The sequence below is a fragment of the Pecten maximus genome, chromosome 10, assembly GCF_902652985.1.
Source record: "Pecten maximus chromosome 10, xPecMax1.1, whole genome shotgun sequence".
NCBI classification, from domain to species: Eukaryota; Metazoa; Mollusca; class Bivalvia; order Pectinida; family Pectinidae; genus Pecten; species Pecten maximus.
The window spans coordinates 28,600,165-28,672,253 of NC_047024.1; the positions used below are offsets into that span (position 1 = coordinate 28,600,165).

The 72,089-nt window shown below is 34.7% G+C and overlaps 2 protein-coding genes across 3 annotated transcripts; one reads left to right on the top strand and one right to left on the bottom strand.

Moving 5' to 3' along the window:
* The first annotated feature begins 27,290 nt into the window (after positions 1-27,290).
* On the top strand, positions 27,291-53,230 carry LOC117335689. 2 transcript variants are annotated; one of them, XM_033895848.1, is made up of 6 exons: positions 27,291-27,520; positions 41,302-41,424; positions 47,910-47,993; positions 48,352-48,501; positions 49,544-49,633; positions 52,670-53,230. In XM_033895848.1, exons 2-6 carry the CDS (start codon positions 41,333-41,335, stop codon positions 52,782-52,784), a joined length of 531 nt encoding a protein of 176 aa, XP_033751739.1. In that variant the 5' UTR covers positions 27,291-27,520; positions 41,302-41,332; the 3' UTR covers positions 52,785-53,230. The 2 variants fall into 2 exon arrangements, with proteins under 2 accessions (XP_033751739.1, XP_033751737.1); XM_033895846.1 differs by lacking the exon at positions 27,291-27,520 and adding an exon at positions 36,002-36,634.
* Positions 53,231-56,064: 2,834 nt separating this feature from the next.
* On the bottom strand, positions 56,065-70,674 carry LOC117335690. The gene is made up of 10 exons (XM_033895849.1): positions 70,559-70,674; positions 69,359-69,574; positions 68,751-68,835; positions 68,484-68,581; positions 68,018-68,164; positions 64,196-64,330; positions 63,565-63,689; positions 63,114-63,346; positions 62,301-62,390; positions 56,065-61,786 (listed from the first exon to the last, which is right to left on the bottom strand). The coding sequence occupies exons 2-10, from the start codon at positions 69,561-69,563 to the stop codon at positions 61,399-61,401; spliced, it is 1,506 nt and encodes a 501-aa protein (XP_033751740.1). The 5' UTR covers positions 69,564-69,574; positions 70,559-70,674; the 3' UTR covers positions 56,065-61,398.
* Between the last annotated feature and the right edge of the window lie 1,415 nt (positions 70,675-72,089).

Here is a 72,089-nt window from a genome sequence, read left to right on the forward strand (position 1 = left end):
CAGGAAAATTGTGATTGTCGACAACCGTTCAAGATATGTCGATGGGAATGGTCTCAGTCGACACACAGATAAAGTTTCTCTCTCTAGACTTCACGAAACATCATAAAATGGTCAGGTTTTAATTAGTTGGAGACTCATCTGTCCGACGAACAACACTACAGGTAACGCACCTTAAAAATACGACATGTCAACGCTTTAAATTTACATGTATACTAGTTCACCTCTATAGATAACCCTCTGTCGTTCTCTTAATTTTTAAGTCTCCTGGGGTTAAATGTTTGTTGTAAGCTTGCCATGTCTTTGTGACATCCTTATTATAAGGTGCCTGTACTTGACCCAGGTACGCTGTTGACGTCTATAAAGATGAAGACGCTTTCCCTTCCGAAACACACGGGGAAGGATTCTCTTTTTACTTTCTAATCGGTTCTCGTATAAATGGTCTTTTTGTTTATATTTTGTCGTTTTAGAAAAAAAATACGACTTTTTATTCATTGAAACCTCGTGCTGTGATGTCATTCGAAGGTTTCTGATTTTTTTTTATATATGGACCGAATACCATCAGAGCTCCTGTCAAAGTTAAAAGGGAGAGCCCCCGGGTCGCTTTCAGCTATTCAATGTCGTGTAGATAGAAAACGCACCTATATCGATACATCGAACATACCTGATTATTTAGATATACATATCACCATGCAGGTCAATCATCTCATTTTATAATCCAACTGTGAGATTCAAAACATTTCTCAGTCATATTTGTAATGTAACACAGGACAGTCCTGATGCTGAGAATAGTTACCGGTTAGAGCTCCATCCCAAAACCATTTTCAAAAAGACCTCAATAGATTTGAACCAAATTTGGTCAAAACGTTCCTTTTGGGAAGGGGAACAGATTTTGTATAAATAGTGAGTCTGACCCCCATGGGGCAAGAGGGGCGGGGCCCATTAGTGATAATAGAGGTAAATCTTTTAAATCGCTACTAGTCGCAAAGTACTGAATAGATTTGAATGAAATATGATCAGAAATATCCTTATGGGAAGTAGAACAAATTTTGCGTAAATGGTGACTCTGACTCCCCTGGGGCCAAAGGGGCGAAGTCCAATAGAAGTAAGTCCTTTTAATCGCTACTTGTATATTTGAAACCGTTGAGACTCTCACCCCATAACCATATATAGCATTGTTGGGTATCAAGAGATAAAACAATCCTGATGTTAAAATAGGCCCAGGGGCCTTTTCACACCCCTTGTGAGTCTGGATTTCGTTTCTGGGTTATGTTTAGCAGTTGAGATTCCTACTGCATAATTATATAACCATACAACCATGGTTCCACATCAACAAATAAAGCTATTAACGAATTGAATATGAACATTATTTTGATGTTTGGGGCCGCGGTGGCCGAGTGGTTAAGGTGTCCCGACACTTTAACACTAGCCCTCTGAGTTGCGAGTTCGAAACCTACGTGGGGCAGTTGGCAGGTACTGACCGTAGGCCGGCGGTTTTTCTCCGGGTACTCCGGCTCCACCTCCAAAACCTGGCACGTCCTTAAATGACCCTGGCTGTTAATAGGACGTTAACCCTTTCGCTGCCACGCCGAATTTCAAAGGTGCCAACAAACCAAACCACATCAACAAATAAAGCTATTAACGAATTGAATATGAACATTATTTTGATGTTTGGTCCAATCCAACCAGCTGAGCGATAGAAGGCCCTCTTGGCTTGTTGTTTCTCTCTATGACAGGAGTTCTGATGGAAGTCGACCCGTCTCAGAATTTTAGTAGGAATGATAATAATAGGAATCCTTGGCTGCTGTCCATACAAATCTGAAACCATTTCCCGCAATATATTGAATTAAAGACTTCTATTATCTGACTTATATCATTATCTGATACGGGAATTAACTTAACATAAACAACTGTGCAAACGATAATTCGTTTTAGGCTTCTTAAATATCAAGGGTACTTCAGTGACTGGCACTAACGAAGAAAACTATTATACATATGTGCATTGTACTTATCCACTCGAAATATATGAAAATGAGAGTATAACGAGATGTTATAATAAAGAAACGATATGATTGAATGTCTACTCCAAGGATAAAATCAACACATTGTCATACTTATTTGGTATTAGACGGCGACCACAATTAGTAAAATAAAACAGAGGAGAAACGATATCATTTTTCTAACTCAAAATCGATCAAAACAGAACAATTTTTTTACCAAAATATTGATCAACATGGAAACCATTGAAAAGTTACTAGAAGAATAATACCACGTGTTCCGGAAGGGAAGGCGTTTTCTGCTTCATCAACGACACCATCCGTCATGAAATTCTATCACAGCACGTAAATGTATACACGTATTTTACGTGAAAATGACATTAGGCGTTAAAGCCGCCTACTCCCAAATAACCTTAAATTCCACACTTTCGGCGTTCCGCCATTTTAGTACTTGCCCTCCACCTCTGGGTTGCGAGTTCGAAACCTACGTGGGGCAGTTGCCAGGTACTGACCGTAGGCCGGCGGTTTTTCTCCGGGTACTCCGGCTTTCCTCCACCTCCAAAACCTGGCACGTCCTTAAATGACCCTGGCTGTTAATAGGACGTTAACCCTTTCGCTGCCACGCCGAATTTCAAAGGTGCCAACAAACCAAACCACATCAACAAATAAAGCTATTAACGAATTGAATATGAACATTATTTTGATGTTTGGTCCAATCCAACCAGGTGAGCGATAGAAGGCCCTCTTGGCCTGTTGTTTCTCACTATGACAGGAGTTCTGATGGAAGTCGACCCGTCTCAGAATTTTAGTAGGAATAATAATAATAGGAATCCTTGGCTGCTGTCCATACAAATCTGAAACCATTTCCCGCAATATATTGAATTAAAGACTTCTTTTATCTGACTTATATCATTATCTGATACGGGAATTAATTTAACTAAAACAACTGTGCAAACGATAATTCGTTTTAGGCTTCTTAAATATCAAGGGTACTTCAGTGACTGGCACTAACGAAGAAAACTATTATACATATGTGCATTGTACTTATCCACTCAAAATATATGAAAATGAGATGAATGATTAACTCATTCCCGTATAACGGGATGTTATAATAAAGAAACGATATGATTAAATGTCTACTCGAAGGATAAAATCAACACATTGTCATACTTATTCGGTATTAGACCGCGACCACAATTTGTAAAATAAAACAGAGGAGAAACGATATCATTATTCTAACTCAAAATCGATCAAAACAGAACATTTTTTTACCAAAATATTGATCAACATGGAGACCATTGAAAAGTTACTAGAAGAATAATACCACGTGTTCCGGAAGGGAAGGCGTTTTCTTCTTCATCAACGACACCATCCGTCATGAAATTCTATCACAGCACGTAAATGTATACACGTATTTTACGTGAAAATGGCATTAGGCGTTAAAGCCGCCTACTCCCAAATAACCTTAAATTCCACACTTTCGGCGTTCCGCCATTTTAGTACTTGCCCTCCACCTCTGGGTTGCGAGTTCGAAACCCACGTTGGGCAGTTGCCTGGTACTGACCGTAGGTCGGTGGTTTTTCCCCGGGTACTCCGGATTTCCTCCACCTCCAAAACAAGGCACGTGCCTAAATGACCCTGGCTGTTAATAGGACGTTAACCCTTTCGCTGCCACGCCGCATTTCAAAGGTGCCAACAAACCAAACCACATCAACAAATAAAGCTATTAACGAATTGAATATGAACATTATTTTGATGTTTGGTCCAATCCAACCAGGTAAGCGATAAAAGGCCCTCTTGGCTTGTTGTTTCTCTCTATGACAGGAGTTCTGATGGAAGTCGACCCATCTCAGAATTTTAGTAGGAATGATAATAATAGGAATCCTTGGCTGCTGTCCATACAAATCTGAAACCACTTTCCGCAATATATTGAATTATAGACTTCTATTATCTGACTTATATCATTACCTGATACAGGAATTAATTTAACTAAAACAACTGTGCAAACGATAATTCGTTTTAGGGTTCTTAAGGGTCATCTATATAGCAGAATAGTGTTGAATTTCAAACACGAATAAATACCTTAAGATTTGCACAAAAAATATCATGTAATATACCAAAAAGTTTGTTTGGACATGTAGCTTCTTACAATCACCAATAATATGCTATAGATGCTACCAGTTTCTTCTGTAGAGTAAGTTTGTGGTAAGATTTGGCATGGAATAATTCTAAGTCACGCAAATGATCAAACCTGAAAAATAGCCATGCTGTTATGTTCACAAGTGTCTATAGCACAGGGTAGGAGCATTTGTTTGACCGGATTTTACTGTATGTATGTATAAACACTTATTTTGTTTTGACCTTGAAATGCAAATGGCGGCTGAGAATAATATTACACAAATATGGCTTAAAGGAGGCATTTCAGTTAATAACAAAACTCCTATATCGTACTTTTAAGACATCTCATCATAGTAACATGAACATTTGAATGTCAATTTGTTAAAATGGTGAGTTTGCAGCCTTTTTCAGAAATAGGCATATTTTACCCCAAACTCAACGGTTGAACATTTTTTCATAAAAGCAGTCTTTTTGCCACTTCAAGAATACTTTATATTGTCTAATAAGAGCATTTTTGATGTTTTAAATACCTCCTTATATGCCATATTTGTGTGATATCGTTCACGACCGCCATTTGCAATTCAAGGTCAAAATAAAAACAGCGTTTATACATATAATAACGTCAAAGCTGGTCAAACCAATGCTCCTATTTTGTGCTTTAGACACTTGTGAGCAAAACGACATGGCAAATTTGTGTAATATATGGGATACAAATGAGTTAATTATGTCCCCCTGAAACATGCATTTTTCTTACGTTTTGTTGAAATTTACAAACAGCTTAACAAATTACATGTCAACAGCGAGACCCAGGGTTTGCCATGATACATACTAAAAGTTCATCATGTTACTTCTGTGACATTGCACCATAATAGGGATTTATAGGCCTGTAAAATATCAATGTTTTGACTGGATTTGCTGTTTAGATGCCCCTTAAATATCAAGGGTACTTCAGTGACTGGCACTAACGAAGAAAACTATTATACATATGTGCATTGTACTTATCCACTCAAAATATATGAAAATGAGATGAACGATTAACTCATTCCCCTATAACGGCATGTTATAAAGAAACGATATGATTAAATGCACGCATGTGGGTTAATGTTGCATATATAATTAAAAAGAACTAGATTTCTAAAATCGTTATGTTTTTAAATAAAGGCATTATTTAACAATATCCCCGTCAGTTTTGTTTGTTTCATTGACCGGATTTTAATGTTAGGTGTCCAACGTCCTTATTGGGATGTTTTCGTCGGTCCTCATGTTGTCGCGTGGTCACGTGACCGGTACGAAGGACTACATTAACACTTGGTCGGTAAATATGGCCAGAGCAACCAACTAACGTATTTTACCGTACAAACAAACGTGATACACTTGTTCATCGTACTAAGAAACGGAGGAAAAGTGCTGTACATTCTTCTTTTTATTCACGTACAGTTACATAACGACGTTATAAACTAGTATTAATTGACGAATTGCCGATTAATTGACTACTTTTTTAAAATAATTTTGACGATGTTTGTCATTTTCGTAAGAATGTACAGCACTTTTCGTTGTTCTCGTACGATTACCTTCACTCTCTTGTCCGTTTCATAAGTATTAATTTTGGGTAGTCGGGTGCTCTAGGACGATTTATAGAGCAAGTGTTAATGTTCACGCTTCAATATTGGAATATTGGAACTCTTCAATGTTTTAAGTATCGAAATCGGCATATAGAAACGAACAAACGTTGATAGACGAATGCAATGGATCGCAATTAATTCTATTAATTATTTACAGATGATTTCCAAAGACATAAGGTATAGTTAGAAGTTTTCGGTTGTACAAACAAGTTTGTAGATTCGACACTGTAGTAAAACCACCGTCCTCGTCGTTGCCATGACAGCCGATCTAAGCCGCGATCACGAATGTACTGACAAAGTGAAAGTTGAAGTCTTATGCGCAACATGCCGTTTTTTCTTAAAACTACATTCACAACTCATATTGATTGAGATTGTTATACCATACCTGATCAATTGAAGTAAAAGAAAACTAACAAAAACACCAAAAAACACAGAATGAAGCTTTCGTGTCAGGCAGTGCAGACACAACGCGGGATCTGTAAACAATGTGACGTCATCGGAATGTACAAGTTGCAATAATGTACAACAATGTATATTTTACATGAATACACTAATGAGCAACGAAATGGGACGCAACATTAGGTGGTTTTTCCCGGGTACTCCGGATTTCCTCCACCTCCAAAACCAGGCACGTCCCTAAATGACCCTGGCTGTTAATATGACGTTAAACAAAATAAACCAAAAGCCATTTTGTGTGACTGAAAGTCCGCGCGTTGCATTGTGGATCTATTTTGCATAGAAACTTATTATTTTATTACCTTCGGGAGTTCCCGTATACTTTCATGAATACACATTTTCCTTTAGTTTTTAATTCGCGATGATTTGTTAGGCATATGTTAAGTCATATAAATATTTCTTAAGGTGTATGTGGCTTTAACAGACATAAGATTTCAAGAGTGTCATAATAAACTTCACAAATACTGTTCTTCATTCTACAGAGTACAGGATGTGGCGGCTTTGAACAAGTGTGTGACGTAACAACATTTCCATGTCTCGTACCTCCATGTCCGAAATACCCGATGTGCTTTCAGAGTAAGTATAGTATGAAAGGCCGTTCATGTCAAAAACGAGATACATTTAACGCGTTAAGCTTTAACGCGTTAAACACATTTAACGCGTTAAACATAACATGTAACGCGTTAAAACTAGTTTTAACGCGTTAAGTCTTAACGCGTTAAGACTTAACGCGTTAAATGTAGTTCTCATTTAACGCGTTAAAGACAGTTTTATCACGTTCATAATCATTTTTACGCGTTAAACTTTATCAGATTAACCAATCAGTTGCACCCTTGCATCAGCATTCGGATGAAAGTTCTTCAGGGAAACAGTTTAATGACAGAATATTACAGTACGCGTTGACAGAATATCAACACGTCAAAAAGAATGTTGATATCTCTGAAAACCGATTTAAACAGAGACCGTATCAAAATAATCAATTTGTGCAATGAATCAACAATTTCTTTTTCCTCTTTCACTGTGCTTCATTCTTTTGGTCATTTGTGTATTCATGAAGGTCTGTAAGATACATTGTTGTACATTACGGTAACTGGTACATTCTGATGACGTCACATTGTTTACTGACGTTCCGAGTTGTGTATGCACTCACCGACACGAAGGTGGCATTTTGTTCTGGGATATGGTAGTTTTGTCATCTTTGAACATTGATGAGATAATACAGAACATCTCACAATATACCATGTTATAAATGCAGTTTACAGAAAACGAGATGTAGAGACTGTATTTATCACTCCAACATCCATCAGTCTACTACAAGTATTTGTCGATAGTTCGTCTATCTGGTCGGCTGCCATGGCAACAATGATGACAGTAAATATTCCTACAACTGGCAAATATAAACACACGATTAGAATTTAAATATAAAAGTAAACAGTAGTAAATTATTTAAAAGATAACAACAATAATTACGATAGCAATAGCTGACGCTAGAGTCAATTCTCTCCAGAAAACTGGCTCTGGCAGCCATACTGTTAGTCCTTTAAAGGGACATCACGGTAAAAACGTTGTAATTTTCAATGAATGTACGTGTTTTGTTCCTTTCCAGTTATGTTTCTGTGCTGTCCCAATGTTCACAGTCGATCCTCATGTCCAGCTTGACCACTTGATTTAGTTGGGAATCCCCCTCTAAATTTAGCGCGGAAATTATTTTTAAATCATCACGTAACTGTTTTGAAATCGAGGCAACACAAACACACGATAGTTTACAAGGCGAATTGGACTAGTTGGACAACGATATTATACAGTGGTTTAATTGTTAAATAACACGTTCTGTATATATTCCGGCACATATATGTATGTGTAAATAAGTGTAAACACCGTACATATAGTATAGTGACAGTAGCGATGTACTGGTACAGACTGTATAAATATTACCGAGTTTGTGTAAATATTACCGGGTTGTCATGACCTACTATCCAGCAATCAAGCAGAATACGAGCAGCGTCCGTATTACTGCTGTTTTCATGTTTGAACTGTGTTGTACTGCTTCCCCAGTTTAATTCTAGGATTGTGTTTGACCCATTTTCCAATTATTCTCTTCATTGCGGAAGCTGTTATCGTTTTCAACCGCAGTCGATTCACATTGGAAGCCATTTTTGTTTTCAGGTGTTTTAGTGTGTTGTGCGCATGCGTGTTATCGTATATGCCACAAAATTTGCATATTCAGACTATTGATCAACGAATTGTGATAACCTTTTTATAATTAATCATTGATGTTTTTTATATACATATATCATCAAATTCGAATGGTTATTGTTCATAAGGATTTTTTTTTAAAGATATACCCAATAATATGAAAAAATACAAAATAAAAATTGGTTTACCGTGATGTCCCTTTAAATACATAGTAGATACAGGGAATTCGATTGGTCTGTTATTTTAGTCATTTTAACGCGTTAAAACAAAAGCTACGACTTTTAACGCGTTAAACGAATGAAGTTGTTTATCACGTTAAATGCTAGCTAAGTAACAAATTTAACGCGTTAAAATTCCATGAAAACATTTAACGCGTTAAGCTTTAACGCGTTAAAGCTTTACGCGTTAAAGCTTAACGCGTTAAAACTAGTTTTAACGCGTTAAATGTTATGTTTAACATTAACGAATTGAATATGAACATTATTTTGATGTTTGGTCCAATCCAACCAGGTGAGCGATAGAAGGCCCTCTTGGCCTGTTGTTTCTCACTATGACAGGAGTTCTGATGGAAGTCGACCCGTCTCAGAATTTTAGTAGGAATAATAATAATAGGAATCCTTGGCTGCTGTCCATACAAATCTGAAACCATTTCCCGCAATATATTGAATTAAAGACTTCTTTTATCTGACTTATATCATTATCTGATACGGGAATTAATTTAACTAAAACAACTGTGCAAACGATAATTCGTTTTAGGCTTCTTAAATATCAAGGGTACTTCAGTGACTGGCACTAACGAAGAAAACTATTATACATATGTGCATTGTACTTATCCACTCAAAATATATGAAAATGAGATGAATGATTAACTCATTCCCGTATAACGGGATGTTATAATAAAGAAACGATATGATTAAATGTCTACTCCAAGGATAAAATCAACACATTGTCATACTTATTCGGTATTAGACCGCGACCACAATTTGTAAAATAAAACAGAGGAGAAACGATATCATTATTCTAACTCAAAATCGATCAAAACAGAACATTTTTTTACCAAAATATTGATCAACATGGAGACCATTGAAAAGTTACTAGAAGAATAATACCACGTGTTCCGGAAGGGAAGGCGTTTTCTTCTTCATCAACGACACCATCCGTCATGAAATTCTATCACAGCACGTAAATGTATACACGTATTTTACGTGAAAATGGCATTAGGCGTTAAAGCCGCCTACTCCCAAATAACCTTAAATTCCACACTTTCGGCGTTCCGCCATTTTAGTACTTGCCCTCCACCTCTGGGTTGCGAGTTCGAAACCCACGTTGGGCAGTTGCCTGGTACTGACCGTAGGTCGGTGGTTTTTCCCCGGGTACTCCGGATTTCCTCCACTTCCAAAACAAGGCACGTGCCTAAATGACCCTGGCTGTTAATATGACGTTAAACAAAATAAACCAAAAGCCATTTTGTGTGACTGAAAGTCCGCGCGTTGCATTGGGGATCTATTTTGCATAGAAACTTATTATTTTATTATCTTCGGTAGTTCCCGTATACTTTCATGAATACACATTTTCCTTTAGTTTTTAATTCGCGATGATTTGTTAGGCATATGTTAAGTCATATAAATGTATGTGGCTTTAACAGACATAAGATTGAGTGTCATAATAAACTTCACAAATACTGTTCTTCATTCTACAGAGTACAGGATGTGGCGGCTTTGAACAAGTGTGTGACGTAACAACATTTCCATGTCTCGTACCTCCATGTTCGAAATACCCGATGTGCTTTCAAAGTAAGTATAGTAACAATCCGATAACCGGAATTCAGATACCACATGAGTTACTTCCCTTTGTAATAATCATTGAAGTGAAAAAATGAATACGTGTAATTAAAGCAGATTATAATTATCAACTTTGTTATTGCAAGGGGTCCATTCTTCTCCACTGGATTTATATACAAATGTACACTTATAGCGTTTTCTTTAGCTGTCGTAATTCTAATGATTGATGTATTTGTAGCAAACGGAAGTATCCAGAAGGGAGGAATGTGTCCTCGTCCCTGGAATATACGGAGTAACGATGTTCCATGTAGCACTGACTGGGCATGCACTGGAAGTATGATATGTTGCCATGGTTTCTTCGGCAGCGCATGCGTTTCTGGAGCAACACCGGCTCTACCGTGAAATGATAGTTTCCACGACAATGAAAAAGCTGAATTTTATGGAAGTAATTGTAATTCAACCCTTCAAAATACTTATTAGTAAAAGGTATGCATCAATGATTAAAAAAGTGCCGACAGTTTTACCTGTAAAGTTTAGCAATTAGTACTTAATGAAAGACTCAGAAAAATCGATTTTTATAGTTATTGTAAAATAACCATGAGAGGTCCGTTAAATTCTTTTCCGGTGCCACAAATTGGATCTGTTAATTTATTGATGGACGTTGGTTCTTGTGATTACAATGAGTAAAGATATTTCTTCTTTAATAAATTTTCGTTAGCGGTATTTTGAGTGACGTAATAACTTCTTAATGAATAAAAAATGTCGAGAGCATGTAGTCCACAACACTATTACCTTTGGGATTAACATAACGTCATCTCCAGAACCAAATATTGCATTTTCAACAGTTGCTTACATTCTAAGATACACACTTACTCAATAGGGTTAGATCCGAAATTATTGTATTCTTACTTCAATTATTACAGCACCTCCCATCCCCCCCCCCCCCCCCCCCCCCCCCACCACCACCCCCCCCACACACACACACACACACAAATAAAAAAAATCGCAATAATAATTATTCCTATCAAACTAACGTTGTTTTCCCATTACCTTATACATAAAAAATGTATATAATAGTAACTACAGGTAAAATCAATACCTGGACCCAGACATGTTCAATATATGCGTAACTTACACACAAATTCCATTTTAGAACAGTTGTAGATGTCACATATCAGGTCAAACCCCGCATAATCGTTTCCGGACAACGTCGAGCAACATCCGCTTACAGCACCATTATAAGGCTGAGTCGAGAGAGTGGTTTATTCTGAATCCTACGGCGGCTTCTTAGAAAATACATGACAAACCCAATGCAATCCAGTGCACTTACACCGCCCATTATAGAATCTGATCGCGTATCTATGATACATCCTGGATGACTGCCCGATGCAAATAGCCGACAACCGTTCAAAAGTGCCCTTGTTTAATTCCAATAATCATTTCCACAAGTGAAAATACAAACTTATCCATATTTTACAACAATGGCGAAACAATTTATATTAATTTAAATTATATCAATCACTCTTGTTGGCCCCGATGGAACCGTGCGAGATGTCTTATTTTGGAAGTAACCGGATTACCCGGGGAAACCCACGTAGTCGGACAGGTGATCCCATACCTTTACAAGTACGATCGAGGAATCGAGCCTCGGCCACCAGGTGAAAGGCAAGTGTATTACCACTGTGCCACCTGGCACGTGTTCAAGATAAATCGTGTGGTATGGACTTAACTTAGATTAACACGTCAAATAAAATCACGGAATTGACATCACTAAATGGACAAAGCCGAGTTAATTTTATACTTACAAAGGTAATATCAGTTTTTGAAAAAAAAACAAAAAAACTTCTAGACTTAATATGTTATCCATCCGGGTAGTTTACCCTCGATTTGTTCAACCACAAGAAAATATCCATCGTTTTCATGTTTAACCAAACATTTGTTTTACATTGTAGGATTGATCAAATTAGATAGAATGGAGTTGGTCAGTTAGCACAGGGACGTGGAGTCAGGCTTTTCCTTTTTTATCATTAGTTTTCATCTTAAACTTCTAGTGGCTAACGTTTGACGAAATTTCCCAACATGTTGCGATTAAGTTATGCTGGTTCTCAAGATTGAGTAAGCTACATAAGTCGTTTAAGTATGTTATAGGTTCATCAGTTGGTGCAGAAGATATAGGTCAATATATTGCAAGGAAATTTTGGTGTGAACGACAGCGAGTTATGGTAGAGTGTTAGTATAAGGGAGACAACTCTTTCACATTGTAGGCATACATGGGTAACTCCCCATGTCCTCACTACTCTGCTGCAGATATAAATATTGAAGCGTTCTTAGGGGCGAAAGCAGAAATATATTGGATGTTGCTGAAAAAGTTTAACACGGCACCACACTAATAAGACACACACAGGTGTACTTACGGTTAAACAGGTTGTGAGCCGTATGGAATAACATAAATGGTCTATACATATTCCAGGAGTAAAGAGTGTCAAAGTTGATGTGTAGTAACCCTTGATGTATCGAGGATTTAATAAACAGTACATCTATATATCGTTGATTAGTAACATCAATGACACTCACATACAAAAAAGCGTCTTGCAACAAAGGAACCTTTGTTGTCAAATCGACGGCAGAAATTGGTCGAATGGACCAAGTAATGTTGAACATATTAATCAGTTCATCGGCAATATAAAGTTAGTATATGTTAATAATAACAAAATATGCCATTAGTAACTATAGCAACACATAATAGATTGCTGAAAGCATTAGGAATACAGAAACCTTTGTGGTCCATCATATTTTTTTTCTGTTTTTGGTTTCGTGAAGATATAGAAATAAGTCTAGAATTTGACTTTATATTACCATGTGGGCCTGTCAAATATTCTATGTCCTCAAAATGGTTGATTAATTATGTCATTAATAACGCGTCTCAACTAGCTGAATTCCTGACACGTATCATGACAACATTTTTTTCCGAATGTTTCTGCATTTTAAAAACAACAGACCATATCCCCACTGGACAATTGGACAAACTCGTTTCGGTACGTCGCTGTTCCTAAGGTAAACCTGCTTGATAATAATATTGGTGATCCCTAATCGCACGCTGTAGGGTTACTTATTCATCTTTTCAGACAATTTTGTTTAAGCTCCCTCCTGAATTCCTACCTACACTTTTGGCAACCAGGACCTCTGACTAGTCCCAGTTTCTATCACGTTTGATCCTTCTGTTCTTTTATGAACTGACGAATTTCCAGTCATGTTTAACATACCCACAGCTAACGTGCGGTTCGTGAAGGATTTTTCCCTAATTCTAGAATATATATTCTAATGTACCTCTATTCATCACTCTTCTGTCACTTATATGATAATAGTATTAATAGAACCGAATTTGTTAACGTTTAGAGAAGTTCTCATCAGATATATCAGATACAGGCATTTGTTATTTTGGACATATTTGATATTCAAAACGGTAAATTTTCCACTGTTTTGAAATCCGTTATTTAATGAAACTAGATAATGGAAAATGTATATACATTTTTTAATTGTGTAAATAATTTCCTCCTCTCTTCCTATTCCCTCTCTTCTCACGTCTATTTCAAATCTCCTATTCCAGTTACTGACGTGGTGCTGCTAGTTTGATTTTCATTCCTTTAATCAATATCTCTCTGTTATCCTCTATAATTGCTACCAAGGAAACAATTTTATATACGTTTATATTTAATGGATCCACATCTTTGTTTGTACAATTAAATGAATATTGTAATCGAGTTTATGAAATGAAATACTGTTTATACTAAAATGCTACTTCAGACCAATATCGAAGTTTTTAAACATCCTCTCGGGGGTACTCATTTCCTTCTTAGTTATTGTCGTTTAATATTCTGTCGGGACCAGTTGACAAAAGTTAAGGGAAATGTTAAACCCAAAGTCCTTCACCAGCGTATTGCCCTTGGGACTGTCCTTCGTTGATCAATTACTGGTAGATTTCCTGTGGGAGACCTCCACACATTTCCACCTTTGCTATACATTTTTCAGAACGTTGTAAGAAACTTAGTTGAGGACTGTATCGGATTCTTTAAAATGTTTACATTTATTATTTTATCATTGTACCTTGAGAACCGTGTAGGATATTACACCAATACCCTTTACAATTTTTTTTCTTTTTTTTTTCTTTCTTTTATTATTCTTTTTTATTATTTGTTAAGGTTTTTTGCCAACCAGACAGTCTTAACTATATTTTACGCAATATTTCAAATCTATAAAAAATGCCCTGGGCAATACAATGCATTTCCTCCATGATAGTTTTTAGTGTAGGTCTCCTTGTTGTAGATGGATCAATAGAAAGAATTCTGTACATTTCTCTCCAGTATGTGTGACTGCTTTTCATACCTTCATCAACATGCACACATCTTCGGTTTGTTTACACTGTCCACGATTTTAGTTCAAGTTTTATCATATCCATTGTTTCTGCTTACGGCCGCTTATTCCATTCTTACTGATTGGGATCGAAGTAATCTTATATTATTGCCGTCTTTCGTTGTTTCTCATTTAACCAAAACCAATTTTAAAGTGTTCTTCAAATGTCCTCTGATGCATTTACTGAACGGTTAAAACCTATTAGGATATGTAAGGTAGGTATACCTGGTCATTGAGTTCGTTCAGTTCTCATTTCTTTACATTTGGAGAAGTTCTTAACAAAATTGCCAGACGTGGATATATCCAGTGGGCACACTCACAAAGTCGTTCTCCTAGTCTTCCTTTTTACCACGAACGTTAAAGTAGGTTCAGAAAGGTCTACGGATTGTTTCACAGGGACCCGTGAATTTGTTAACATACAGTAGTTTAACAAATAATGAACATTGAGGGATGTTGTTTTTACTGAATGTTATTCGTATAAACGTCTTGTGTACACACGCGGATAGGTTTAAATGCAATCAACGAATCCCCAGGTCCCTAGGGGTTGTTTAAGATGTCTGTAAACTACGTATTCTTCTGTTGGTTTGTTAACATTTCCCCTTTTTATTGCTAGATGCATAGATGTATATTAGATACGGTACCTAGGTATAACATTTTTATCTTATCTAATTAATTTGAAGATATAAATTGTTCTGATGATGTAACTTAAATATGTTTGTTTTTGTCGTTTACAAATGAAAACAAGAAACATAAGCTCAGAAGAGCTATTATTACGAAAAAAACATATACACATATCACAGAAACTGAGAAAACTTGAGAAAAACATAAAACATGAATTAATCAGATGTATTTGTATCCTGATAAACTTGAAACCAGGAACACTACAAACTCGTCAATATCAGCTGCTTACCGCGATCTTTACTTACAATATAACCAACAGGGAAATCGACATAATGTAATATCAAATAAATGGGGATGTACATATAAACACAGCAGATAGGACAGACATTTATTTGATATTTCATTATCACGATTTCCATGACAGATGTTGATTACTGACAGAGAAATTAGCAACACAAGGTTTCGAGAGATTCAGATTGATGGAGATTATGAGAAAGTTTGATGGTCCATATCATGATCTAATTCGGAAATATTTCATTTCCTTGAGTGACATGAACTAGTTAATATTCCCAGTGGTTCCGCTGTCACCACGCTTACTCCCATTTGAGATTTTGACTTAACCCGGATTTGACCTAGATTTGTATGACGGCTGACGTCGATGAAGCAGAGGACGCTTATCCGTCCAGAGTACCTGGTCTTAATCAATATTCTTGTTAAAATATAAATTATCGAGATCATCACGCTGATAATATATTTTAGATGTAACCAGTCCCTGTTACGATGTGAGTAAAGATTGATGTAAGTGGCTGACGTTGAAGTGTCTGTAATGTCTTTGATTTCAAGTCCTATAGGTTGTAGCCGATTGACATGGTCAATACAGTTTTACTATTTAAAGATAAGACTACGTCAATGTATCTATAGTTGTAATAGGGGGACTATGGCAAGGTCTCTGTTACCCATTCTGATAGCACTTCAATGTATTAAATCAGCTTCGTATGGAAGCGAAAACAACTCGACCAACACAGTGCATGGGTGGTTCTCATTGGTTTGTCAATGGGAATAGACCATTAGGTCATTGAAGTTTTTCTAAATTGTCATTTTGCACTGCATTGTCGTAATCTGGACACGACAGCTTGAAAAGATAAAGTGTACTAGGTAAAAGGAAACCAGTTCATGTTGAAGCAATGTAAATTAAGATAACGCTTACGTTGCTAGTGTGTCATATCAAAGAAAAGCTGCCGGTTCTATTTAAGACTTGCGTTAACAGCATATTAAGGATACGTACAATGGGATACGGCAGACCTGTTTTACATCTCCTATGTCTCATTAACACAACACCTTTTTTTTCTTCTCGTAAACTGCAAAGGAAAACTAAAAACTCAGTTGTACGATCACAACGGCCATCATACGTAAACATGAAAAACAAATCACTGTCGATTATAAGAAGGCTGCATCAGTTTCGTATGATGCTTATGGCTTTTGTCAAGGAAAGCTGAAAACATTTAACCGAAATAAAGGTGGTTTTGTGACTGAAATACCGGCCTTTCGGTCTTTTTTCATTTCAACATAACTTCAATAAATTAATAATGTTCAATCATTTCTGAGTAAATTGCAACAAATGATATATAATTTTTCATATTTATATGATTATATATTTATTTTATTACGCGTTCATCAATTAAAACTGCTTTCACTTAGTTTCGTGAAATGTCATCAATTGAGGTTAAGGAAAATTAATTAAGAAACGTATCAAATCCTACACAAACCATTTTCTCCGCGCAAGACTGTGTTATCTGATTTAAAATTTACATTATTCATCGGATATTTCTAAAATGATTATTATCCGATACTCTCATTTATTTCATTATTTTGATTGTTTTGATTTGTATGTGCTCAGATTAAAACTATCATATTACGGGGTTTTTTTTATGTCACATATATAAATGTTTTCGTTGAACACATTAAGGAAAGCACGGCATGCCATTTAAGCCCAACTATAATTTAATATTTAGACCTTGACGAGATTCCTATTGCTACTGTACGTTAAATGTGTCCCTGGAGGATGTTTAAGTTATATAGCCAACCTAACGCTAATAACAAAGACATGAATCTTAATTCTGAGTCTCCCTTGCTTTAGTTTTAATCAGCTGTATGAACATGAATTCTAGCTTTCGGTATTAATTAGCACGCGATCGTCCCCAGTCGCTCAACTGTTACATCAGCGCATGGCCGCTGGAAAAATCAACCTCTCTCTTGTGCGACATAGACGTAGAAAAGCATATAAAAAACAGTTTATCTCTGGTTTTATTATTGTCGTATGGGCAATTCAAACATTTAAAGGGATAGCGCACCTTAACGAAAGACACTTTGTTAAATGTTAACATATAAATTAGTTGAGCATTGCAAGGCAGTATTACTCAAGGGGGACGCACCGGAATTGCTAATCCAATTGTAGTTTTTTTCAGAACAGTGATATGGTCTCCTATGTGAACATATTGAGTTCGCATTTCTGAAACCGGAAGTTATTTGATTATAAAGAGAGGGAAAACTTGCGCTGTTTTTCATTGCATCCGCTTGTTTTTCGTTTAAAAAGCCTATATCTTTACAAATGCACAAGCTTTTTACAAATTATGTGTCTCAGAAGTAAAATAATTTTTTGTTTGTCGTATCAGGAAATGCGTTTTTAAGCTGTTAAATGCTTTCAATTAGCATTAATCATCAACATGAATGAGTAAACGAAACTAAACGATTCGCTTTGAATTAGTTCATACCCCGTTAGTATTGGAAAATCAATCTCTTTGGAGTTCAACACTTTTGCCCCTAGATTAATTGTCATGTAAGACGGATCATCTGCATGAAGTTGTTACCTATTAATCAGTTTCCATATACTGTTTATTACAGTCTACAGTCTACAGTTGTTTTATTTAAGCGCTTTTTGCAATGAAAGTCTCACGTTGAATTACGGTTTCTTAATTAGACGTTTCTTTATATGGTCGTCTACGGCCAGTACTGTGAATGCACCAATTCATCAATGCGCCATTTCATTATTGCCCAAATCCATTATTGCGCCAATTCATTATCACACTAATTTGTTTGAATTAAGCCTTGCGCTAAACGTGAGTGCGCAAAAATTAATATATTTACAGTATTACTAAATCAACATTAAAAGCTGCTTTGCACTCGTGTGCCACTTGTGTAATACTTTCGAAAGATAGACATTAAGCATAAGTATTCAAAATGAACTATGTCATAACACAATTAAAACAAAACATACAAGAAAACGTTATGAAGTCAATTAACACATTCATTTTTATTTCCAAAATATGCTACGTGTCCGATTTCGTGATGTTAATGCCTTATTCACTGGGTACTAGTCGAAACGTGACTAACCTTCAGCTCTAAACATTTTCATTGGAAAGCAGCGCCGAATTTTGTTTGTAATATTGGTAGTTGTTGTTATAGACGTGGTCTGGACATGCTCTGAATAATATAGATATAGATTCATAAAAAAAACGTGTTGTCAACGATAATTTTCCCTTTGGCTCTGTTGTACAATCACATTATTATTATTGATGGAGTGCTACCTATCATAAGAAGAGTTACTTCCCTTGTATTGGAACTCCTTTGTTGTAAAAGTAATAAAGTGCTGTTAGTTCGCCTTGAAACTACTTGTTGCTTCACAAACTACGATACAGAAATCGACAATTATATGTTATTAGTGAAAGTGAAAGTCTGACGAACTTATATTTATAGCAAAACCTGTTATAAATAATATAAATAATCATATTGATACTTGAATAATTAAATAATCGTGTATGAAAACAAAGAACAAATCTAAGTAACAGAGAGAAAGGCAAGGATCAGAAGAGACAGAAATAATAAGAAAGTATAAAGTAAACATCCGAGATGTTAAAATGGGACAAAAAATCAATTTTGGCCACTTCATTGTGCTCTACAGTAGGTTACACACCAAATATTTTACTTCCATAATCCAAATGATACGTTCATTAGATTTACAATTTTAAGCATGGAAATTTCACAGGATTCACCAGCTGGCCAATCGCTATTTTTTGAAGATAGGAACAATAAGTATTGAGCTAAGTATGTATGTTGTTGTACTTTGCAGGCAAACCGTACTAGGTAATCTGTTGTGACGTTTTAGTATATCCTGTCAGAGTTTGACGGTTTTTTTAGGACATAACAATTATTTGACATGAAATGATGCACAAATGTAGTTATAATGTAAGTGTATGCACTGAATTCCGCTGTCGTCTTTTGATTATTTGGATTTAGTGTTGATGTTAAACATAACCGTTAAAACAATTACAAAGTGAATCATCGTAAGACTACACTCTACAAAAACAACAACGAAAACCAACATTAAAACGAACTCAAAATCCAAAAGTCAAGGGCAAAATACAAACATGTTTGCATGGAGTCATTTTTTGTAGTTTTAAAGGATTTCAGTTTTAGAGATATTACTTTTCATAAAATATATATATGTTATACTTTTTACGTTCTAAACAAAAATTATCATTATGAAACAGGTTTTGTTTGACCTTTATATAGTATCTGGGTCACGGATTCATGGTACACAATTTGATCGTCTCTAGATTACAATGGTGGACAATATTACCACCGTTTTACAGTGTCGCCTATATTAGATCTATTAACCCAGTTTATTACCAGATTGAACATTTTGTATATACTCTGGTGTTGTAGGGAACACTGACTCTTCGTAGACACATTATCCCGAGCAATATCGCTTTCGATCTGTGATTTAACTACTCGTAGACAATAAATATAAACAGCCGTGGGACAGCTGATGACGATAAAGGAAGGCGGATTTATACACATGGAGCCGTGTGATTTGTCTCCAGAGATTTGTCGCCAATGCTTCCTACATTGTCCATCCCCACCCAACAATAGTTTCGATTGTGGAATAATGACCTCATGCAATTCTGTTCAACACCACACCGCTGTCCACTCGATGAGGAATTCTGATTCCTGAATGAGAAAATATAAAACGTCTAGGCCAGTATCTGTTATATAACTTGAGAAACATAAAACGTGTAAACTGTAGTCTACCTGAAATGTATAAAAAATATACAGCTGTGTTATAGTGCACAGGCCATAGTCTTTAAGTCTTGCACAAAATGTTTGATTTTAATGGATAATAGCCATCTTGGTCACCCCAGAAATGGACGCTAGATGGCGCTGAAACAAAATTCCACTATTTGTGTGTTTATCATACATTCTTAGTTCTGTCTTCTGTGCAGTTGTTTCATAGATAATCTCAAATGTAATCTGATTTATACATTTAATTAAGCCATGTTTCTTTACAAGATATTTCTACACCATTTTTCTTGATAGATCTTTTATCATTGACCAAATATTGCATTATTTCCTCTGCAAGTAGCAATTAGAAGTATCTGAGTGTAGTTATAATCAGCACGAGAATTAGTTGGGGCATCCATCAAATTTGACCTTCTCTAGAGCATTATAAGCGCTAAAATGAATAAAGTATTGAGATAAAAACTGAGACCGTTGCTCTTAATGGTACAGGAGGACTATCAGTTTGTTAGGTAGCCAAAAGTTGTATGAACCAACGAACTGATATTGATGATAATCGACTTTAATCGAGTTAATAGAAAATTGTAATAAAAATATACCCAGTATTTTAATTATAATATTTCTAATATTTCATTCATTATCATAGGAAAATATACAAAATGTTGAAAGATATCAGCTTAATCATTTATTGAGTTTATAGAGCTGTATAGTTCAAACCTATGAGCCTACAGTATTTGTTTGTGCTCCATCCATATCGCCCCCTCATTTCCATATGGTTCGATATGCAATCTATTATGACAGTGACGTCATTAGTGAAATAAAAGATTACAAAGCAGAACCAAGCAGTTTAATGAGATCTAGTGACGAAGGCAATATAAAGACCTATTGATTGGTTTGTCTGAATTAATTGTCGGAGAATTGAGGAAGGTAACGCCAACTTACAAAACTTGAACTGATAAGATTCCACGTGACATTAGCTCTATCGTATGAAGGTTTCCGATAAAACATCTCCTTGCAGCTTAACAACACAAAAACATGTTTCTTTCTATCTCACTTAATTATAATAATAGACATACCCCTATACAGAACAAACTGTATGTAAGTATAATCTGTTATCAAAACAACGCCAATCTGGTGACTTTTAAAATTTGTTTACATTTTTTTTCTTTTTTTTTCATTCTTTTTTTTTTGTTCAATTTTTCCATTTTTTTTTTTTTTTGTCTTTTTGTATATCTCTATTCATAATTATTCATTTTGCTGTATCATACCGTTTGTTTATCTACAGTTTTCAGACGCGTGTTGCCAACAAACTATTGTTTTTATGCTATGTATTCTGTGCGCCGAATCTCATTTATATCATTTCCATACACTGCATTGAAATGTGATATAAGTAGTTCAGCGTGCTATCTTACTGGGAAGACTAAATGTTATATGCATTTTATATGTATTTTGACAACATGTCTGTCATCATAATGAAAAAAAAGAAGACATTATTTAAGTCAATATTTAACTTAAGGTTTCAGGAGTGTAACGTCCTCACAACAGCCAGGTTTACATGAGGACGGGTGACAAAGAGACACATATAGAAGAAGAGAAAAGCACAGATAGACAAAGCAGGGAGGAAAGAAGGGAAATATCATAGATTCCTAGTGTTGTAATTGGCACAGAAGATCTATTTTGGTCTCTTCAATATCCTATGGACAGAAGATATTGAAGAAACCAAACCCTGCAGGGGACTCCACAGCTAGTCGCCACTTGCGATATGCAGTGGGATAAAGCAGGCATATTCTGATCGCGCTCCTGCACCGGCTATTTGCAATTCGAAATTACGCGATAACCACACTTTTATAATGTACATCTAGAATTTCTACTGCTCCAGGATTGTAAAAAATACACACAAGGTATTAGTACCATTAAAGCAATGAGAGTTATATACAGTTGAGCCAAAATAAATTACACTGTACCATACAGTTGTTTCTTGTCCTTCTAAGACTCGTCATTGATGTTGAGGGTTTAAACTAATTGGTAAGAGGCAACCGGAACCTCTATATACCAAAATCTAGATTCAAAAGTTGCAAAAGACCCATAATTCAATTGGATTTAAATACATTTCATGTTTTAATATTTGATTTCCAGAGAGCATTACGTACATGGTATCTTCTGAACTGTGTCACTAATTAAGTAAGATATTAAGTGACAAGCAGGTAAAGAAAATAATGGGGACTACAAAATAAACAAGCAGTGTAGTGTCATGTCAAGTGTTAGACGTATGTGAATTGAATCAACAACTAACAGGTGAGATTGACTTGAGGGAAGTATTTGTGTTTTACACCAAAGAGTCATCATTCCTAGCGTCGTTTTGTTCAAGCATGTATCAATGCCGGTGATTTTCTTGAATGATCGACAGGGGATTTAACATGGTTTCTTACAAAGAATATGTAGTCGTTCAACGAACATGAAACAATTGTTTAGTGACAACTACAGAAAAGGCGGGCTTTAATCGATAGTGAAATAAAACATTGGCCAGCTACAGTTTTAAATGATCTGTTATATGAATATTGTATAACACTTGTAAAAATGACATGGAAATATATGCTAGCGATAACGTGTGTTCCAACCATAAAGTCATCGTGCACTCTTAGACTGGCCACCAGCAAGTTTTTGCAGAGAATTGAGAATTGTCGATGCTAGATATCTCCCCTACTTTTAAACATTGTATCCATAATCAAACATACCTTAGATACCAAAACTATAAAGACCAATAATTTTATTTATTTATTATTTTAGTATTCTAGAGATAGGAGTCGGCCCATTGCTCTCTTTATATGTTTGAATTGGACGGAATACCCGATAAAACATCGCGTTGACCGAGTTAAAGATTAGGAACGCGCGAGTCGTGGTAGTGTTATTTGATATTTGAATTTACACACGTGAAATAAAAGATGTTAGCATGTTACGGGGCATCTAAACAGCAAATCCAGTCAAAACATTGATATTTTACAGGCCTATAAATCCCTATTATGGTGCAATTTCACGCAAGTAACATTTAGTATGTATCATGGCAAACCGTGGAACTTGCTGTTGACATGTAATTTGTTAAGCTGTTTGTAAATTTCAACAAAGCGTAAGAAAAATGCATGTTTCAGGGGGACATAATTAACTCATTTGTATCCCATATATTACACAAACTTGCCGTGTCTAAAGCACAAAATAGGAGCATTGGTTTGACCAGATTTGACGTTATTATATGTATAAACGCTGTTTTTATTTTGCCCTTGAATTGCAAATGGCGTTCGTGAATGATATCACATAAATATGGCATATAAGGAGGTATTTAAAACATCAAAAATGCTCTTATTAGACAATATAAATAATTCTTAAAATGGCAAGAAGACTGCTTTAAGGAAAAAATGCTCAACCGTTGAGTTTGGGGTGAAATATACCTATTTCTGAAAAAGGCCACGAACTCACCAGTTTTACACTTTGACTTTAAAAGGTCCTTCTTAATATGATGAGATGTCTTAAAAGCACGATATGGGAGTATTTTTATTAACTGAAATGCCTCCCTTTAAGCCATATTTGTGTAATAATATCCACAGCCGCCATTTGCATTTCAAAGTCAAAACAAAATAAGTGTTTATACGTACATACAGTAAAATCAGGTCAAACAAATGCTCCTACCCAGTGCTATAGACACTTGTGAACATAACAGCTTGGCTATTTTTCAGGTTTGGTAATTTGCGTGACTTAGAATCATTCCATGCTACATGCTATCACAAAGTTCCTCTATAGAAAAAACTGATATCATCTACAGCAAATTATTGGTGATTGTAAGAAGCTATATGTCCAAACAAACATTTTGGTATCTTACATGACTATTTTTGTGCAAATGTTAAGATATTTATTCGTGTTTGAAATGCAACATTATTCTGCTATATAGATGACCCTTAACAGGTGTTAACAGATGTGCTACTTTTGATGATTTTATAAAAGAAAAGACCGGATTTCCTCATGCTGTCACTTATCCATTATACACATTTGATATGAAAATCACGTGTGATTTTGCGTCTGACCATGCTCTGAATTAATTACCATCGACAAATAATGGTCCTAGAAGAAAACAAAGAATAATTCAAGTCTGTTAGCAAAGAGAGGTAAAGTTGTGTGTAAGCAACTTGCTTTTAATTCGAATAGGCGCCATTTTGACTGAGTGATCACGTGAACAGGTGGATCACGTGATCGCTAATTTTAGCCAAATCTCATAAAATCTCATGGAAAAATACTAACGAATTGTAAACAAAAATGGCGTCGGCCAAAATACTGGAGGGAATTACAAAATACGGGAATATAGGCTCTCCTCCCGGGAGTAAATGACTTTAGAATTTTGTCTCACACCGGGATGTACGTACACATGTATGTATTACAACATCTAGCGGATCACTGAATGGCTGTAGGTCCCCATTGCTTCAATTATGATGTCATAATGCATCCACGCCATAGGTGCTGTGACGTCACCCGGGATGGACGACTGCAGTGAGGTTTTTACCATTTCAGAATCAATATCAGTTTGCTGCAAAGCCGTATTATCGAATGTGAAAAAATATCTCAGTTTTGTGATAAACAATATATCATTCGTTCAATCGTTTTATCAATTTTGAGTTAGAGTTATAGGTTCGTCATCATCTAGTTTTATTTTATTTTGTTTATTTAATGATTTATTTTGAAATGCAACATGGATTAGGATATTTAATAAACACATTAAAATAACGAAAGATAAACATTTAAGACATTTAATTTTTCAGAAGTGCAAAATAATTATGAAGTTTTATTTTTCTAAATGTTCCCGCCCAAAATTACCTGTCCGCTCATTCCACCACAGTAGATGGCCTTATCACATGCAAATACGTTAAACCCTAAACAAAACTCAACACACCACCTACAAACAAAACACAGCACACCACCTTTAATTCCTACGGATATTGTAATGGTGATATTTTGAGCGGAAGTCTCTGTATCCGCATGTAATCTTGGTTATACATGACGTCAGTTTTAAGTGTACATGTACTTCAAATTATTATACTTTCTGTTCTACAGCCTATATGTGTGGAGGAAACAACAGAGAATACCGAGATAATAACAAATCCGTAATAATTCTAACTCGATAAAACGAGGACAATACAAATGTATTTGAATAAAGATATACATTTACATGGCGACCACTGAAAAATACACGGAGAATGGGACCATGTGTTCAGAGAGATTAAGCGTCCTCTGCTTCAACGACGACACCGTTGTTACAAATGTATGCCAAATCACAACTTACATAATCAAAATGAGAACTAGGGTACTGGAAAACTCAGCATTAAAACAAGCATTGGCCATGTCTGTCTTCATATCGTATACAGAAAGAGAATGTTTCCAAATGATATAATAAAACATTAATGTAGATTTCTGCAAAAGAAGTGTATTTGTAATTATTTTAAAGGTTCATTTATTCGCCTTATAGAATTAAGCTGCACAAACGAGTAGGTCTTCAATGTACTCCTGTCATTTATCAGAAATACTCATGTTTTAACATAAACTATGACTGGGAAAGTCTGCCAATTCTTCGTCCCAATCAAACTTTCAAATCGATTCCTTATATTGTTTTTTGAGAACTAATACATTCGAATCAATTAGATGTCACCAAGTTACATAATGGTAACACACGTGATTCACAAAATAATTATGTCTGTACGAGATGTAATGGGATATGAACATTTTGTATGTACGGAATCTAATACATATGTGTGTGCATGATGTTATATGTAATGTAATATGTGTTAACGTAATGTGATGGAATACAATATGTAATATAATACGTGTAATGTAATATAAAACATACGTTATGTAATAGGTTATATGCAATGTTAATTATGAATACGTAATGTTATAGAATACACGTAATTATATATGTATATGTAATGTAATAGAATAAATGTGATGTAATATGTATATACAAAATGTTAAAGAATATTTACGAAATGTGATAAAAAGCACGTATACTTAATGTATTCTAATGTGTATAAACGTCATTTAGATATATACGAGATGTAAAAGAGTATCTATGAACGCAATACAATCTATATGTATGTATATACGTAATGTTACAGAATACGTGTATCTGGGTAAAGTCACATATTCTATAACCGAGAACTAATGTGTTGACAACCTAACCACCGTATAGGCATGTCGACAATCATCGGATTCCATATCGCACAAGGAAATCGAACATTAAAATATATTCTACAAGTCCTTTCTTGAAATAAAACTGAAATAGGTTTATATATATAAAAATTAAAAGGATATATAGAAAATCACATCATACATGCGCATCCCAGAAGAAGAAATACAATTGAGTTTATTAGTTCTCTTGAACGAGGGGAAGACGATCATCTAAACGTTTTTCGTATGATCCATGATTAAAGCTTTTGTTTCTTGGGGACTTCAAATTAATTGCAGTTTTCGAAGAGACCATTAACTTATCGACTGATATCGTTTAATCTGCCAGAAATTGGAGAACACTCAGCACCATTAATAGGATGTTTCGGCGCTTTCCACAAGCACTTTCTCTATAAAGTCAGGAAAGCAACATGGCAACACCATCAATTTTCAGCCGATTGGTTATCAAGGTTTACACGGTGTTGACAGAGCACTAGAGTGCTGGGTGACACCGCCTTCACTTGTAGTCGTTAGATTGGACAATCACTATGGCCTGTCGCCTGTACTGTCCATAATGATCAAATTAATTAGCATCTCAATGACATTTCCTGGTCTTATTAACGCAAGGATCAGATAATGCCACACATTATTTGCCTCAGTACTCGTAAAATGTGACGTCATTCTATACTGTATACTGAATACTGTTTCAACGTTTTCTTTAAGCGTGCCTAGTAACGGTATAATCAGAGCCAGATGGAGATCAGCCGCGCCCCCTTGCGTTAACAGGAACCTATGACAGCTAAATCTCGCCACTCCTAGTATCTCCGTCACTGATCAATCGGAGTACGGAAACTCCTCTCGTTTTAAATTGAACACACCACATCTCAGCTGTATAAAAGTGAATCCGAATTTTCGGCGAGACACCGAGAGTTGCCTAAACGTTTTTGTTATATGCAACCAACCAAACAGGGAAGCAACCACGTACAAGGATTAGTGCCAACGTTGTAATCCTTAACCGCTTGGGACACACCTGGCGAACTCTTCAACAGTAAGTAAATTTAGTTTAGTCACATTTAGTAATTACTCGTAATACTTGTGCGTTATGTGTGATTATAAAAGAACACTCAGCACCATTAATAGGATGTTTCGGCGCTTTCGACAAGCACTTTCTCTATAAAGTCAGGAAAGCAACATGGCAACACCATCAATTTTCAGCCGATTGGTTATCAAGGTTTAGTCCGTGATTTTCATGGCATTAATCCTTACATTGGAAAACAAATCCCCAAACTGTCGGGTTTGAGATCAGTAATGGCATTGTAGAAGAAGTAACTAAAACACAAAGATGGTTGTATTCTAATTACAGCGAAGTAATGTTATCAACATTGCGGCGTGGGAAGCACAGGTACGACTTTGTAATTAAGATGATAGAGAGCATATAATTTAGCAAATCTAATTTGTCTTCTTGTCGTGCAAAAATAAAAGATTTTGGCTTGAAGGATGGCGAAATGGATAAGGCGCTTTTCTTTTGACTTAGAGAGAATGGTATTCCAAAACATGATATGAAAATGTGTAGGATCATCTACCCGACCGAGTTTTTTCAAGATACACAGCTTTCCAACAGGTTAAACCATATGTTGGTTTCCAATTGGGGCAACAGGCTGATATACAAGGCGTTTTCCATTTCTATAAATATATAATTAATATTGAAAAACAAAAAATATAATTTACAATGTATTTACTTCTCACATGTGTTTAATATACATATATATAGCTTTAACATTATTCGGTTTATTTTCAATATATCAAATATAACAAGAGGACAATTTCTTTAAGAAAAATAGTATCATCTAATGATCGTTTAGATAGATAGATATCCTTTTTTCCTCCAAACGCATGAAGATTACAATAAATGGTAACAGGAAAACTATAAATTTAGAAATGAAAAATTGATATGAAATAAAACGAAGAAAAATAATACCCTCTAATGATCACTTATGATTAAAGATACTTTAAGATACATTTATCATAAAATCGTTCGGTTATCCAGTGAATTCGAACCTGTAATATTTCAATTTCTACCCCAGTCGGACTAAAGGAATTTAATCTGTTTCATTTGTCGACGAATTTGACCAGATCTGTAGGCCTGATCCATACGTACATTAGATTTATGTGGGTGGATTGAGGTTGGTGGAGAGATCTCAATAGGCCTATTTTGGTGTAATAGTTCTCAGTTAGAAGTATGATTTGTATAAATTGCGAGATAATAAGGGCTGTGGAGGAATTGAATGGGACTTTCAGTTAGATCTACATAAAAGGCCTCATACAAGGAGGCACGGTGGTCTATTGCAGGACTACATGACCAAAGGGTCGCTAGTTCGAGTCCCGGCATGGGCGCTATGTTGTATCATTTAACAAGACATTTTACTCTGTTGTGTTCTAATCGACTCAGCTGTGAATGAGTACATTGGTAGGACAGTACAATAAATGTCATTTGTACACTGTTCACTGTTAGCGACGAAATGGCAGCTCCGGCTGTATGCTCTCCAGGGAGTCGATAAAGGTATTGGCTGGTTGCTGAAAGACCAATAACCCCAATGATTCCTGATTTTGTATATATTAAAAACTAACTCATGGTGTTTTTAAAATGACAATTTACAATCAAAATGAATACATAACTGTCGCCTAAACGGTACGATTTTCCCAGCTCCTGTAAATCGTTCAAGATGACAGTGAACTGGGAATTAAACATTCCTGTCCAGTCCCTGATTGTCAGATTGTCGAAATAACGCCTCCTTTATAAATGAAGTATAAAGGTTTAACTGCCAGGATGTTAAATCGATTAATAAAACTATCAGTAAACATTCCGTAAATGAAGCTTCACATTTTACTCAGCTGTAGAGCTCATATCAAGGTCACAGCCAACTCCGTAACATATTTCGTCCAGTTCGAATCGAAGCGGGAGATAACCGGAGAATAGTCTTAACCGTTATTCTTCCTCGCAGATGACGGAGCGTTTTGAAAATTTAATCAATTCAACTACAAAATTAATATTTCAATTTAATCATGCTATTCCTAATATTGTTTTATAATAAATATGTTTCATAGTCGTATGTTTGGTAAGTGATACTGTTTGGTCATCCTCTGTTCCTTTTTTTTCTATAACCCATTGGACTTCCAAAAGTTCTAGCAACTGAAGATTTAAATACTGATATATAATGATCAAATCCTGCTTTGGTCGATTTCATTGGGTGACGAATTGAGTCGCTCATGAGACAAATTCAAATTCGCAGTTCTTAAAGTCTCTAGAGCGACTCCATTCATCATCCCGTTAAATCGACCAAAGCAACATTCAATCCTTAAATAATTTTACATATGTCACTAGTGTAATATACTCTGGATCGTTTGTCATAAGCTGTGCCAGTCAGAAATCGATTGCGATGTTATCACATGGATAATGAAGTTACGTCATGCATTGAGAATGGCTGCTTCCATTTGATTTTGTTCATCACATTTTGGCTTTAAACCTGTCAAAATGTAGTTATCATGAATTATGTGTTAGATGTAGCACTGGATATCTTATCAAAACTGGTATGTTTTTGCATGAATGTTTTACATAGTACAAAGCTTTGGCAAATCAAGGTCCACGATACGACACCATTCCAAATAGCTTTTATGTGGCATAAAGGTTTATCATTTTCTGGTACCAACAACAAGGTGCCCGAGATGTATTGTTCTGTGAAATACATATTAAATATGCGCAAAATATCAGCATCTTTTGATACAAATTGAGAGTTAGATTAAGTAGAACATCAGTGAATTAAATCCATCTAGGACTTGTCGATACCAAGGAGGCGACTTTAAAGGTCAACAGAATTGTCAAAATGTCGATGAGAAAGTCATATTTCCCTATAATTCAATTCATTTCGTGATCTTTCAAATCAATATTGGACGTCAAAATAACGTCAAGTGGATGTTTCACCATTCAAATGTTTTAAAGCGTGAGATGAGTGGAGGTTAAGGAAAGTCTCACTATGACTGTCATCCTAAATACCTTATATATAGTTGTCCATGTTATTGGTAAAACTTCACAAGGCCCTCACATCGCTGAGTATATTTTTGTTCTGTTTATCTGATTTGTTTGATTATTTGAGACATTCATTATATCGAAATGATGATTATGTAACGAAGATGGGTAGACAAATTATTTATCTATAGTATTTCACACAGTTATTGTTGAAATGTCTTTGATATTCAGCTATCTTAAGGTTTCTTACCACGGGTAATACGTAATACAATCCCCTGTTCCAGGATACATTCTTTTTTATGTCTCCTTCGACACTGCCTCACTTTTGACCTTTAGACGAGCGTGCACCCCTGTGATTAGGGCACGGATCAAGTCCTCTGGCAGTGACATACTAAACAAAATATGCTTTACGTTCTATTCCTGAAGTAAATCAGTTCCATTGTCAGTGTAATGGATCAGGAGGGATGACATTGGAATGTATCTTCTACGTGTGGTATTACAGTGAAATTACACTTTACGCTCGTCCTTAAGCTTGTTTCGTGTTAGCATCAGCTAATAGGACGTTCAATTTTCATGTTTTTAATGATTTATCAAACATTGCCATCTGGTAAAGATGTATTGAGTGCACATGTTGATTTCTATAAAATTAGCTCTATACTGAAAGTATGATATGCAGTTAAAACATAGCAAAGGCTTGAAAATAATTGTGCATATGTTAACTAAAAGAAAACAGTTTACATTAGCAGGTTATAATTTAGTGGGATTTGTCAACTGGAGTTGACTAGTTATAGCAGTATAAATATGACCAACTACCCTGCTTCTATTTTTTGGACATGCCATTACATATATTTTACTGATTTACCATTTTAATCTAACGAACAAATATGTACCTAATCCCTGCATTTTCAAAATACAGCCGGCCGGTTAAGTTCCAAATAGACCAAACATGCATTCAAATTCGAGCTCACAATCTAACACTTTATTTTACCATATGAAGGCACGGGCTACAATAGGTATACATCAACCATATCCATCACAACCTCAACATGTATACCATGTATTCCATTATATAACTACCATCATATTGACACCAAACGTGGAACTCCACATTTTCATTCACTACCTAACTCATATCCTCATTCCCACTGAAATCTCCCATTTATCATTCCATTATCACTGAACACACATAAGCCTTTGCCCCATGATCCCACAAAATCTAACCTTAAACCGGACTATCTCGCACAATCAAGTCTTTAACTTAACAATCTCGAACACCCTAACCTTCACTTTATTATCTCACAATCCAACATGTACTCTCACTATCTCGCACAATCAAGGCTTTATCTTAACAATCTCGAACACCCTAACCTTCACTTTGTTATCTAACAATCCAACATGTACTTTCACTTTCTTGCACAATCAAGTCTTTATCTTAATAATTACGAACACCCTAACCTTCACTTTCTTATCTCACAATCCAACATGTGCTCTCACTTTCTTGCACAATCAAGTCTTTATCTTAATAATTTCGAACACCCCAATCTTTACTTTCTTATCTTACAATCCAACATTTACTACCACTATCTTTTCAACTGAACAATCTCAAACAGCCACTTGTCACATTCTTATCCCACACACTCAAACCTTAAGCCTCGCTATCTCGCAATATGGAACATTCAACTTAACAATCTCGAGCTCCCTAACCTTCACCCTCTTATCTCACATACTCCAACCTTTAAAGTCTAATTATATCACACCCTTAAGTCTTCAGTTCAACCTCTCTATCTCGAAAACTTCAACATCCAGCATTACACCACACTAAGCCACGCGCTCTTAATCTAATTTCAGTATCTCGCATATCCTGATAAGGATATTCAACCTACCTATATCGACACACTAATGTTAATATTGATATCTCACATATTCAACCTACATATATCGATACATCAAATATAACATCAGTATCTCATACAGTCAACCTATCCATATCGACACACCAATTACAACCTCAATATCTCACACATTCAATCTACCTATATCGTTACACTAATGATAACCTCATTATCTCACACATTCAACCGACCTATATCGACACACTAATATTAACCTCATTATCTCACACATTCAACCGACCTATATCGACACACTAATGTTAACCTCATTATCTCACACATTCAACCGACCTATATCGACACACTAATATTAACCTCATTATCTCACACATTCAACCGACCTATATCGACACACCAATTACAGCCTCATTATCACATACATTCAACCTACCTATATCGTTACACTAATTACAACCTCAATATCTCACACATTCAATCTACCTAAATCGTTACACTAATGATAACCTCATTATCTCACACATTCAACCGACCTATATCGACACACTAATATTAACCTCATTATCTCATACATTCAACCTACCTATATCGACACACTAATGTTAACGTCATTATCTCACACATTCAACCTACCCATATCGACACACTAATGTTAACCTCATTATCCCATGCATTCAACCGACCTATATCGACACACTGTTAACCTCGGTATCTCACACATTCAACCTACCTATATCGACACACCAATTACAGCCTCATTATCTCATACATTCAATAAACCTATATCGATACATCAAATATAACCTCAGTGTCTCATACATTCAATCTACCTATATCGACATTATAATGTTAACCTCATTATCTCACGCATTCAACCTATCCATATCTACACATTAATGTTAACCTCATTATCTCACACATTCAATCTACCTATATCGACACACTAATGATAACCTCAGTATATCATATATTCAATCTACCTATATCGACACACTGTTAACCTCATTATCTCACACATTCAACCTACCTATATCGACACATCAATGTTAACCTCAGTATCTCATACATTCAACAGACCTACATGTATATCGACATTCTAATGCTAACCACAGTACCTCGCACCCCAAAATGCTATCCCTAATCCCGTCCCCACTCCTATCGCTCTTCAGATTATCGCCATCATCATAACAACTGGAATTGGAAACAGTGAAAATTACATTTTAACCTTACAAAAATAGGAAGTAATCAAGAGTAATCGAAGCAGATTAGATTTAATAATGGGAAAATGTTTTTTGTATAGAGTAATAAAATGTGTTAATTAGCCCGGCTTCTTAACACCAGCTTCTCATTAAGAAGCTTCTGCTGATATAATCCTATGTCAATTGTACTTTGGTATTCGTCACGGTATAAACTCGGTTCTTAGCCCGCTGTGAATGACAGGTGTGTACCTTATCAAATCTCAAAATCAGGAATTATAGTAGTGTCGTGAGCACTTTATAAATCAAGGGTCACTTTGTCTTTAAGATTTAAGATGTTTCGGGAGTATTTATGGATATCTGAACTCAGTGATATAAGTATTGTGGCCTGATTCTTGGAAGAAAAATCTAATTATGTTTTAAATCTCAGCACGACATCCAATCACTAGCAGTACGTTATCAAAACTGCATACACATTTTTTTTTCATTATGCGCCATCAATTATAAAATTAAATTATTGATCTTACACAAGTGAAAAGCTATAAAATATTAATTTGTAATAGATAAAGTATATCCCAAATAAAGGTATTAAAATGCGTCATACTGCTTTTCGTGTTTTTTTTAACTTTTCATTTGTTGAACATTCGTGCATTAAAATAGTAATTAATATATCCATCCATTTTAGTTAAGTGAATCTACGTTCTCTGATGAACCAAAGACTGTTCAACTGGAAGTAAAATTCATTTTTTTCACTCTGACTTTGAGATTTTGCTGTTCGACTGTATTGAAATAACCCATATATCATTCAATACCAATATCCACATAGGTTGGCCTAAATTGAAACTATGAATATTAAATTGATATTTATTAGTATTTATCTTTATTAACATCGAGAGTAGAGTCTTTATACACTATGTTTATCAAGAGAAAACATAAGTAACGCAATACAAATATATATGACATATTGTTATAGGTATTTATGTGGAACTTATGAAAATAAAGGTGATGTGTTTTGCTCTCGCTAACCCCTCCTCCCCCCCCCCCCCCCCCCCCCCCCCCCCCTCCTTCACCCTTTTTTTTTTTTATTTACAAACGACATTTATTATATAACATTTATACACAAATTGTTCAAACGACATATGTCATAACAATTGTTAAAAAAATTGACATATATAACATTTCAAAATCGGCTTTATATTTTGATAATTATCTTACCGTCAAACCTATCATTACTCATTAAGCTTATAAATCTTAATATGATACATTACAACCTTGACCGAGATGTGTCACTTTTTCCTCTTAGATATAAAGAGATCAAAACAATCATCCCATACGATAATTGCCAATAATGGCGGATTATATGATGTCGAGTCTTGTCACAAGAACAGCATTGTCATGTTCTTGTCTAATTGTGAGAGTAATTATTGCAATCTTTGTCATCCAAATCACACCTTATAATAATTATGCGTCAGTCCGTCAGCATCATTGTCAATATAAAAAAATAGCACGTACATATATAATATAATCATATAATACACGTCTATTGTTCTGATATGAATTCATCACTATATAATTCCCGACATAATTGTAAGTCATAACATCTATGCAGGATATTTTTCCAAAACGTTAGAATTACATAACAAAAATGCATGGGTGAAAATAATAACATTTACCTGTAGGAATAGACGATAACAAACCTTTTTTCAGTTAACATTGAACGTTTGTGAAATGCTGTCGATTCACTTGATGCCTTTTTTCACATTTGATATTTTCATGTTATTTCACGTGAAGTTATATTGAAATCTAGAATCCGTAGAATTCCTTTCTAGCTTACATTGTTTGGCATAGTAATTTGTTTCTTTGTAGACAGGTAATATGAAACAAATATCATTTTAAAAGTGTTGTTTATCATCAGTAGTACTTCCTTATAACGTAAAGCGTGATGAGATAACCTAAGTGAAGACACAGGTAAGACAGCCCGTTGATGCTCACATAATTCAGAGAAGCGAAAGATATATCTATTGTAAAATATTTTAATCGACGTGATTGCCTATATCATTTTTTCACGAATAAAACTATTTTTTAATAGCAAGATGTCCTACATTTTTGATGTTGTAACACATTTTCGTGATTTTCTTTCGTACCGTAAGTACATTATGTATATACATCTAATCACGTAGTATTTTAGTGTGACGTTACATGCGCATACCCTGAGAATACGTGACCCCCATTAGACATGTTTCATTGTTTACCTGTGAAACGTGACCCCTTATCGAATGACGATATCCAAAGGGATCGGTTACCCTACCGCGGAAAGGTGGTTCACAAACAAACTACCAAACAAACCGCCATTTATAGTACACACCATGATTTCTATGCTTCAACTTCTAAATAAGTTTGTAACTCTCAAGTGTTCGGTGAGATTGTCGGAATAGACTTCGCGCCGGAAGACATATTTCATTCGCCATATCAGCTGGGTCGGAACACCTTAGAGGCATACTATGGCGTATACAGGTATAGATACCCGAAAATGGAAAAGGTTATTGGGAGGGATATCATAATATTTGATTACAAAGTACCAAAAATAGTCCTGAGCGCACGCACCTGTTTGGCAGGTGCCATGGTAACCAATTATGAGTGGGCATGCCCGATTTAGGGAAGGTCGTGCTCGGTTACTTGTATATAAACACATGGCATCTCAGACACATCTTGATATATGTTAAGTCGTTCACGGTATATAATTGCAAGTATTCCATATTATCTATCTTTATATATTCATTTATTAATATTTTTAAAAAGTCATTAGTTTTACAATTCAAGAATTAGATCAGTATGTATTTTCTCGGTAATTCAAATTATCATAGGAATTTGGTATTCGGAAAAAAGTTGTAAAAACATTGGATATCGAAGACTGTGTAATATTAAGAACATTTTGTGCCCAATCTCACCGGATTTTCTGTTTCGAATGAACAATTAAGTGTTTGGAGATTTTGACACTGGACAAACTATTCACATCTTTCGTGTAAAATCGTGATCTAGGATACGGAAAATATTGAGGAAGCTACTTTCAGAGAACCATTTATCATGATGAGGTAAGCATTAGAAAACCACTTTAAACCATTTCTCTAATAAGTACGAAGTGACGATTTTTAGATTGAGTAAAAAAGGACATGGTTTATATATTTTTATTTTCCGAAAGATCTTCAGCAAGGGGAGTTATATGTCAGAACAATCTGAATCAATGTCACTTCCATAACAATTTTCATAGTGGCATAGCAGATTCGCAAAGCGTGTATGGGGACTAAAAGTCCATCAATGATTCTCGTATTAAGAGAGTTGAAAAAGGTGCTTATCAATTAATATGTTTGCGTGTAAATTGAATGGGTAGGGCTTTTTATTGTAGGTGTAATTGATGCCACCTTTAGTTTCATAAATACGTAATTAAAAGCGAAATCACTAATTTGCCCAAAGAAGAGCATTACTGGCGCTCAGCAAAAACTTTCCTTAAACTCTGTAATCCGCTCTTATAGACAGGTTTATGTTCAGAGTTCACTTCAGGTAATGAACGTTTGAACAGGTAATGTGGCTATTGATGAAAGTCTCATTCTGTGAATGAGTTGTAGCAGGACTTATATTACTAATGTCCCGTTCATGTCTGCATTATACACGGAAATCTGACAGTTATTTTCTCTGGAAGAAATATTCGAAAAAGGTTAGGAAATCCCAAATGTAAATATCTATGTGAATCAACATGAAATTTATCAATTTGTTCTTTTTAGTAGCTTTCATAAAAAAGAATTACATTGATTTCTTGTTTGGTATAAATACTTTCTCTGGAAAAGACTTTCTAGGTAACTAATATTGAATTTTTATTTAGATATCAAAGAGCATGGGGGATTTTAGCACAATATTGAAGTAAAGGAATAGGAATGTTCTAAAATTATCCGGAAATGGAAATAAATTAAGACATGAGTTGGCTATTTAAGTTTAAATGGCTTAATCAATAAACACTGAAAAGATATTATCAAAAAAAGTGCAAAGAACAATGTTAAAATCTTCTAAGAAGGAAATGAATCGTCTGACTCAACGTTGTTACCTTACTTACATGTTGAATCTAGCCGTTCCTATAGATAAGATGTAGACTTAATTGTTTTATGAACTGGTATTGATAATCAATATTATTCCTATGGAGATAAATTGCGTGTTTACCGATTTACATAACACAAGTACAAAAAAACAATAGACATCGTTAATACCTATATCTGAATTTAAATAAGATTTACTCATGTGTGTTTGTATGGTAATCTCATAACGGTAGGTGAAGTGTGGGTAAACGTCAATATCAATGATGGTATGTACTGTTCCTAACAACTAGATCTTTGGCGGTATCGACATGTTTCTTCTATGGCTAAAAACTTTTCCTCGTCTCTCCATCTCTCTGTCTCTCCATCTCTGCATCTTTCAGTCTCTCCATATCTCCGTCTCTTCATCTCTCTGTCTCTGCATCTTTCAGCCTCTCCATATCTCCATCTTTACATCTCTCCGTCTCTCCATCTCTCCATGATTCTGTCTCTCCCCCTCCCTCCATCTCTCTGTCTCGTTATATCTTCGTTTCTCCATCTCTCCATTCTCATTGCCACTTCCGCAGTTATAAGTCGTTATCGCCTGAGTTGATTAAAGGAGAAGTATTTCTGAATGTTTTGTTGTTTTCATATCTCTAAATTTGTTGTTGCAATGTTTATGTAATGTAAATGTCAATGACTTCAGTTAGATTAAAGTTCATTGGGTTATTGACTTGGTTTTGTTTTTACCGGTCCAATGACGCCCTGGATTCCTGCTCGCCTCCCCGTGTCAATACCCTCGGTACAATACATTACCCAATATGGGATCTGGAATTCACCAAAACATGTTTGTTGTGTTTATATTACCTTAAAACGTTATTTACAGTCATTTTGTTAAATAATCGCATTATCTCAATCAGATAACAAGAATTACTGTATATAATATATTTGGATATTTGACTGGATTCTGACGGTAAGTAAGAGACTAATATATATCCTGTCAATCTTTCTGCTAAATATAAAATTAAATCCTTGCTATGTTGATTATGACATACCTTAATTGTCTTAAGAAATTTGGCAAAACCATTACAAGTTTGACCACACAACTGTTTGGTGGTTCCATGCTTCCGATGATGATATACAAAAGAAATCAATAATTACGAAGAGTTGCTCAAGACGATAGAGCAGATTGTATCGGGAATACATGTACATCGTCTCAAGTCTAATATTGCCCAACACTCCGCAAAATTGGATTACCTTTTTTTCTGAAAATTCAAAAACAAGTAATATCAATACAAATACTTAAAAACAGTCCAAATCGTGTTTCAATCTGTAAAATATCGTCACTATTGGTACAATGAAATGCCAAAATTTACACGTTACTATGTATATAAATGTACTAGGTATTAAGGAAATTAGTGTCAGATCACTGAAGGATGACGCTGTGAATGACATTCAAACTTTACAATGTTGATTGAATCTTGTTATTGTTATATTCGCCGATGGAGAGAAAAGAGAGAGAAAAGAGTTACTTCCGAGAACTATTATTGTATCTGAATAATTGGGGACGTGTTTGTTATTTTGAAATCTTTCTTTTGAAACGCCGCGAGATGAAAGAAAATAGTCATGATGGTGTCTATTTCCCTTATAAGCAATACACGTTTCACCTCGTCGTGTAAATTTCAAGGATAGCTAAATTTAATTTATTCCATTGTGGTAATACCCAGTTGTCTACATTATATTCTGATCTTAAAGCGCAATATGCTTTAATTTCACAACATATTAGAGACTACAATAATTACATGAAGGTAGCTGGAAACGAGAGAAATGTCCTTGAAAATTTGCTCATAAACATTTACGGTATAACATACCTCTATGTATTATTACATTTCAGGAATTTGTCAACGTGGGTAAATTCTCAAAGAATAGCTTCTGGTCACTCTCTTTAAACAATAGAACTATACATCCAACAAAAACATGTTTCCTTCTGACGAAAAACATACTAATTATATCGATTATCTCGGCAGTGTGTCAAGCGAACGATGTGTATGGCGCCATTGATATTTACGTTTCCTTGGGAGCAACGTGTTAATGTGTTCATTCAATGAAATAACTGTATGGTGCAGCCATTCAAAGGATCGAAATGTTCGTCATGGTCACTCCAAGAAAAGACAATTACTGCCTTCCGTCGTTAATGACCCCTTGTCAATGTCGCACAGAACTTTTATAGTCATGTTGGTATATTTGTTTCTCATTTTTTATGGTATGAGATTTGTTTTTACATTGTTGTGATCTTTCGTTTATAAATTTTGAAATAGGTTTTTACAGATCACAGCAATAATTTTGGTAACTAATACATTCCTTTTTAATAAATGCATATATTTTCATTCTTCAATCTGCAAACGCTTGATTGCACATGTAACATTTCTGGACGACAACTACTTGGTTACCACATTATATCTATCATAAACCCATTAATAATTTCTATTTTCTATTTGTTCATATAAAACACGATAGAATGATATTAACTTACTGCTTCACAAATTACTTCAAATGTGTTATTTCTAAGTTAAGTTTACTATGCTTGGTAAATCATCAATTCACGACCCCAAACGCAATTCAACTTAACATTACATTTATCGGATTTTTTGACAGGTTAGACTCGTTTCGTTAATGTAACTTGCACGTTTTTGCGAGACAACGTAACATTTTCATATACAGTAAATGGACTTTTGATGTTCTACATACATTGTTATGTTTTTTGTTTTTTGGTTTTGTTTTTTGTTTTTGTTTGTCTTACTCGTTCTATGGGTAAAAAGGTTTAATAATGTGATAAAATAATTAACCTTTCAGAGAATGGCTTCCAAAATGTTTAACTTATATTTGTATGTATTCAATATCACTAATGCTGTTGACCTGACTTTTTCCGTATGGCATAACTTCACCAGACAGCCGATGCTTTGCATCAATCTATATTCACTTATAGTCAACAAATGGCAGTCTAAAACACAATGGGCACTATTTCTGTACATCATCGAAATAACACCGCTCTAGTCAATATTTGGTCAAACTCTGGTTAATTAAACAGGCTGCTAGTATCTTTACAAGTTCCTCTTTTACAAGCAAGGAAAACGTCAAATCTTTTGTGCTTACAATGTACATATCTCAACAATAGAGCTGACGTATTTTCCGCAAACAAGGTCTCTCTGAAAAAGTAAGAACATCAAGTTAACTCATTCGACCCCGCCTTTATAACTGAATTATACTCAAGATGATGACTTCGTCTATTCGCTTGAAGTGAGATGGAAAGCATTGATTCAAATATACGTAAAAGTCGATAAACTGTATTGACCACGTCACTTCCTTTTAGAGCTACTTCTTCAAAACTAAACATGCTCGGAAGAAAATGGCTTCCGGTACAAGTTTGATTTACATGTGCTAGGCGGCAAGAAACATGTAATCATCCATAGGTAAAAGAAAAAGAAAAAAAGATTGGGTTGGATTTTTCTACTCTTTAATTACATGTATACTATAACTGTATATATTATCCCTACCATTAACCAAAAGAGAAATAAGCATGAGCCAATAAGGTTATGCCTTTGTTTTTATTTTAAACATTTATCCATCGTTTTAAATATAGAAGGCGTTATTTCGTATCATATGGAAATTAAGGAAGTACTTCCGGTTTTTTTTTACAGATTGTACTTTTTACGGAACGTTTACTCTAGAATGGTTGACGCATGCGTTTGTCTTATCCTCGCCTCATTTCTGGGTTTGACTGCTTCCGCCCACGCACAAGATATTCACACGGGTACACGAACGTAAGTAAATATCCAATAGTCAACTCAGATGTTGATGTTCTGTATGTTTATATTTGTATTATTGATAACTACTTTGGAGATCTTTGTATTATTGATAACTACTTTGGAGATCTATGTATTATTGATAAATACTTTGGAGATCTTTGTATTATTGATAACTACTTTGGAGATCTTTGTATTATTGATAAATACTTTGGAGATCTTTGTATTATTGATAACTACTTTGGAGATCTATGTATTATTGATAAATACTTTGGAGATCTTTGTATTATTGATAACTACTTTGGAGATCTTTGTATTATTGATAATACTTTGGAGATCTTTGTATTATTGATAAATACTTTGGAGATCTATGTATTATTGATACTCACTTTGGATATCTTTGTATTATTGATACTCACTTTGGATATCTTTGTATTATTGATAACTACTTTGGAGATCTTTGTATTATTGATAACTACTTTGGAGATCTTTGTATTATTGATAACTACTTTGGAGATCTTTGTATTATTGATACTCACTTTGGAGATCTTTGTATTATTGATAACTACTTTGGAGATCTTTGTATTATTGATAACTACTTTGGAGATCTTTGTATTATTGATAACTACTTTGGAGATCTTTGTATTATTGATAACTACTTTGGAGATCTTTGTATTATTGATACTCACTTTGGAGATCTTTGTATTATTGATAACTACTTTGGAGATCTTTGTATTATTGATAACTACTTTGGAGATCTTTGTATTATTGATAACTACTTTGGAGATCTTTGTATTATTGATACTACTTTGGATATCTTTGTATTATTGATAACTACTTTGGAGATCTTTGTATTATTGATAACTACTTTGGAGATCTTTGTATTATTGATAACTACTTTGGAGATCTTTGTATTATTGATAACTACTTTGGAGATCTTTGTATTATTGATAACTACTTTGGAGATCTTTGTATTATTGATAACTACTTTGGAGATCTTTGTATTATTGATAACTACTTTGGAGATCTTTGTATTATTGATAACTACTTTGGAGATCTTTGTATTATTGATAACTACTTTGGAGATCTTTGTATTATTGATAACTACTTTGGAGATCTTTGTATTATTGATAACTACTTTGGAGATCTTTGTATTATTGATAACTACTTTGGAGATCTTTGTATTATTGATAACTACTTTGGAGATCTTTGTATTATTGATAACTACTTTGGAGATCTTTGTATTATTGATAACTACTTTGGAGATCTTTGTATTATTGATAACTACTTTGGAGATCTTTGTATTATTGATAACTACTTTGGAGATCTTTGTATTATTGATAACTACTTTGGAGATCTTTGTATTATTGATAACTACTTTGGAGATCTTTGTATTATTGATACTCACTTTGGAGATCTTTGTATTATTGATAACTACTTTGGAGATCTTTGTATTATTGATAACTACTTTGGAGATCTTTGTATTATTGATAACTACTTTGGAGATCTTTGTATTATTGATAACTACTTTGGAGATCTTTGTATTATTGATAACTACTTTGGAGATCTTTGTATTATTGATAACTACTTTGGAGATCTTTGTATTATTGATAACTACTTTGGAGATCTTTGTATTATTGATAACTACTTTGGAGATCTTTGTATTATTGATAACTACTTTGGAGATCTTTGTATTATTGATACTCACTTTGGAGATCTTTGTATTATTGATAACTACTTTGGAGATCTTTGTATTATTGATAACTACTTTGGAGATCTTTGTATTATTGATAACTACTTTGGAGATCTTTGTATTATTGATAACTACTTTGGAGATCTTTGTATTATTGATAACTACTTTGGAGATCTTTGTATTATTGATAACTACTTTGGAGATCTTTGTATTATTGATAACTACTTTGGAGATCTTTGTATTATTGATAACTACTTTGGAGATCTTTGTATTATTGATAACTACTTTGGAGATCTTTGTATTATTGATAACTACTTTGGAGATCTTTGTATTATTGATAACTACTTTGGAGATCTTTGTATTATTGATAACTACTTTGGAGATCTTTGTATTATTGATAACTACTTTGGAGATCTTTGTATTATTGATAACTACTTTGGAGATCTTTGTATTATTGATAACTACTTTGGAGATCTTTGTATTATTGATAACTACTTTGGAGATCTTTGTATTATTGATAACTACTTTGGAGATCTTTGTATTATTGATAACTACTTTGGAGATCTTTGTATTATTGATAACTACTTTGGAGATCTTTGTATTATTGATACTCACTTTGGAGATCTTTGTATTATTGATAACTACTTTGGAGATCTTTGTATTATTGATAACTACTTTGGAGATCTTTGTATTATTGATAACTACTTTGGAGATCTTTGTATTATTGATACTCACTTTGGAGATCTTTGTATTATTGATAACTACTTTGGAGATCTTTGTATTATTGATAACTACTTTGGAGATCTTTGTATTATTGATAACTACTTTGGAGATCTTTGTATTATTGATAACTACTTTGGAGATCTTTGTATTATTGATAACTACTTTGGAGATCTTTGTATTATTGATAACTACTTTGGAGATCTTTGTATTATTGATAACTACTTTGGAGATCTTTGTATTATTGATAACAACTTTGGAGATCTTTGTATTATTGATAACTACTTTGGAGATCTTTGTATTATTGATAACTACTTTGGAGATCTTTGTATTATTGATAACTACTTTGGAGATCTTTGTATTATTGATAACTACTTTGGAGATCTTTGTATTATTGATAACTCACTTTGGAGATCTTTGTATTATTGATAACTACTTTGGAGATCTTTGTATTATTGATAACTACTTTGGAGATCTTTGTATTATTGATACTCACTTTGGAGATCTTTGTATTATTGATAACTACTTTGGAGATCTTTGTATTATTGATAACTACTTTGGAGATCTTTGTATTATTGATACTCACTTTGGAGATCTTTGTATTATTGATAACTACTTTGGAGATCTTTGTATTATTGATAACTACTTTGGAGATCTTTGTATTATTGATAACTACTTTGGAGATCTTTGTATTATTGATAACTACTTTGGAGATCTTTGTATTATTGATACTCACTTTGGAGATCTTTGTATTATTGATAACTACTTTGGAGATCTTTGTATTATTGATAACTACTTTGGAGATCTTTGTATTATTGATAACTACTTTGGAGATCTTTGTATTATTGATAACTACTTTGGAGATCTTTGTATTATTGATAACTACTTTGGAGATCTTTGTATTATTGATAACTACTTTGGAGATCTTTGTATTATTGATAACTACTTTGGAGATCTTTGTATTATTGATAACTACTTTGGAGATCTTTGTATTATTGATAACTACTTTGGAGATCTTTGTATTATTGATAACTACTTTGGAGATCTTTGTATTATTGATAACTACTTTGGAGATCTTTGTATTATTGATAACTACTTTGGAGATCTTTGTATTATTGATAACTACTTTGGAGATCTTTGTATTATTGATAACTACTTTGGAGATCTTTGTATTATTGATAACTACTTTGGAGATCTTTGTATTATTGATAACTACTTTGGAGATCTTTGTATTATTGATAACTACTTTGGAGATCTTTGTATTATTGATAACTACTTTGGAGATCTTTGTATTATTGATACTCACTTTGGAGATCTTTGTATTATTGATAACTACTTTGGAGATCTTTGTATTATTGATAACTACTTTGGAGATCTTTGTATTATTGATAACTACTTTGGAGATCTTTGTATTATTGATAACTACTTTGGAGATCTTTGTATTATTGATAACTACTTTGGAGATCTTTGTATTATTGATAACTACTTTGGAGATCTTTGTATTATTGATAACTACTTTGGAGATCTTTGTATTATTGATAACTACTTTGGAGATCTTTGTATTATTGATAACTACTTTGGAGATCTTTGTATTATTGATAACTACTTTGGAGATCTTTGTATTATTGATACTCACTTTGGAGATCTTTGTATTATTGATAACTCCTTTGGAGATCTTTGTATTATTGATACTCACTTTGGAGATCTTTGTATTATTGATAACTACTTTGGAGATCTTTGTATTATTGATAACTACTTTAGAGATCTTTGTATTATTGATACTCACTTTGGAGATCTTTGTATTATTGATAACTCCTTTGGAGATCTTTGTATTATTGATAACTACTTTGGAGATCTTTGTATTATTGATAACTACTTTGGAGATCTTTGTATTATTGATAACTACTTTGGAGATCTTTGTATTATTGATAACTACTTTGGAGATCTTTGTATTATTGATACTCACTTTGGAGATCTTTGTATTATTGATAACTACTTTGGAGATCTTTGTATTATTGATACTCACTTTGGAGATCGTTGTATTATTGATAACTACTTTGGAGATCTTTGTATTATTGATAACTACTTTGGAGATCTTTGTATTATTGATAACTACTTTGGAGATCTTTGTATTATTGATACTCACTTTGGAGATCTTTGTATTATTGATACTCACTTTGGAGATCTTTGTATTATTGATACTCACTTTGGAGATCTTTGTATTATTGATAACTACTTTGGAGATCTTTGTATTATTGATACTCACTTTGGAGATCTTTGTATTATTGATAACTACTTTGGAGATCTTTGTATTATTGATAACTACTTTGGAGATCTTTGTATTATTGATACTCACTTTGGAGATCTTTGTATTATTGATACTCACTTTGGATATCTTTGTATTATTGATAACTACTTTGGAGATCTTTGTATTATTGATACTCACTTTGGAGATCTTTGTATTATTGATACTCACTTTGGAGATCTTTGTATTATTGATACTCACTTTGGAGATCTTTGTATTATTGATACTCACTTTGGATATCTTTGTATTATTGATAACTACTTTGGAGATCTATGTATTATTGATAACTACTTTGGAGATCTTTGTATTATTGATAACTACTTTGGAGATCTTTGTATTATTGATAACTACTTTGGAGATCTTTGTATTATTGATAACTACTTTGGAGATCTTTGTATTATTGATAACTACTTTGGAGATCTTTGTATTATTGATAACTACTTTGGAGATCTTTGTATTATTGATAACTACTTTGGAGATCTTTGTATTATTGATAACTACTTTGGAGATCTTTGTATTATTGATAACTACTTTGGAGATCTTTGTATTATTGATACTCACTTTGGAGATCTTTGTATTATTGATAACTACTTTGGAGATCTTTGTATTATTGATAACTACTTTGGAGATCTTTGTATTATTGATAACTAATTTGGAGATCTTTGTATTATTGATAACTACTTTGGAGATCTTTGTATTATTGATAACTACTTTGGAGATCTTTGTATTATTGATAACTCACTTTGGAGATCTTTGTATTATTGATACTCACTTTGGAGATCTTTGTATTATTGATAACTACTTTGGAGATCTTTGTATTATTGATACTCACTTTGGAGATCTTTGTATTATTGATAACTACTTTGGAGATCTATGTATTATTGATAACTACTTTGGATATCTTTGTATTATTGATAAATACTTTGGAGATCTTTGTATTATTGATAACTACTTTGGAGATCTTTGTATTATTGATAACTACTTTGGATATCTTTGTATTATTGATAAATACTTTGGAGATCCTTGTATTATTGATAACTACTTTGAGAATTTTATAATTATTGTTTAAAATACAACAAGATCTTTATGATGTTGAATTTGTTTTTAAATTATTATTTTATTATTGTCACTTTGCACTAAATGAGCATATGTATTGCTCATGGTGTTATCATCACTCAAGGACAAAAACGAAAGTAGTTTTAAATACTGTACTGAATTAAAAGGACAATCTAATACTTGTGAACTCCCAATTGAATTGTGACTGAAAGATTTGGATTGATAGACTGACATCTGGCAGAATAAAATACTTATCAGTGCCATCTGGTGGTACACAATATCTACTAGTGCCATCTGGTGGTAAACAATATCTACTAGTGCCATCTGGCGATACATTATTTCCACAGCAATAATGCTTGGATATCATTTCGTATAAAGACTATATCATTAATTATATATGAAGACCAGTTCTCTATAGGAGATTAACATTGTTAAATCTAACGTATCAATTGATTTTCTCTCAAGGTAAAGCCGTCCGATATTTACAAAAGAGCCGTTATCATATTATCAAACACTCTGTTTTATTACAAATCATGACTCCCTCCAGTAAATACTCGACCTTTTGTTCCATTTTCTGCAGCCACTGCTCATAAAAGTTATTTTCGTAATGCATGGTTATTTGAAAAGTACGTTTTCTTATAGTTAAAACATCTGTTTTTTGTTGTTTTTTTTATTTATAGAAAATTGATAAATTTTTATATTCATCAATATCAATAATTATATTTGTAGTTTGGTTTCGAACCTTGATGACGTCAGCGAGAAGCTAGTGGACGCAGTACGAGCGGTACGAAGACTGAAGAAATTTTTAAACGAGTAAGTTGAGGAAGATATATTGTAAACTTGTTATATATTTACTGTTGAGTCGATTAAGACTACTGTCTCTAATATAATGATGCTCACTAAGATGGAGTGAGCCTGTTTTCCTGGTAGGTGATTACAGAATGAATGTTTTCGCCAATGAAAGTGTTATTTCTATGCATAAGAAAAGGTAGTTGTGTGATTTGTACTTTAAAGTATGTCCTCAATACTTTCTTTTCCATTGTACATTTTCTCGATATTCCACATCTTCTGTGAAAGAGATAACATAAAGCTTCCTGATCTTGTATTTCTGTTGGTTCGTACTTTCTTCCACGTATCCGTCCGTGGTATTATATCCATCGTTTAATTACAGTGAAGCGCCTTCCTGCCTTGTGTCCGCTACCGACTGTTCCATGGGATACATTGATCCTATTGAGGGATTCATAGATGTGGTCAGTAATCCTAACAGTCCAGGGAAGCGGTCAGTTAGAAGTGTAAAGAGTCCGACCCTTTTGCAGAAAAGGTATGTTTATACTGCAAAATGTCGTCAAAAGACTTCACTTAATGATGTCAATGCAGGATTCACGAGATGACTTGGTACAATTGCCCATATTTTATCTCTTTTGAACTACAGTTACTGGATTACAAGCTGAGCAACTGTATATATCTATTCCGATTGTAGAAATATATATATTAATTATATTATGCTAAGCCCTCTTCGCCTAAATATGTCGTTATTTGTCTTTTTACGGATATTTAATTTGGTGTAATAGGTTATATTTGCTCCGATATCTTGTTAAAACCTTGTATAGTACATATTCTGTCATGTAGCATCTATCAACATTAACACTATACTGTGTGTGTCGCAGCTGCTCTATGTACTTAACTCTTACTTCAGTCAATTTATATTGACGGGCTTACACGCAATTGTAGTAAAAATATGTACATATACATTGACCACTACAAATACGGGTATTTTGTTCATCTAATCACCCAAGCAGCATGTACATAGAAACTTTGTTTATCATAATAACTAATTATAAAAACACCAATGACGAAAGTCATTGCTATCTTGTGCCTCAAACTTGTGTATTATGTAACCAGACTGTTCTCAATTGCTCATCTCGATTTCACTGAAATAAGGTTGATGGCACAATTTGGAATCGTGTATTACTGTCATATTTTTAATATACCCGATATCGCAATGTAAAAATCTTATCATGGCACCGTAACTATATTTGATTATGTTGGGATATAAGGCTGGTCGCCATTGTTTACGAGTCAAAAATATACTCCTTCGTCATTTATGTTTTTATAAACTAAAAATGCAACAAAAACTAGAGATATTCTTAAAAAGACATTGATACAAAGTCTATTACCGTTTATATTATATGAATTTATTCATGAATAATAGCTTTTTCATGCTGGTATTTTCGCACGACTATGAAATACAATTCAATGAAGGCTGTTATTGTTTCCTTGGTTCGTCTTTATAATTACGACTGTATTACAAAGACATAGCATTAACCTGCAAAAAAAAGCAATATATCATGTTTATTTTTCAGATACGTGGACGATATTCTTGATAAAAGGGAGCTTATAGGCCGCATGCAATCAACGCTGACGGATATTCTCAATGCCATCCATAACGAAAGGTAAAGGTCCCTCTGCTTATCAAAAAACAGCAAAGAATACCTATATTACAACGCAACCATCATTTTCAGTCGATAACACGAGGGCAAAATATGAACAAAAAATATAGATCTATTTGGAGACCCTTGACTTCCGATGTAACCCTTCGATTATTACAAAACGATACTGATGATGAACGAAGTCAGAGCATTTTAAGTAGTATCCATCTGCTCCTACATTTCCTGCATGATACATATATATTTTGACGGTTAGATTACTTTTTATGGATATAAAACAGTTTTAATCACATCAAATGTTTGAATACGCCCATAGAGGTAAATAATTAAAACATTTTATATCACCTGTGTAAATGACATCGCTAGAGGTGATTAGGTTTCATTGCTAATCATTTTATTACCAAATTAGCCTCATTGGCTTATTACAAACAATGTCAATACACGTCATGATTTATGCTTCCTCTTTACCACTGAAATGCTTAGTAATGGTTTATATAACGATACACCATAAAGACCACATATCCACACACTGATTTTAGTTCGGACATAAAAGGAAACGCATGTGGGTCTAGAATGTCCATTGGTCGCATCGCCAAGATAGTGTTTGAATTGTTAGGGCTTCACTCTGTCTCCATGGTGTACTATTCCTGTTTATGTTGTTTTATTCTTTTTTTTATTCCTTTTGTTTTCTATTGTCTGCAGATTTCGTGATAGTTTGCAATTGTGTTATGTTCCTCGTTAAATGATGGTGTGAACCTTTGTTGTTGTATGTTGCCAGTTGCTACTGTGCTATTGTGTTCCTTTGTGTTGATTTTGTGGTGTTATATCCCTTTGTTTGGACGATGTGATATATTATCCAGGTGTGCTAATGATGTGGTATGATTAAGAGTTATTATATCGATGTGTGATGACGACATAGTGTGTTTTCTCGTGTGGCGACTATTGTATGTTTCTTGTGTATTGACCGTGTAGTGTTTTGTGTATGTGATGACGGTGTGGTGTGTTAATCTGTATTGACCGTGTAGTGTTTTGTGTGTGATAACGGTGTGGTGTGTTAATCTGTATTGACCGTGTAGTGTTGTGTGTGTGATGACGGTGTGGTGTGTTAATCTGTATTGACCGTGTAGTGTTTTGTGTGTGTGATGACGGTGTGGTGTGTTAATCTGTATTGACCGTGTAGTGTTTTGTGTGTGTGAATGACAGTGTGATGTGTTAATCTATATTGACCGTGTAGTGTTTTGTGTGTGATGACGGTGTGGTGTGTTAATCTGTATTGACCGTGTAGTGTTTTGTGTGTGTGATGACGGTGTGGTGTGTTAATCTGTATTGACCGTGTAGTGTTTTGTGTGTGTGGTGACGGTGTGGTGTGTTAATCTATATTGACCGTGTAGTGTTTTGTGTGTGTGATGATGGTGTGGTGTGTTAATCTGTATTGACCGTATAGTGTTTTGTGTGTGTGATGACGGTGTGGTGTGTTAATCTGTATTGACCGTGTAGTGTTGTGCCTGTGTGAGGACGGTGTGGTGTGTTAATCTGTATTGACCGTGTAGTGTTTTGTGTGTGTGATGACGGTGTGGTGTGTTAATCTGTATTGACCGTGTAGTGTTTTGTGTGTGTGATGACGTTCTGGTGTGTTAATCTGCATTGACCGTATAGTGTTTTGTGTGTGTGATGACGGGTGTGGTGTGTTAATCTGTATTGACCGTGTAGTGTTGTGTGTGTGTGTGATGACGGTGTGGTGTGTTAATCTGTATTGACGGTCTGGTGACTTTTGTGTGTGTAGTCTATTTTTGTGTTTTGACCGTGTGGTGTATTTTTGTGTGTTGACCGTGTGGTGTATTTTTGTGTGTTGACCTTGAAGTGTATTTGTGTGTGTTGACCATGTGGAGTAATTTTGTGTGATGACCAGGTTGGTGTATTTTTGTGTGTTGGCCGTGTTGTATATGTTTGTGTGTTGACCAGGTTGGTGTATTTTTATGTGTGAACCGTGTGGTATATTTTTGTGTGTTGACCGTGTGGTATATTTTTGTGTGTTGACCATGTGGTGTATTTTTGTGTGTTGACCATGTGGTGTGCTTTTGTAAGTGGACCATGTGGTGTATTTTTGTGTGTTGACCATGTGGTGTATTTTTGTGTGTTGACCATGTGGTGTATTTTTGTGTGTTGACCATGTCGTGTGTTTTTGTGAGTTGACCATGTGGTGTATTTTTGTGTGTTGACCATGTGGTGTGTTTTTGTGAGTTGACCATGTGGTGTATTTTTGTGTGTTGACCATGTGGTGTATTTTTGTGTGTTGACCATGTGGTGTGTTTTTGTGAGTTGACCATGTGGTGTATTTTTGTGTGTTGACCTTGAAGTGTATTTGTGTGTGTTGATCATGTGGAGTAATTTTGTGTGATGACCATGTGGTGTATTTTTGTGTGTTGGCCGTGTTGTATATGTTTGTGTGTTGACCAGGTTGGTGTATTTTTATGTGTGAACCGTGTGGTATATTTTTGTGTGTTGACCGTGTGGTATATTTTTGTGTGTTGACCATGTGGTGTATTTTTGTGTGTTGACCATGTGGTGTGCTTTTGTAAGTGGACCATGTGGTGTATTTTTGTGTGTTGACCATGTGGTGTATTTTTGTGTGTTGACCATGTGGTGTATTTTTGTGTGTTGACCATGTCGTGTGTTTTTGTGAGTTGACCATGTGGTGTATTTTTGTGTGCTGACCATGTCGTGTGTTTTTGTGAGTTGACCATATGGTGTATTTTTGTGTGTTGACCATGTGGTGTATTTTTGTGTGTTGACCATGTGGTGTGTTTTTGTGAGTTGACCATGTGGTGTATTTTTGTGTGTTGACCATGTGGTGTATTTTTGTGTGTTGACCATGTCGTGTGTTTTTGTGAGTTGACCATGTGGTGTATTTTTGTGTGTTGACTGTGTGGTATGTTAATGTGTGTTGTGCTTTATTGTTGATTCGTTTTTGTTTTTTGTTTTGTGTCGACCAAGGTTTGTGCTAGTCAACATCTATAATCCGTTTGTATTGTTTTAATACAGAAAACGAAGCTGTAAGCTGAATTTGGGTTTCCACTGCCAAACAGAAGAGTACTCGGCCATAGCAGATATGTATAATTTTCTGCAGAGTGCCATGAGTCCAGGAAAACGGAAGTAAATTTCAACAGAATCACTTGGATATACAATGTTGTATACCAAAAATCATTATGCAGTACAAGTTATTGAAAGAAGGATGACAGGGAGCACGTTCTTCAAACAAAGTTCGCTTTCATATCTCTCAGTTCTACGGACAGTAGTATTACTGACAAAATGTGTGACACAATGTTTTGGAAAATATCCCATGCAAAGCGTAAACGAAATAAAAACAACATGAACATTAACCTACTGATGATATATACTAAGCGTAAAAGTCATTCAATTTTCAATGGAAACAAGGAATCTCTCAGAAAGCGATCTCAGCCACTATCGGTATAATTTCTCAGATATTTCTTTATGATATATATTTTAAATTTATTTTAAAATAAAGTCAACTAAGAGTAAAATGTTCTTGCTGCTTTTGATTTTAAATGCTCTGTATTATTAGAAATATACATTCACATTCTAGCTGTGGTTTTTGTTCATCTGAGTAGGACAGGAATGTGTGTTTGATATACAAAATAGCCGCTAGCAAAAAAAGATGGCGTGACGTCACGCCCCGTACATCCGGGGACTGTTGAGAGGTGCTGGTTTGGTTTGGTTTATTTTGTTTAACGTCCTATTAACAGCTAAGGTCATTTGCAATGGCGGATAGTAGAGAAAGAACGAGCGACATGTATACAACCGGAACACTACTCCCGCGGCTTAATTTGTCAGAGTTTAACACGAGAGACACTGATCATGGTGGTATTTACAACTTGTAATAAAATAACGAATTAGATACAGTACAGTCAAGCACTAATTAAACTGCGTCATACAGTTGTTTCGTACTTCTGAGATTCGTTAGTGATGTTAATGGCCTAAAGAGTTGAAACTTGGGGGCGATTGAGAACACCCAAAATAGGTTTATGAAACAAGAGGTCCATGGGCCTTAACGGTCACCTGAGATTTGAATAATTCCATTTAATCTAATTGACCCTTTTTGGTCCCACATATAATTCACAATTTTGGTTGCCCTTCAGCCATAGAAACTTTCTGCCAAATTTCATTGAATTTGGTTAAGCGGTTATGGAAAAGAAGTCGAAAATGTAAATTGTTTAAGCACGCACGACGGACGACAGATGACAGACGACGGACGACGACGGACGACGACGGACAAAAGGCGATTAGAATAGGTCACTTGAGACTTCGTTTCAGGTGACCTAAAAAGTGAAAAGGTTTTGGAAAAGAAGTCGAAAATGTAAATTGTTTAAGGACGCATGACGGACGACGGATGACAGACGACGGACGACGACGGACGACGACGGACAAAAGGCGATTAGAATAGGTCACTTGAGACTTCGTTTCAGGTGACCTAAAAAGTGAAAATCTAGTTTGAGGGGGTATAATAGCCCCATAATTCAATTAATTTGATACTTTTCAATATTGGATTTTAAACGAAAACAGAGATCCCAGAGGGGTGTGGCAACCCACCATTGAATGATCTTTGTGAGATGTAAAACTGATCTTTTCTCGTCGCTTTCTTTCCCTTTCATTCAATTTTAATTTTATTATTTGAAAACAAGGGGAACATAAAAATATGAAATCTGAGAAAGATTCAAGACCATTCTGAGAGATAGTGATAAATACCTTCAGACAAGTCCAATACTTGAGGCAAAGAAGAACGTGTGTATATATTGTCATAGATTAAAAACCCCATCAAGAAATAGAAATGATCAACTTCAATTATCAAAATCTAGGATGATCGACCGTTGACCAATTTGTATACAATGTATGTACAACCAGGGACGAATGGATTCCAACATACAGTACGGAAGACATTGGGAGGAATAGAGACATCAACATTTAATTGTCAAAATCCAAGATAGTCGCCACGTCAGCCATCGGCTTGACTTGATCAATCTAATAAAAACAATTCGATAATTAATTCATCTAGGGACCAAGGCGAACCTATATTGATATTGAAGAACTATCCACCAAGAATTTTCTGAGAAATAGCGAAAATAATTTCCAACTTCAAAAATGGCTATGGCTACTTGTCGGCCATTTTGTTTTCCTATAAGCCACAAAATCTTACATGCACAACTAAAAGCCAAGAGGAATCTACATATGAAATTGAAGCTTTCTAAGAAATAGCGGTGACAAACTTCAACGGTCAAAGTTCAAAATGACCGCTTGTCGACTATTTCGTTATCTGACCAGTAAAAAAACTGACTATGCACAACTAAGGACCAAGAAGAACCTACATATGAAAGTTCACGTTTTTTTTCCATCTGTAGAAAATATGCATAGATGTATTTCACTAGGTAACGCCGACGGTATTACAAGATTGTTATCGTAACGTTGGTGAGAGATACTGCGAGGCTGCAACAAGTTGGGCATTTGCCAAAAGCATTATCCGCAACACTCCAGGTAAAATACTGCATTAGGACACAATCGTTACTATAGCAAAATATATTCTTTAAAGAATACCTCAATAAATGTGACATAACGTTTATTTACTGGGCTATTTGTGCGATATTTTTTTTTGTATTTATTCATCTTTTATTATTATTATCATTCTATCGCATAAAATAGTCGAGGTTTCCTATACGAGACATTTCAATTAACATTTGACACCGATGGTTTTGCCCTGGGGGTTTAGAGTCTTGCCGATATCTTTTCCCATCAACTATACAGACGCATTGATATATGATTTTCTTTACTTTTCGAAATGACATACAGAAGATCAAATATCAAAGATATGGGTCCCTAAACTGTATTTATTAAACGAGAAAGTCACCGTGTAATTATGACAAAACCAAACTTTTAATTGCATGAAGGGCCGTTTGCATTTATGAAATATTTCGTTATATTTTATCAACTTCACCCAGCAAACATCTGCTTTAAAATCCAGGACGCTTGACGCTGCAAGTCCCTATTAAAGTACCTAAATTCCTTGTTTACAATATTGTAGTCAGACCTACATATACTTTAACCTAAAGAAGACGGTTACACTTTCGGAACACCTAGTCTTGATTTCCTTGCAGTTTTACAATAATCTCAATGTTTATCTACATTTAGTTCATACCCCATCCCGACTTCAGCTACCTAAAGGTCTCTAAAAGACTAATTTTGGTACAGACGCCAACCGACGCCCGTCATAAGTTTCTCGCCGTGTTATCCTCTAACATTGTTGGAGTAACTCCACCCCCTCCCAGTTTGTTTTATCGATTACATGTCAGTATTTAGTGACAAGGTTCTGTGGGTTTGCAAATCAAAGAATATCAACAATCACTCTAAATAAGCAAATAACAAAAATAAATTATGTGGAGAATTTATTCGCACCGAACAAGAAACAATGTATAAAGCTAAATATAACATACAAAATATACACGTACAAAATAACAAATATCATATACTGTTCCTAATCAAATCACAATAGCTGCCCATTGTTTGATTAGCATCATTATGAAACATTTAATCTGAAAGCAGGGAGGATGTCTAATTTGATTGAATTGATCACAAGATATCTACACCTTCCATCAATTCTATCTGGTAATGTATGTCTGTCACAAGTTTTGGTCCCAGCTCAGAGGCGAGCATTGTTTCTTCGCTCGAAATATCAAACTTAACAATTATAAGTTAATTACACTGTATTTCATTTAATGAATAATGACAGAACATTCTGTTCTTGTGCGAGTTAGACCTGGAATCAAACCTCAATCTTTCTGAAATTCAAAAAATTCGAATTCATAACTTAAAATAATTCTGAATCACCAAAGCTATGGCGGTATGTTCATACTTTTGTAGTGGAGTATAATTCTAGCTGATCCTTAGTTCAGGGAATTTGTGAGAAAAACGTTAAACTGTGGATAGTTTTCATTTTCAAAACGTACTACTTTCGTCATTTTGGAAGATAAACAAATCTTAGAAAATAATCTTCGTTATATCACTATAGTAAATCAAGACTTATTTCATATTCATTTCAAAATGCATACTTCTTGCATTAATATTGATAAAACTTACTTTTTGAAGCAATAAAGAGATAAGAATCTTGCTGATAATTTTACCTTGAAGACATTGGTTTGCTGACAGTGGATTAATAGTAACCACAAAATGTCAACGAAAATACCTCATCCATATAAGCCTCCTTTAAAGATGATTTCGTGGGAATCTATATATAGTAGTAGCTTGTATAGACATCAGCAACAACTCAAAAACAACCTATATAAACAAATACTACAAATCTCATTTAAGATCTGCTGGTTTGTCGTCTGTTGACCAATTTACAGACATATATCAATCATGGACGGATGCAACGAAATCTAAGTTTTGTTCAAGAAAAACAACAAAAGAGTAAAATGGCATCAACAGAAACGTCCTGTATACAAATTGCATAAAAATACCTAAAATAAGAAAGAATCGCAAAGCAGATATTAAAATGTCAAGGAAAATAAGCTAAAACTATGCAATCATAATTAATCAAAACAATACGTTCATAAAAAATATATAGAGAAAATCCAATCGTGTTAATACCACATTACGCCACCATACGCTATACACGTGTACAGTGATTAGGAATAACCTCACGTGTCATTATACGCAAATAGGTAAACATAAAGCGACTTGTCACAATGGAATTTATATATTGTTTCACATATTTTCTAAGCCGATTGCTGAGCAATAAGACATTTGAATGAGTTTGATAAAATCACTAATCACATTAAGTTTTCATGCCGTTTTCTTTTATGAATTACATCTATCCTATGCATGAACTGTGTTATTCTAAGAAGTTCATTAGAATATATTCTACAGAAAATTGTATAGATCAGTACCAATACCAATTAGAAACAACCACCCATTATCTGCCAGCTAATTTTAGTATGATAGTAGTTCCTATAGTTAGCGAACATTTATCTATATTGTAGACATTAACTACTTATCGAATCACAATTACACATTGGCTGAGCATTGTTAACAATAAACACAAATCGCTTCCAAATCCTTATCTGGTTTATACATATGGATAATAATGTTTTCAATGTATCCCAGTATAGTTATAACACGTAGATTTCGTGTCAGAATACAGCCACAACAGTTACGGATACAGGCTTGTATAATTGAGTGTTGTTCTACCTACAATAATACATTTATATGATATATATATTATATATTCCTATGATATTATAGTTTATATTTATATATGATATAAATACATAATAATGTGATATTACTTATAGAACTACTTCCATCAATGAAGGCGTCTGTTACACATATATACAATGTCGATAAATTCTTGATAAATATCTATCAATTATCGCGGTAGTTTCGACAAGATATAACACATATGTCTTTAAGTGTTAAGACAATATTTCAATAAATACCTAATTTAGATATCCTAATAGGTGATATGTATTCATGCATATGGTACTAAAGAAATATAACTCGTGTAACATTTGATACAATTTCAACCATTTTCTATCTACACAGTATCGAATGGTGATACTTTAGTGGTATTACAACGGCCACAGCCAGGGTGGGGAGAGATCATGTAAATCAAATCACAGGGACAAATGTCCAACCCATGGTCTAAATGTATGGACCAAGGGTTGGACATTTTTATCAAGTCCCTGCTATGAATCATATGTATGACTTTAGTGTGACCGTCACTAGGAATAAGGATAAGAAAATAAAGACAATGAGAAATATATATCAACAATGATGATAGATTTTGACCCAGCTAAAACATATTGAAAATACACTGCAATCCATAATTTCCAGAACACTTTACAGAAAAATGTTTTGAAATTCGGTAAATACAAAAAATGTATATCATTGAAATATTGTATTATATTGTCTATTAACTCTGTATGGTAATGATTTTATGGTGTATTAATAGTTGATACAGTTATTGATTATCTTAAAATTCCCAGAAAGTAACAGTTTTGCAATACCATATCTTTTTAGAAATTTCGTTAAATTGAGAGCAAACTTTTACAGAGTGACATTTTTGAAGGGATGATTCATATTAAAAAAAGACAAAGTTTTTATACATTTTTGGAATATTTGGAGAATTGGTCCCTCCCTTAACCCCTCTGAAACTTATTCCGGGCAGGTTATTTTCATGGAAATTTCCCATTGTCACTAACAAAAAAAAAGAAAAACAATCTTCAAGGAATGTAAAGTTTAAGGTTTCTGTTTCACTTATAATATTTCAACAAGTCAAAAAAGGGTTGTTTTGTTGTTTTTTAGGTGACAGTGAACTTTCAGATCAGAAGCATGTTGAAATGTAGAGAGTCTTATTCTTCTTCACGGAAGATGGGTTTCTTATCAGGAGAAGAATGGTTATGAAGACATCTCTGACCGTAACTTGCCCTAATTTCATCAATATTCAGATAAAATGACGGGTTTGCTTAAAGGCCATGATTGTTCACAATCGTTGCATGTTGAGTCTGTGTCATCAGAGTTCTATTATCATAATGTCACTTTTCTGTCACTAACAGCAACTCCAGTTCCTAGTGTGGGATTACCTGTAACTTATGGTTATGTGGTCCAACACTACATTGTACATGTAGGTTACCATGGCAATATTGCAATTACACATGTATATGACATATTGAAATGATAGGTAGGCAAATTATATATTTCACAACACAACTTTCTTTAACCATAATAAAATAAGACAATTATATTAATACTTAACAATAAAAACAACAGAATATGAATGTTTACTTGATCTCCAATTCTAAAACCACTCAAGATTGTCCATCACATGATGACAGAAAGGCCCAAGTGGTTTCCAATTGCTTGATCTCAATATGTAATGATCAAATGAACATGAATTATCATAATTCATCAAACAGCGGGAATAAAATCCAGCAAGTTTAAGAAATATTATTTCAACTGCATCAACACTAAAACCCTGATATAGCAGTTGTTGAAAAAAAACAGATTTAAAAAAAACCAAATTATCTCAATAAATCACAACCAAACACTGTTTAACAGATGTATATTAAAATTTTGCAGAACAACTAATCATAGTAAAATAGTTTTGTACATAATTTAAACAAGAACTTAGTTTTACTGCAGTCAAAACTTAAATCTCCAACTCAAAAATTTAATATAATATTTATGTACCTTATCAGACAGGTGTATTTATATGTACGATGTATATTGCATAGAAGATAGCATATAACTGATTAACAAGTTATTACTAATGGACGAATGAAATTACTGCATAGAAAATTAATTGGAATAAGCACTGTCAAGTGTATATTGCTGTGGAACAATGTTCATGTACAATTTGTCAGGTGGGTACGTATAAATATAAACAGACATACTGGGTATTGCTAAATCAATATTCGTCCCCTACCGGACCCAGCTAAAAATAGTAACAGTGACCTTGGCATAAATATGTTACCTGGTATATAATATTTTCGGTACAACTCATTATGACATAAAAAGGAAGAGAAAGTTAAATGACAAAATCACAAAACTCGTATTGCTGTCCTTTGATTTTTTACTGCCTATGTGATAACAAATTGCTTTTTAAGTAGAGTATTTGGTAAAAATGGATTTAGATATACATTTTATTTCATTAATATTTTTCTATATATTGTACATTGTACCTGGTAGATGTATTTGATTTTTATGATAATTGCTTTGTAAAAATCGTATGATATGTGAATCCATAAGTAAGAGCTACTAAGTACTAGCTTCATTGACTTCTGAATTAGTTTGTCCATATGGAAGCATTGTTCAAGCACATAAATTTTACTTGGGCAATATCTGTATGGTTTTATATATTTAAGTTAATGAATTTCCAAAGTTAAGTTACATATGTGAAATTTGGGCTTGGTTTGTGATCATCTAAATGAATAATTCAATGTTGAGATTAAATACTAGTGTATATACATATAGGTTCTTCAATGGACCTAAACAATTCATCATTATTTTATACCATAGGTACCCTTGGCCAAATCTTATTACACCAAAATTTCAACTAAAATTACTGTATAACAGTATTTCCATGGGGATGACTAATTACCTATTCTAATGGCATATACCTGTATATATAATGCAATTATGATTATTTGGTCTGTGAAATAATAGGTCTTACATAAATGTCAAGCACAATGTTTATTATTTGTATAAGAGCAAACTACAATGCAAGGATGTGTTATTACCAAATTGACACTGATCATTTGAAAGCTTGTATTTATGATCAAATAATTAATCTGGTATTGTTTTTTTTAAGAAAATATATTGCATGTTTTATGACGGGTGTGATAAAGCACGGAGATCAGTATATATACATGTATATGCATATAGGTAACAAATAAAATACCAACTAGGAACAGGTCACTAGCATATGCTAGTAATGCTACCAACTTTCTTTTGCTGAACGTCATCATCAGGCATGCACATTTACAAAAACATTAGAGAAAATTCAATATTATCTCCGACACTTGCCGCTAACAAAATTTGAGAATTTTGTGTATAATTTTCATATTTTGAGAGAAAAAAAATTCACCCAGGAAATAACCAGATTTGTGGTATTGAATATTAAATGTGATAGACAAAATATATTTATGATGGTCCGTGTAACAACAGCACATATGGAGGTACATGTATATAATATATATATGTCCTCGTTATACTTGGGTTAAATCTGTTATCTTCTCCTCGGAGCGATTTGTCTTCCAATGAATCTCCACACAGCGAATGGAGCGACACAGCATCGCCAACTGTATAAATACCTTCCTTAGAATCTCTGCGATCGGGCTAAACATGTGTCGCAATGTCATAAAACAATTCCACATAAACACTCCGAAGGGATGGACAAAGCCATTGAAAGCTAATGAAAAAAGAGGTTTGGCTATGTAGTCACCAAGGGTCCCAAATACTCCTACAATGAGTGGCTGAAGGATGTATTTTATTATGTATTTTAAAAGTTCAACAATTAACAAAATAACAACACTTGTAAGGATACGCAGTAATCCGAAAAACTCCTGATATATTCGCTGTAAAACCATTTCAGCTCTGAAAGAAAAAGGAAAATAGTCAGTTGAAAATGCATCAAAGTTCTGCATAATTACAGTATGGGTGAAAGTGTCGGATTCTTTTTTTAAAATACTTAAATATTTGATTATGTCAAATATTAACACAGACATACAAATGTACATGTATATGGGGAAGTTGTTTATAAAATACCAAGTTCAATATTTAAATATGGAAAATTCTAACCCATGTATACTAGATTATTTTCACAGCGGTGTTGTTTGTTGCACTTTTTGCAGTAGGACACAACAAAGGAATTAATTAATGGAGGATATATTTTCCGATTCGGGACAAAGTTGTTATTAAAAAAAAAATTTTTAATAACTGATTTAATATTAGCCTTCACAGTGTACCTGAATATGGTGTTTATAAAAATTGGATACGTTTTATATAATAACACCAGAAGCATTGTGAAGAGTCCATATTATCTTGGTATATTACTGGCTAGACCTACAATATGTATAATATTTATGTTTAAACCACAAAGCAAACTCACTTTTCAGCAATTTTTGGCATGAATGCTTCATTTGCGTCATCTTCCACTTCGTAATATTGTAGACTGCCGTGGCCGAAGTAATACACACTTCTGTGTAAGACATAACACACATCCAATTATTTATAATATGATTTAGTTAACTGAGAAAATAATGATTATTAATTTGTCACTACTTAATAGGCATTTTCCATTTAATTTTTATGTATATACATTTGCCTGACAATGTCACCCTATACCAGTTATAAAAGCAGAAAATAAACTGTTTTAAAAGGACCTAAATGATAGCCAATGCATGCCTGTTATAATGTTATCAATGTACCATTGGGGAAATTCAAGTTACAATTCATCATAAAAATGGGTTGTTCCTCTGTTAGAAAGGTAAATGTAACAATGTCAGTATTAAATGAATAGCTTAATTCAATTTTCAATTTTTCAGCCAAAGATTATAAGGTCAAAATCTCTTTGCTTGACACTTAAGCAATGAACTTAAAACCACTGTTCAATACTTATAATTACAATGTCTTACCATTTTCGTCACCTTTGAAAATAATTGAACCAACACAAAAAAATCCCGCCTTTTTTAATGTCACATGACCCACTGGGTGTTATAGCCTGAGGCACTGGGTGTTATAGGCGTATGGTGGCAACTGCCTCTTAGCATTGTGTCAATGGGGAAATGCGGAGCAAATGTAAATATTTAAGTTTTTATCACACTTGAGTAGTCTTTAAAGCTACACCCCCCCCCCCGGCTCTCTCTCCGCTTATCCCACCCTGAAAGTTTCCCCCCCTCACATAATGCTCAAATTGTCTTACCGTCCATCCTCGTCTTTCACAATGAACGGCGGGTCAATGTAGGCCGGCGTTTCCATAGCTAAGTCTTTACTAGGAGATACAGACTCAATTCTGGACACCCCTTGAACCACTTCTTGTGTGACCTTTGGCTCGATGACCTGACCTTGACCTATCGCCAATGATATGTCCCGGTGGGTACGAGGTGTTTCAGCCTTCAGTGCAATTCTTTGGTCCTTAACAGCTGTGGCAGCTTCCTGTAGGAGGACAAACAAATGTTGGATAACTTACATGTTCTAGATTTACAACAAAGACAAACAAAACTGTGAAGTACATGTATCTAAACATCTGAGCATGTCTGAGGAGTCAAACTGTTTACTATTTCTGTGAATTATTATTTTTCTTTCGGTTTTCCCAACACTGAAAACGTGTACATCATGTGTTCCAACAAAACCCTTCAGAGCCAAAGACATACCGACTTCCTAGCTTTACTCCGATTTGCTGTTGTGTCCTTTTTCTTGCCTCGTCCACCACTAGCCCAGCTTTTCCACGTAGCCTCGGACCTATTAGTCACCTGACCTTCGTCCTGTTTCTCCATGGCTAAGAACACACAAAAATGTTATCAATACATTATAATTTTTTCAAACAAGCAAAAAACACCAAATGAGTTAAAAGCAATGAATCCTTCCCGATAGTCTTTTTAAGAGTATAAAATACAAAAGAACCCAAATTACTTTCAGGAAGTCCTAATAACCTATACAGAGGGAGTATTTAATCTCAAATGGACCCCTTTTATAAAATACCAAGGGCGAATTCCAATATAAATTTCATCTCCTAATACTTGATTTACAGAATCTATCATTTCTAGCTTTAAGTATAGTCAGAGTTTCAATCTAAAGAACTTCATTAATCATAATAACATGCAGGACATGAATTCTGACATGGTCTTGACTTCACAAGTTATAGGAACTGTCCTTAGTTCTTGTTCCAATGCTGATAAGTATCACATTATGCATCATCATGGACAGTTTAATGAATGAATTGCTCTATTTTGTCTCCTTATGGCCCCTAAAGCTTGTATGCTATATTTTACTGTATAGACCCACCTTGTTCTGCCTCTCGCTGCAATTTGAGCCTTAGGTCTTCCGCCTGTTGTTCTTTTTGTTTTTCCTGTCGAAAGTTCTCTCTGAGTTCTCTTAAAGTCCTCTCATCTTGATCAGAGTCATCCCAAGATCCCATACCTGAATAGAATGGTAACAATAAATATTTACATAGATCCCATACCTACATAGAATTGTAACAATGAAAATGTACATAGATCCCATACCTACATAGAACGGTAACAATAAAAATGTACATAGATCCCATACCTACATAGAATGGTAACAACAAAAATGTACATAGATCCCATACCTACATAGAATGGTAACAACGAAAATGTACATAGATCCCATACCTACATAGAATTGTAACAATGAAAATGTACATAGATCCCATACCTACATAGAATGGTAACAACGAAAATGTACATAGATCCCATACCTACATAGAATTGTAACAATGAAAATGTACATAGATCCCATACCTACATAGAATGGTAAGAATAAAACTGTACATAGATCCCATACCTACATAGAATGGTAACAACAAAAATGTACATAGATCCCATACCTACATAGAATGGTAACAACAAAAATGTACATAGATCCCAGACCTACATAGAATGGTAACAATAAAAATGTACATAGATCCCATATCTACATAGAATGGTAACAACAAAAATGTACATAGATCCCATACCTACATAGAATGGTAACAATGAAAATGTACATAGATCCCAGACCTACATAGAATGGTAACAACAAAAATGTACATAGATCCCATACCTACATAGAATGGTAACAATGAAAATGTACATAGATCCCAGACCTACATAGAATGGTAACAATGAAAATATACATAGATCCCATACCTACATAGAATTGTAACAATGAAAATGTACATAGATCCCATACCTACATAGAATTGTAACAATAAAAATGTACATAGATCCAATTCCTATATAGAATGTAAAATTGAAAATGTACATAGATCCCATACCTACATAGAATGGTAAGAATAAAAATGTAAAAAAAAAAAAAAACAAGAAAAGTCTTGTCATTTCAACTGATGTGTTTTCCTGCACCATTGGATTAATTAGGGACTTCACAAAAATGCCTGACCAATTGCTAGACTGAGATATCTGCTCTGACAAAGTGACCTTTATACTATACCATGTTGTGGTCAGTAGAGAGCCTTCAAAGCCATCACATATTCCAATTCTGTATAGAAACAGGTCACCAGGCATACAAACAAACAAACAGGTCACCAGGCATACAAACAAACAAACAGGTCACCAGACATACAAACAAACAAACAGGTCACCAGGCATACAAACAAACAAACAGGTCACCAGGCATACAAACAAACAGGTCACCAGGCATACAAACAAACAAACAGGTCACCAGGCATACAAACAACAAACAGGTCACCAGGCATACAAACAAATAAACAGGTCACCAGGCATACAAACAAACAAACAGGTCACCAGACATACAAACAAACAAACAGGTCACCAGACATACAAACAAACAAACAGGTCACCAGGCATACAAACAACAAACAGGTCACCAGGCATACAAACAACAAACAGGTCACCAGACATACAAACAACAAACAGGTCACCAGACACACAAACAAACAGGTCACCAGGCATACAAACAAACAAACAGGTCACCAGACACACAAACAAACAGGTCACCAGACACACAAACAAACAAACAGGTCACCAGACACACAAACAACAAACAGGTCACCAGACACACAAACAAACAGGTCACCAGACATACAAACAACAAACAGGTCACCAGACACACAAACAAACAGGTCACCAGACACACAAACAAACAGGTCACCAGACACACAAACAAACAGGTCACCAGACATACAAACAAACAGGTCACCAGACATACAAACACACAGGTCACCAGACACACAAACAAACAGGTCACCAGACACACAAACAAACAGGTCACCAGACACAAACAAACAGGTCACCAGACACACAAACAAACAAACAGGCCACCAGACAACACACAACAAACAGGTCACCAGACACACAAACAAACAAACAGGTCACCAGACACAAAACAAACAAAAGGTCACCAGAAACAACAAGTCCACACACACAACAAAACACAGGTCACACAACAAACACACAACAACAAACAAACAGGTCACCAGACAACAAACACAAACAAACAGGTCACCAGACACACAAACAAACAAACAGGTCACCAGCACAACAAAACAGTCCGACCAAAAAACACACAGACAAAACAACGGTCCAGACAACAACAAACAGTCACCAACAACAACAAACAGGTCACCAGAAACAAACAACAGGTACCAGACACAAACAAACAGGTCACCAGACACACAAACAAACAGTCACCAGACACAACAAACAAACAGGTCACCAGACATACAAAACAAACAGGTCACCAGGATACAACAAACAGAACAATACAAACAAACAGGTCACCAGACATACAAACAAACAGGTCACCAGACACACAAACAAACAGGTCACCAGACACACAAACAAACAGGTCACCAGACATACAAACAAACAGGTCACCAGACACACAAACAAACAGGTCACCAGACATACAAACAAACAAACAGGTCACCAGACATACAAACAAACAAACAGGTCACCAGACAAACAAACAAATAGGTCACCAGACACACAAACAACAAACAGGTCACCAGACATACAAACAAACAAACAGGTCACCAGACATACAAACAAACAAACAGGTCACCAGACACACACACAAACAAACAGGTCACCAGACACACAAACAAACAGGTCACCAGACACACAAACAAACAGGTCACCAGACACACAAACAAACAGGTCACCAGACACACAAACAAACAGGTCACCAGACACACAAACAACAAACAGGTCACCAGACATACAAACAAACAAACAGGTCACCAGACATACAAACAAACAAACAGGTCACCAGACATACAAACAACAAACAGGTTACCAGACAAACAAACAAACAAACAGGTTACCAGACATACAAACAAACAGGTCACCAGACATACAAACAAACAATCAGGTCACTAGACACACAAACAAACAGGTCACCAGACATACAAACAACAAACAGGTCACCAGACACACAAACAAACAAACAGGTCACCAGACATACAAACAAACAGGTCACCAGACATACAAACAACAAACAGGTCACCAGACATACAAACAAACAAACAGGTCACCAGACATACAAACAAACAGGTCACCAGACACACAAACAAACAGGTCACCAGGCATACAAACAACAAACAGGTCACCAGACATACAAACAAACAAACAGGTCACCAGACATACAAACAAACAGGTCACCAGACATACAAACAAACAAACAGGTCACCAGACACACAAACAAACAGGTCACCAGACATACAAACAAACAAACAGGTCACCAGACATACAAACAAACAAACAGGTCACCAGACATACAAACAAACAGGTCACCAGACACACAAACAAACAAACAGGTCACCAGACACACAAACAAACAGGTCACCAGACATACAAACAAACAAACAGGTCACCAGACACACACACAAACAAACAGGTCACCAGACACACAAACAAACAGGTCACCAGACACACAAACAAACAGGTCACCAGACACACAAACAAACAGGTCACCAGACACACAAACAAACAGGTCACCAGACACACAAACAAACAGGTCACCAGACATACAAACAAACAAACAAACAGGTTACCAGACATACAAATAAACAGGTCACCAGACAAACGAAATAAATAAACAGATCAGATTTCAGGAAGTACTCACTATCCATGGATTTTTCTGTAGGACGTTTCCCTGCCAGGGCTGGAGAAGGGCTTGGAGCCCTGTCTACCGATACAGTATCATATATATTATCTCTTCTGTCATGCCCAGGTGGTGCAGCAGTGCGTCCTCTGTCAGGAGTTATTGCCCCTGTATAAAGGAAAAAAACATTCCTTAATGAAAACAATGTGGACTAGGATGTAACGGTGTAAGCTGCAGGAATTTCTGGCTTAGTGATTAGGTGCCGGAGAAAGTATCCTGTATCCATATATAGCAGCCAGGCAGGGCATGAGTTAAAAAAAAAATGCCTTCTTTCATCCTCTGTGTTACTATGGTACATGTATATATATATATATAATATTGGCATGTATATTAATCTGTAAGTGACTCTGACAAGATGATATCTTAATTATAATAATTACAGTATATAATAAAATATACAGTTTGTTTAACAAATATAAAAGCCTACCATTCAAAGCTCCTCTAAAGTTGTATGGAGGAGGGTCCCCATCATTTTCTCCAAGATGAGACCTTGATCCTTTGGGAGTCCCTTGATTTGACCTGTTACTGATAGCAACAGAAAAGGGCCATAAAATCAATTGGTTAATAATTTTATTAGATTAATTTATAGTTAATGAAGGAGATGTCTTGATAATGTTTTTTTTGGAAAATACAAATATATTTTTTTTCAAATGAAAGAATAACTCTACATTCCCTGATGAAGTGATGATCTTACCCATTTTTTACTTTCTGAGGCGTGGCATACAGGTTACTTCTTACTGATGCGTCTTCATCATCTCTTGCAGCAGGCACCGGCTGATCTAAAACAAAATAAATCATTTTTTTCCAAGAGGTTTTTAACAATGCAAAACAATATATTCATGTCAACCACCAAAACTCAGCAGGAATGTGTCCACATATGTAACATCAAGGACCACTAAATGTGACATGTATAAAATTGAAACTTTGGGAACCCTCCCTTCCCCACACAATTTTTATCCTCAAATAAGCTACTTATTTGTTAAAGCCCTGTCCTCTAGTTTAAAAGTTTAGTTATACATGTATCCTCAAATAACCCCCCCTCCACTAATAAGTATAAAAAGTTTAGTACTGTATTTATTCTCAAATAAGTCATCATCAAATTTAAGCATTAAAGTTTGGAGAGAGCTTATTCATAAACAACATTTACCTTCCTACAACATTAAAATCGATGATTCTGCAAAAAAAAATGAAGAATGGGGATTAATTATTTGTGGACAGGGGCTTATTTGTAGATAGATACAATAATTATAGAAATTATAATTTTTGCATGTTTTCTAACTGACATCTACAAGACTAACTTACTGGCTGATGCAGGAAGCCTTTCTTTTGGCTTTGGTTTCTGAATGCTGGACCTGACAGATTCATTCCTACTGAAGTCATCATTGTCTTCTTCCTCTGTCAGCTGTATCTGAGGAGGCATATGTGGTCCTGTTTGACGTGGAGAGGTGAAATCCAGTGTACTGTCCCAGTCACTATCACTGTCTCCACCATCATGCTGAGAATGCATCACTGCAAATCCTGATGAAAAAATGTGAGTACATTATTGTACATTAAATATTGTTTAGCTGAATACAGTATTACTATTACAGATTATATGTTTAATTAGACGGTAAGATGTTGATTGATATAGTAAATTCATTGTATTGTTTCCTCGCTCTTAACAGTATTCTTATCAGAACTAACTTCTAAAGACATACACAGTAGCACTGTACAGTGTAGATGTTAAACTGGTTGTATTTAGCCCGAGTTTCCTCTGGCCCTGACACCATGCCACCAGACATGGTGTCAGGGCCAGAGGTACTCCTATACGTATATGAGGTCTTATTCCACCTGATTACATTGGTGGATATTGTGACAGCCTGTCAAAAGTGTCCTGTCGTGTAAACCTCTAATATTATTGGAGTAGGCCAGAGGAAACTCGAGCTAGTAAATCATCGTCATGTACATTTGTAATTACCATACAATGTATATGGTGCATCCAATGCATACTTTGATACAGAGACTTGTATATCTATTATATCTGGTATATACGTCTCTGTTTGATACTATCTTTTAACGGTAAGATTTATTGTTGTTGTAGAAAGTTTAATACTGTATGCATTGTATGTAGGTGGTATCCCGTAGATATATCACTGAAATGGAATAAAATGTGGAACCCTAGCCGGATTTTCTACACTGACCACAGTCACCACAGGCTCCCGTTAGATACCACACTGAAAGTCCGAGTCCTGTGTCGGTCAGAAGAAACTCCGGCTAATAAATCAGTAAATTGTAAGCATGCTAACATAAGCTGTACCTGTCATAGAAATTAAAATAAATGTGGCCAGGTGGTTATAGATTTTCTTTCAATCTTTAGAAATATTTCTCATTGCTTCTTGCTGTTTGTAAATTGAGCAGCAACTTGCAGACTTGAGCAAGTCGCTTTCAAATGTCAACATTACCTATTATGATAAACTAAACGGACACGCGATATTCGGTAAAATGCACAATATATCAACATACCAATGGTCTTGATAGTTCACAGTGGATCTATAATTAAAACGAAATCAGCAGATGTACGTAGACAGAAGACATCTACATGACAGAATCATGTCAAAACAAGCGTCAGTGTTGCCAATAAAAACATTTAGCTTCCGGGTCGATAACTCTACAGAGAGAGAAAAATAGGTAGCACACCACAATGTGACGCGTCACAGGACGCAAGTGGTGGCAGTGCCTAAAACAAGGCGCTTTTTACGTGTTCAATACCGCATTTTTAAAATACAAGTGAATGGTACTTTGGCTGATTGAAAACTCCCAAATCATTGAATTCGCGATAACAACTTTATCATATAAAAATGTCTATTTGCGAAAATATTGTATGTACTTGATAATAATTGAAGACAGTATTTTTTGTTTTTATTGATTTACAACTTGATTGCAATATGGATTCTACATCTAAAATAATTGCGGAAGAGAATGGTGCAAGTAGTCAATCGGTAGATCTTATGACAAAGAAAAGGCATATACATGTACCTAAAAAAGTGAATTTCTGCGTTCAAGGGCTGCTTGGAATTGATGAGTATAGTTGTAAGTTTGCAGTTTTATCTTTATAAGTCTGTTATATATGACAGTTCTGTTATTTCATTGAGCAATGACTTAAATGTATTTGCTTTATTCATGAAGTTGATAACTAGACAAATGTGTGCTTCGTTCTGATTCTCAATAACAACAAAATGTAGTAGAAGATATCGTGGGAAAAATAAACCGCAATGGCCAATGCTGACACGCACAGCAGGAATACATGCCACTGTCCCAATATCATGACCACGGGCCTCTAATTGGTTATTGAGAAATTATTTATATGTGTTTAAACCTATTTACCGTCTATGAGCTTGAAAGTGCATCAAAGTCATTTATTTGAATACATTTTGATAGCCGTTCATCCCAGCATCATAATGCGTGTGGCCCGATAAATTTCACCGAAACAAGAGGCCCATGAGGCATGCGCCTTAACGGTCACCAGAGTTCTGATAAAAAAAAACAACTTGATTTTACGAGTTCTGATAAAAACTTTTAAAAATCAGTTTGTTATAGGTATACCACTGTCTCATTATCATGACCCTGGACCTCTTGGTTGTTGGGGAGTCGGTCAAAGATTTTAACACATCTTTGGTTATCGTGGCTAGGAGCCTTTTGGTTATGCACATTTGACCCTGTGACCTTGAAAGAAGGCCAATGTCTTTAATTTGAATAATTTTGGTAGCCGTTCATCCCAGCATGCTACTGGCCCAATATCATAACTCTGGGCCCCTTGGTTATTGAGAAGAAGTCAAAGAGAGGTCATCTGACTCTGACTCGGGTGACCTGAACAGCTGACTTCATGAAAAATAAAACCTGTAAAGATCCCAGATAGAAATTTCACCCAAAATCATATAATGGCATACGTGTGTACATGTAGATAATCTGAAGACAGCACGCGTATGTAACAACGGCGTTTGTTTGTTTTATTTTATTTAACAGCCAGGGTCATTTAAGGACGTGCCAGATTTTG

Coding starts and splice junctions, on each gene's coding strand:
- LOC117335689 (XM_033895846.1), top strand. Junction 41,425..47,909: donor ATTCACACGGGTACACGAAC/GTAAGTAAATAT, acceptor TTATATTTGTAG/TTTGGTTTCGAACCTTGATG. Junction 47,994..48,351: donor CTGAAGAAATTTTTAAACGA/GTAAGTTGAGGA, acceptor GTTTAATTACAG/TGAAGCGCCTTCCTGCCTTG.
- LOC117335690 (XM_033895849.1), bottom strand. CDS start 69,563: ATGCATTCTCAGCATGATGGTGGAGACAGTGATAGTGACTGGGACAGT. Junction 64,331..68,017: donor TACAGAAAAATCCATGGATA/GTGAGTACTTCC, acceptor CATTCTATTCAG/GTATGGGATCTTGGGATGAC. Junction 63,690..64,195: donor GCAGCGAGAGGCAGAACAAG/GTGGGTCTATAC, acceptor GTGTGTTCTTAG/CCATGGAGAAACAGGACGAA.